The sequence below is a fragment of the Mytilus galloprovincialis genome, chromosome 6 (genome assembly GCF_965363235.1).
Source record: "Mytilus galloprovincialis chromosome 6, xbMytGall1.hap1.1, whole genome shotgun sequence".
NCBI classification, from domain to species: Eukaryota; Metazoa; Mollusca; class Bivalvia; order Mytilida; family Mytilidae; genus Mytilus; species Mytilus galloprovincialis.
In genome coordinates, this window is record NC_134843.1 from 31,948,553 (window position 1) to 32,020,641 (window position 72,089).

The 72,089-nt window shown below is 32.4% G+C and overlaps 2 long non-coding RNA genes across 2 annotated transcripts; both read left to right on the forward strand.

Moving 5' to 3' along the window:
• The first annotated feature begins 26,160 nt into the window (after nucleotides 1-26,160).
• Nucleotides 26,161-53,506, forward strand: LOC143078085 (uncharacterized). Its single transcript, XR_012979043.1, has 3 exons — nucleotides 26,161-26,363; nucleotides 45,453-46,118; nucleotides 52,872-53,506. It is a non-coding gene; the product is annotated as an uncharacterized LOC143078085 (long non-coding RNA).
• LOC143078084 (uncharacterized) lies at nucleotides 34,769-37,953 on the forward strand. Its single transcript, XR_012979042.1, has 3 exons — nucleotides 34,769-35,806; nucleotides 36,554-36,835; nucleotides 37,469-37,953. It is a non-coding gene; the product is annotated as an uncharacterized LOC143078084 (long non-coding RNA).
• Nucleotides 53,507-72,089: the final 18,583 nt, after the last annotated feature.

Below are 72,089 nucleotides of genomic sequence, written 5' to 3' on the forward strand. Positions count from 1 at the left end.
GTATTTTTTTCGTCGTTTATATGTGGATGGTTGGCGCTTGTTGTTACGTCTTACACGGCAAATATGGCAAATTATAAACACAAAATCATTGCTTAATCATATAATGAGACATAACATTATATTTATTAAAATCAGGTTTTATTTAATTTCGATTCAAATGAAAAATCAAGACAAGTTACTATTCAATAATGCGTAGATTTGATTTGTTTTTGTCATACTTAGGCATCAAGAAATGGTCAAATGAAACATAGACCGAATACCGTGCGTAACGTCTATATAGAAATTATAATAGTCCACAAATAGTTAATTCCACTACGCAATTGAATGATTTTGACGTTTGTGGTTCCAACGTATTTTGTAATTCATAATAAAAATATATCATAATGACATAAAATAGAACAATATCATACTGACGGGATCTTTTAAAGTACAGAATCACGTTATACGAACCAAAGAAATACAAAAAGTCGTATACACAAAACACACCAGCAAAAAATAAAAGACAATACAAACACATTGACGGGATGTATAAGTACCAAGCCACGCCAAATGGATATCACATAAAACAATCCAACAGTAAAAATAATATTAATAATAGAACAAAGTCAAATGAAAGAACAATAAAACACGTTGTTAAATGATTCAATAAAACAGAACCAAAAAAAAAAATCATCGACTCACTGCCATAAAGAAATGATAAAAGACAAGCTTATAGGAAATGATTGACAGATTAGAAAATGTGACGATTCGTACTATTCCGTAGCAGACCGTTCTAATTCGTATTAACACTTACTTATACCGTAGGAAACCGCTGTTTATCCGAAGTACATACGCCCCGACATGTGTTGTTCGTATGAAACCGTGGCACTTCGGTATTAAACCGTTGTGCAGCCGTATCGGATCCGTATCAGACTACGGAAACTGCATTTCTGGGATCATCCGTGATAATTAATCCGTAGTGTAACCGGCGAGGTGATCCGTGCATGTTTGACCTAGGCATTACGATGGCCGACGCCCAAGTTTTACACAATGTGGTTTAAATTTGTTCATGTGGAATATCAATCCCCAAGGGTATCATCAGGTTAGTACGCAATACATAAGTACTGACATGATTCTTGACAAACCTTTCTAAAATTCTAACGTATACAAATTAAGAAGCTATAACGAAACTAAGGCATATATCAAGGCCGTTATGGGTCATATTGCTCTTGATCTGTTTTGGGTTTTCAACATTCTTGGCTCTCAAAAATTCTGCTTTGTACGTTCTGGCTGATATTTAATCCAGAAGACCGCTTGCAATTCATAAAGTTTTGTATTTAAATGCTTTTCAACTACGTTGTAGTAATTGATTTGGCATTCTAATTGATTTGAATTGATGAATTTTATGTAAAAATACGCACGACTGATATAATAAATTGAAATCATTGTATTATGAATTGTGTTTTACTATTACGACATTTATATGATAAATCCTTTTTATATATAACAGCGTTTATAGTTCAAAAGACGCAGAACACTTCGAATGCTCTTTCACGAATAAATACCCTCAGTAGATTGTCTGCTTTTTTTTTTTTACAACCAACTCGTGATGGCGTCCGTAAAATTTACGAAGGGATGATCTCAATTTCACCCTTTGGAACTCGTTGTTTAATAGCTTAAATTGTCAGTTCGCTGTCCTATTTGGAATCCCAGGTGCAAAAGCATCTTTATGAACAAACAGGAACCTAAAAATATATAAACAATATTCAACAAGAGGAAGAAGAAACCTTACGACATACCATAAGAATATGATGTTTAATTTTAAAAGAGAGTACTAAAAGAGTGGTGAAAATACCAAAGGCAAATTCATACTGATAAGCAAAAGACAGGCAAAAAAAAAAAAAAAAAAACATCAACGCTAAAAGAACCCAAACCCAATGAACCCATTTAGTGAAGCTGTCATTTATAACACCAACGTGTACATATATAAATGAAGCATGTGCAATTTACATTCCCTCATAACAGTATGCATTAGTAGGATAGGAAGTTGATGTAATTAGAATAGTCGTAACAATATATTTTTACCAACACTGGGAATTGTCATATAACTATTCAAGAGGTTATGAAATTCAAAAAAAAAAAAAAAACCTCGGTTGGGATGGTTGTTGAACAATATTATTGACTCCGATTCTAAATATTGTACTAAGTCGCGAAAACGAGAGAAGGTTGCTAGCACGCTTTGCATTTTCTACCATTGGTATATATGGCATCAACCATACTAAGTATTTGGCATAATTTTTTGGGAATATAAGGTTTACAATGCTCTTCAACTTGACTGGTCCTCCCAACTGTTTTTTTTCGAGCGCCGTTGGTTAGTCTTATAACACGAAGACGAATTCCTGACTTGCCAAATGTAGACATTACCTTCTATCATAAAGATAAATGAAGGGATATGAGAACTTTGTGGCAATGAAGCATTTCCATTTCCATTGTATTTTGACTGATTACCCGTCTCTTAAATTCATATTAGAATACTTGTATTCCACACGGATTTGAATTAAACATTATTTGTTAACTTTAAAATGAAATCTATCTGAAAGGTCCTTTATCTTTTTTTTTCTTCAAGCGTTATTGATGAGGCTTTTGTAGACGAAACGCGCGTCTGACGTACAAAATTACAAGCCTGGTATCTTTGATGACTTTGTTTAATGAAAAATGTTATTTTTTGATTTTTTTTCAATTACTCAAAAGTTATTGACATCTTGTTTTTCTACGCGTCTTACAGTAGTGTGACAGCTATTCCGAAAAGGTTTCAAGTTAATATAGAATTTCTTTTTATTCTCTACGAAATTAAAAGATATTATTGCAATATCAAAAAGTTCAATCGGTTATCGGTCGAATTCTGAGATAAAAGAATCATAGAAAATAAAAAGTAAGAAGTTTTTATTACAGGCTAGAAATTTTATTTGAACGTCGCAATAACAAGGTAAACCAATAATTTCAGTTCTTAAATCGTCGAACAAGATCTGTTATTCAAAGGGATTTAAATAAAAGGTGTTGGGATATATAAATCAAGGTTGTATACGTTTCTAGTTACAAACAAAAAGATAGAAATGAGAGCTTGCTTGATTTTTATTACAATTATAGGTAAGTTGAAATACTTTCAATAAGATACTTAAGGATGTTTGCTCCTCCATATTTTGATTTTTTCCCCAGATTTTCGGAATTCTCTGGTTTTATCCATGTATTGTCATTAAAAAAATTTGCCCACTAACCCCTACTTTTCTTTTCATAATTTTATTACATGAAGTTTAAAAAGCCATATTTTAAAATTTTATAAAATACTTGTTTTTTTTCATAGTTTTTTAAACAAATAAGGTGCCAATGTTGAATATATGAAAAACTTAGAGATAATTAATTCCTGCCATATTTTCAATGGCTTATATCTCGAAAACGAGCACACGGACCCTCCATTTTTTCTACTTTTTTAGTTTCTTTATTTATATATTATCAATTCATAATAGTCTTTTAAAAAATTTTTTTTAACAGAGTAGCGAACATCCTTTAATATATGTTATGGTCAGCCTTAAAGACCAAACAGCCTATTAATTTCTATCTGATTTTTCCTTAAAATATTGTGTGAGGGTGTTGCATGATTTGAGGAACTAAATATGTTGAAAAAAATTGGGGGTCACCGACTTAGTTTTGTCACTATAGCAACCCCAGTTTCGTGTTTTCCCGAATATTAACATAATATTTGCCTGTTATCTAAACTCTCAAAAAAATGCTTTATATCAAACCTACAAGCATAATTCTTGTTTCACGTTAAACAGTAGATTTGTATCTTTCTAATACAGGTTCAAGAGTTTAAGGCTCATATTGATTTGATCTTTAAAAATATGATTTATGTAATTCCCGCCAAAAATTAAACGTAAAACTGAAAAACGTTTCCAGTATTAAAAAATATCTACCAGTGATTTCTTCATAAAAATTTAAAGAAGGAACGTGCTATATGTACTCTTCAAAATAAAGCAAAAAAAAAAAGTGTATGTCACCGACCTTTCAAAAAAGTTATGAGTACTTTTCATGTTTTTTTTCTCGTTCGTTTTGAAGAAAAGAGTTGTCTTTCTTCAGAACATTGCATCTGACGTCATAGTACAAACTTTCCTTCCTGGCGCACTATTTGAAAAAAGAAATCGCAAATTGGACGTTTGAAACCCACATTTAAATTTCCAAGAATAACAACTATATTCATCTACTTTATTATCCGGTAATACTAGAGATTAAGCATGTATCAGTTTCAGATCTTTATGATGTTGTTGCCGCACAATATAAACCTTCAGAAACACCATCCGCCGGAATGGAAAATTGTTTGAAATAACCTTTCACGCCGCTTTGTATTGAAAATCTGTTTTTGTCCTCTGTCCCACAGAAGCAAAATTATTGAAAATAAAAATAGAAATGAAAGATGGCACTGGTTAACTTACAGAGTATTTGAATATACCAGACTAGATGTGCTTGTTTCTTTTTCGCGTCAATTTCAGAAGTTTGCCGTAACGAACTCATTCGGAACTGTTGAAAGACGGACATGCAAAAGCATGGATGGAGTACTTTATACCATTATTTTTCCTGACTAAGACGAACACTTAGAAATTATTGCATTGAGTTTGTGAATTGAAAAATTAATTTAGAAATAATTTTCCGTTAAAAACTACAAAGTAAGATTTCTCCAACAGGATAAAATATAATAAATCTAAATTGCTAATTTTGGAAATTAAAACAAAGAAAGGGTTGTTGCCGGCATTGAAAATCGAAATTTGTTTTCAACCTTTCCGGTCAAAGCTGTAACTAAATAAAAGGGAGCGATTTTATATAAGATATCATTCTTTGTTTTGTCATAAGTAAAATTTATAACAATTTAGTTTTTAACACCGAAAATTTTGATTTTAATTCACATTCGCTGAGTATTAGTTTTATTAATATTTTTTGCCTTACAGCTAATTTCCTAATGCATGTAGGGTAAAATTTTTGCTGGCTTCCTTGCTTTGTTTGTATAAATTTACTCAAGCTCTGTAATTAAGATTGGCATCTTTATATATAGGTATGTAAACCTGTATATATGCTATTTAATTGAATTGGACGTTATCAAAATATCATTATACAAAATATACAAACAAAGCAAGCAGGAAAACCAAAGTGTTGATCTACATACATTATGAAATTAGCTGTAAGCTTCAGTGAGATTAGACAATATGTTTATCATTTCTCCTTAAGACAATTTGAAACGAAACAACTTTGTCATCATTTTATTTTTACTATAAGATTTTGTCAAATAAGCAGTATAAATGAATTTTAACTTTATTGCAAGATCGGACATTATTTTACGAGAATCATCCAGATATCAGTTACATGCACATGTTGCCAGTATGTCAAAACTTTTAGGAATAACTGTTTATCGGTCTAACCATAGCCAGAAATTAGTAGTGCTTTTGTTAATTAATATTCATAATATGTAAATGAGAATTGTACCACGTGATAATAGTTTGAACTGGACTGGCTTGATATCACTAAAATCTTTAAAACACGTTGATTTCTGGATATGCTTTGTAAATACTCATTTTTATTTTTTTTTTAAATTGACACTAAAATTAGAAGGATCATTGCATAAGGAAACATGTTTACTAAGTTTTAAGTTGATAGGACTTCAATTTCGTCAAAAACTACCTTGACCAAAAACTGTAACCAAAAACTTTAACCTGAAGCGGGACAGACGGACGAACGAACGGACGCACAGACCAGAAGACATAATGCCCATAAATCGGGCATATTTTTTTTTTTCACTTAACCTGTACACAATCAGCGCAAACGAAGGACAAATCTACGCAAGTGAAGAAGAAATAAAGGGCTGCGCTTTAGCGCATGATACGCCCGTTGCTCTTTTAACTTGTCTTTTATGCTTTAAATGAATTTATATGATCAACTAGAAATATATATACAAATCAAAAGGGATGTTACATTAATATATTAACCAAAGTTTCATAAAATCCCCCTTTTTTAAGCATAAAAATTCATTACTTAAGAAAACGTAAAATCTAAAATTAATAAAAATGGAAAGGGAGCTTATGTCAATAGATATAAACAATTTATTAAAGTTACATAACGTTTTGTGAAAGTGTTAGTTATTGTCCCAAATTGGAAAATCCCCCCTTTTTTGAGAATAAAAATTCATAACACGGAAATGTGAAATCTGAAATTTATAAAATTGAAAGGGAGCTTACATCAATAGATATAAACAATTCACCAAAGTTTCATGGACATTGGTGAAAGCCTTTTTGAGTTATTGTCCGAAGTGTTGAAAATCCCCCCTTTTTTATGAATAAAGCCCCATAAATCCAAAACTTAAAATCTGAAATTTATAAAAATTGAAAGGGAGCTTACATCAATAGATATAAACAATTCACCAAAGTTTCATGACCATTGGTGAAAGCCTTTTTGAGTTATTGTCCGAAGTGTTGAAAATCCCCCCTTTTTTATGAATAAAGCCCCATAAATCCAAAACTTAAAATCTGAAATTAAAAAAAAAAACGAAAGGGAGCTGACGTCAATAGATATCAACAATTCACTTAAGTTTCATGGAAATTGGTGAAAGTGTTTTTGAGTTATTGTCCGAAGTGTTGACGACGGACGGACGGACAGACGGACGGACGGACAACGGTATACCATGATACGTCCCGTCTAATAGACGACGGGCGTATAAATAATGAGATGCAGATCGACGCAAATATAAGACAAAATATACGCATGTGAAAGAAAAAAAAAATGAAATGCAGAACGGCGCAAATGCAAAAAGTCAAGATCAAAATTAATATTTTATTATTTTTATTAGAACGAAGGTTAAATATAGTGTAGTTAATTTGTGTTAAATTTCCACAGGATATTAAAGTAGCGGGATGCATAATAGTTACTCTTTTTTTGGGAGACGTAGCGTTAGGTTGGTCCCCTCCGTAAAATATCCAGTATGCCTTCGGAATATACAAGTATTGTCGAGAATTTCAATAACGGCCGGGAAACAGACTAACGTAGCGTACACCATGTTTGAATCCGAGAAAAACGCGAAATAGGACGTTATAATTTGACGTGTTTTCATTGCTAGAAATGTCAACGTCATAGAACTTTTATGTCACTACCAAGTTGCGTTAGCTGATGCGCATAAACAATAGGCTGTTTGGTCTTTAAGATGTAATACCACTATTGTTTTCCCCATATAGTCTTAGTTAAATTTGCACTTTTCAAAAAGGAAAATTGGAGAATTTATCTTTTGGATTCAAAGTTAACCAATCAAAGGTTCACCCTTTTTGCCTTCGTAACAGCTTAAGTAACCATGTAATCTCAAGTTTTCAAAATATGCTATAAAAACACCAAATAAAAAAAATAATGGTGCTTTGAAACACTCAAGATATATGTTTATAACTCGTATATTTGTTTTACTGCAAGGAAATTTAGGATTAATTAAAACAACACTGTCAAATGTAAGGGAATATTTTTTTGATCCCTTTTCTTACGCATCCAGACAAGACGTACTATGATTAAATGGTACAACACATTAAAGAGTGTACTAAGAGAATGAACAAATAAATAAATAATTAGAAAATGGAGAAGAAACGGTTAAACTAAATTAATTTTTGAACTGTGTCACTAATAAGGCAAACACTTCAAATATATTCAAGATTTAATCTGCTATACCTAAGATTTCAGAAATTTCTGTTACAACATAGTAAAAGGAGTGTTTGTCTTTTTAAAAGTTTGGTCTTACAAACATGACTCTCTGTACACCTTATTACATTTTTATAAGTTTATAGAATCATAATTTTCCCTTCTTTTACGGTTTTGATGGGGGTACTCATTAATAATTAACTCCATTCTTAACCTACCTATTTAATGTGCTTTTATTACGGTATGATTTGAATCAAATAAGGTCGGTGTTCACAAAAAATCAAAGTGTAAGGGTCACGTTTTGCATCCTGGAGCTATGTACATATAAATATTTTGCAATCATTTCAACGACAACTTTTCAGGTTGCATTTCAGCGCCAACTCCGTATATGGTATGGCCTCTTGGAGATCGTCATTATGCGACAGAATGCGTCCGAAATTCCAATTCTTTTAGTGATCATACAACAAACAACTTTGATTTTTCTGGATCTTATCCAGGACTTCCGTATGTCCCAATAAACTTGATCAACAACCCAATCGATATTTCTGTCAATGAAGTGGCCAGTTTCTCAGAGTTTACTTTCGCAGTCTACCTCTTTCCTCGAGCCTTTGATAATAGAATGATATTCAGTTACAAACCATCAGTAAATGGCGAATGGATAGACGAAATAGATGTTAGACTGATGTCATCAGCAATTGCATGCGTTAGAATATATACAAGGATTTCTGATACTAGAAAAGATGTTAACAAGTGTAGCGTGATTTCACAACTGTCTCTTAACAAATGGACTGGGGTTTGGATATCATACAAAAGTGGAGAACGACTAGATATCAACATAATTAATGTCGAGTCAGATATTGTTATATCTCTATCATCTTCCCTTGTCTTTCCTGGAATTATTCGTTTTGGAGGACAATTTGATATAGGCGCAAAACCTTGGGATGGTTTAATGACTTGTGCCTTATTTTACACGCAACATATCAGTACCTTTAGCGGCAGTGAATACAGACATTGCAATGTTACATCAGGTAAATATGCCTTTGAGAGTGGAAATGTATATTTGTATTGTAAAATAGCCGAAGTATAGACAGAGTAGAAATAAATCAGATACAATATATATAGAAGAAAAAGGAATACAAAGTACCTTCCACAATTTTCTTTCACGAAATGTATTCAAATATAGAATTTATTTAGCAGCAACATATGTTTAGACGAGTTGTATATACATTATGTACACAGCCATGTATCACTATCCCTGCTGGTGATCCGATGGATAAATCTGTTGTAGAGTTGTCACTGGCTCAGACGTACTTATAAATATAATTATTTTCTGTGACTGTATCATACATTAATTTGTAGGATCCTTTACTATAGATAATTAAGCTGATCTGTAAAAATAACATCTCCATGCCTTATATATCATGTACTGTAGTACGACGCTAGATTAAAAATGACGTGGAAAGGTAACACCCGGCCACTGAAAGCTTCAATTTTATGAAGCCCAGGTGGTCGTGTGGTCTAGCGGGACGGCTACAGTGCAGGCGATTTGGTGTCACGATATCTCAGTAGCATGGGTTCGAATCCCGGCGAGGGAAGAACAAAAAATTTGCGAAAGCAAATTTACAGATCTTACATTGTTGGGTTGATGTTTAAGACGAGTTGTATATACATATTGTACACAGCCATGTATCACCATCATTGCTGGTGATCCGATGGATAAATCTGTTGTAGAGTTGTCACTGACTCAGACGTACTTATTTATAAAAAAAAGTTTCTTTTCAAGCGGTGTACAGAATTATATATTAAAAATTAAATACACAAAAAGAGTTTTAAAAGCAGCATTGTCTAGCGCTTTCATCCATCTTGGGACTTTTCAAGACTATGAACGTCGTTATGGGGAACACATTAGTATTATGACGTAACGTCACTGTTCGTAACATATTAGTAGTATGACGCGACGTAATTGTTCCTGTAACTACTAAGCATTAAGCTTGGCGTTAAACACTTTTATGAATTTTCTCTCTAGTTCCTTACGGTATTCTTCTGTTGGTTCCGTACATTTGAAGAACGGGGAAAATTTGAATTTTCCTCCCGCAATGTCTAAATGTTCGCTCAACGGAATTTGTCTGTACTCGGGTTGTCGTATTTGCTGTTTATGAATCTGACCCGTTCACACACACTATTTCCTGTTTGACCTATGTAATTTTCTTTACAGTTGACACATGTTATACAATAGAGTAAATTTTCTGATTTGCAAGTCATGTTTGCATTTACTGTAAATTTCTTACCGTTTTTGAAATATTTCGTACTACCGATTTCTAAGTAATTATAATTGTCTCTGGAACATACTCCACAGCGTGAATCGCCACAAATTTGTACGGATGATATGTTTTCAACTATATCAAATCGCGCTTTTGTAAGTTGGCGTTTCAAATTTTTCGGTTGTCTTCTACTATAAATGATCGATTCTTCTTTTACCAGATTTTTCATTATTTCACTTTTATGTAAAATCGGAAAATTCGATTTTATAAACTTGAAGGCATTTGGTAATGACGGATAATGAGTAGTCACAAACGGGAGAACATCATCATCGGTTGTCTGTTCCTTCGGTGTTCTTAGTTGATTTGTAGACATTTTATCTGTCCTCTCAATGCTGTCATCTATAAGTTTTAATGGATATTTCTGTTGTAAGAGATACATCTTCAGTTCTTCTAATCTTCTTTTGCGATGAGTTTTATCCAATACAATTGAACATACTCGTCTTGCCATACAATATGGAATGTTTCTTTCTGTATGTGATGGGTGGCATGATTCAAAATTTAAATACTGGTGTGTATCTGTCTTCTTGTAATAAATATCCGTAATGATTTTATTGTTGGAGAGTTTAATCAAAATGTCTAGAAATGGGAGTTCAACAGTGAATTTAATTGACGGATGCAATGAGTTAAGAATTTCATGGAATTTTTCTAAGTCGTCTGTTGATTTATTCCATAATATAAAGCTATCGTCTAAAAATCTTTTCCACTGTTCATAAACATAAGTTTTGAATTCCTGTCCAAATATCTGGCCAACTTTTTCGTATAATATTTTTTCTAAGTAAGCCATAACTAAATTGGCATAGGTAGGCGCAACTTTTGTTCCCATTGCAGTTCCTTTAATTTGTTTGTAGTATTTACTTTCGAAATAAAAAATATTTCCCTCAAGGATGATTTTCAAAGCTTTTACAATAAATTCCGTATCGAATCTGCCGTCTACAATTTCTCGGTTTATTTCAACCCAATATTTTATTGCCGTTGTTCCTAGATCGTGCGGTATATTTGTATACAAGCTGGTAACATCAAATGTAGTAAGGAGTGTATTTTTCGGAACTGTTTCAGGTATATACCTCAAAAAGTCTATATCATCTCTGACGTAACTTGGTATTAGCGGATATAACTTTTTTAATATTAGATCCAAAAAGTGACTCATTCTTTGAGTTGTTGATTCAGGGCCAGCAACTATTGGTCTCAGTTTAAGATCGTTAGGGTTGGGAGATTCAATGTACTTTCTATTTTGATGTTTTACAGCTGTTTGAATTGTATTGCTTTTGTGTATTTTTGGTAATCCATAGAAGTTAGCTTCTTTCGGAGTAAAGTTACATAAATAAGCAATTTCATTATCCGTAAATGATTCTGAGTATTCTTCCACCAATTTCTTGATTTTTTTTATTGTACTTTTATCATTGCTTTTACGAAGTTTGGTGTAATATTCGTTGTCATTAGCTGTTCTAAAACTTTCTCCCTATAAAAAGTTTTGTCCATTATTACTATTCCTCCTCCTTTATCGGCTTCTTTTAATATAATTGACGGATTATTCTTTATTTCTTCTAGTGATTTTTTCTCCCATCTTGAGAGATTCTGTTTTGTATTATGATAATTGATCGGAAGTTTCGAGATAGTGTCTATGAAGGAATCTAGATACTCGTCTCTTCCTGTTTTAGGAGTGAAGGTAGATTTGTTCCTTACAAGTGATCCATCGTCAAATTTGCCGTTTCCGAAATATTCCCGTAGGCGGAGTCGTCTTGAGAATTGTTGAATATCCGATTTTAATGTAGTTGTGTTTGGATAATACTAATGTGTTCCCCATAACGACGTTCATAGTCTTGAAAAGTCCCAAGATGGATGAAAGCGCTAGACAATGCTGCTTTTAAAACTCTTTTTGTGTATTTAATTTTTAATATATATATATATATAGATTACTAATAAATCTAACATTTCCGGTATGAATAGTTTTAATTCAGTTGTACTTTCATGTTTTAAATAACAATCTTCAGGTGAAACTATACATGATTAACGTAACTATCTTCGATAGGTTCGGCTTTAATTTCTTTAATCAGAAATTTTCTTGGAAGAATTGGTGAATCCATGGTTATCCATCATGAATAAACCTCTGCATATTTTTCGCATCTGTAAGCATTCCAGAAATTTTATTTTCGGTCATTTAGATTTCTTCTCCATAATGTTGAGATTTCCTTTCTTTTACTAAATGCTTCTTTTTCTAAATTAGCATCATTTAGATTACTTATCCTTTCGGGGGTAGAGAATAGTTAATCTACAAAAATTTGACTCGTTGTTTGAGGTAAAACAGCAATTGTTTCGGACAAGTTTCTCATCTCTGAATTTAACGCCTCTTGTCGTAAATCAGATGAATTCTTTTCCATATCTTTGAGAATTGAAGTATGGAAGACTATCTTTGTAACTAAAATATTTAGCTTATTAAGTATCTCCCCAAGAAGCCTTTCTGTTTCGTTTATCTTCTTTGTAGCTCCTCCGGCCATGTTGGCACATACACAATAAATATATAAAGATCACTATATACATGTTCTTGTGTATATAAATATATATAGATTACTAATAAATTCAACATTTCCGGTATGATTAGTTTTAATTCACTAGTACTTTCATGTTTTAAATAACAATCTTCAGGTAAACTATACATGATTAACGTAACTATATATACAACTCGTCTAAACATCAACCCAACAATGTTAGATCTGTAAATTGGCTTTCGTATTTTTTTTGTTCTTACCTCGCCGGGATTCGAACCCATGCTACTGAGATATCGTCCCACCAAATCGCCTGCACTGTAGCCTTCCCACTAGACCACACGACTACATGGGCTTCATAAAAATGAAGCTTTCGGTATATATATATATACTCGTCTAAACATCAACCCAACAATGTTAGATCTGTAAATATATATAACGGGGACACATAACAATTAAGTGAGTTAATTGCTATATATCTAACGAATTATTCATGTGTGTTGTACTATTGTTCAAATTGTTTAGATTTTTTAAAAAAAATTTGTGAAATAAATAAATTTTTAAAAATTTTTAAACGAGCAATATCCATTTTAGTCAAAATTTTAAGGACCACATTAAAGCAAACGCTTTTTACGTAGTAACTATTTAATATTCATTGCATGATCTGACGTCTTGGTTAAATCGAAACAGAAAGTGAAGTTAGCGCATAAACCAAATATTCTACACTTAAAACGCAAACTTGTGTACCAACAAAATGTTATCACCTAAAATTTGAAAGAAATTGATGCAACACAAAACTCAAGTTTGTTTTACCATATCTACTAGTTGATATAGTGATGTCCAGAGATATTTGTTGACTTTTAAAAGAAATCCCAATTTAGTATCATTCTATTTTCAGCTCAAATATGGCAATCAACTACACCGGAAAAGACGACAAACGAGACGTCAACATCAGAACTTCCGAATGATTACAAAACAACTACTGATAACACGGTACCTGGACACATAAAAAACAAGACAACACGTGCGCACGTGTCAGCGAATTTTACTATGATATACAACAACACCAGTATTGACACATCAGTAACTGTTCTATCGATAACAGTAGAGCAGGGAAAGGTCAGTTGTGCTCTGGTTTGTTCAAAGTCATTAGTCTGTCTGTCATTCACATATAAAGAAGGTCAATGTAAACTTTATACAGCAGTTTTTAAAGACGATGTTATTGTGAAAACTGGTTCAAAGGTGTATAAGAAGAATTTCTAGTTTTTTCTGTCTTGTTGAGTACATAGAATCATTGAATTTGAATGCAAGTTAGACGTAAGTGTTCAAATTCACATTTTTCTATGTTTAATATGAATAGCTACGTTAACAGTATTCATTAAATAATTTTATGGAATAAATTGTGCAATACGCAGTCTATTTCAGATCATGAAAAATTAAAAAGTACTTTTGATGCATTAACATTTTTACAAATGTACAATTGTTAAATCACGCAAAATGTTAATTTTTCGTTTAAATGTCCAAAACAAATTCTTTCCCTCATGCTTGTTTCTTTTTTTCTAATACTCGCTCTATAGGAAATGGCGACGTGTGATTCATCAGGTATTGACTAAAAAAGCAAACTTTGTTTTAATTTCAGCCTTTATAGCATCAGTCGTTTGATATTTTATAAAATAAAACATTTTTTTGATGATTTTGGTGACTATAAAAATAATAAGTTTAGATTCAATTTCTGGTATTTGTTTCATTTTTAACTTTGTTTGACTCCAGTAACTTGAAGTGGCTTTTACAAGTTTTATATATTTATTAATCTCAAAAATGTATTTTAAATGGCCAGAAGAGTGTGTGCTTGAAACCATGTAATTAGTAGCGTGTCTTTAACATTAAATCGGACATAACTAAGATTTCAGAAACATCTGGGACAACTGAGAATACGTGGGATACATTGTTACAGGAGTGTGGCAATTCTGTGAGCGGATAATCCAACTGCATTTAAGAACTTTATACGGATAGACTCAAATATGATTTAAGAATTGCTACATGTTGGTCCGACGATGACGAAGAACATCAGCTGGTACAGATAAACCGGTAAAAAGAAAAATCACAAAAATACTGATCTTAGAGGAAAATCAATTTGGAAAGTCCATAATCACATGTCAAAATCAAATTACAAAACACGTTAAAAACGAATGGACAAGAACTGGCCTATTACTGACTTGGTACAGGCATTTTCAAATGTAGAAAATGGTGGATTTAACCTGGTTTTATAGCGCTAACCATCTCACTTTGACGAAAGTCTCATAAAATTCCGTTAGATGGTGCCGATATTTTCATTGTACTAATGTACTCAAAATCGTTCAATTTTTTTTTTGTCGCGGTTTTTGAATTTCCGGATCTGCGCAGAAATCTTCTTCCGTTTCCGGTTTTGTTTGCACGAGACTTTGAATAAAATGTATATTTATCAGTCTAAGAAAAGAACTCAATACTAATTCATTTTTAAAAATTGTTTGTTATAAAAAAAAAAAACGTTACCTGATGACAGCGTTTCTTTGTTTACATTGAATATGACGTCATAACTTAAATAACGTCACAACTAAAATCCCTAACAACAGAACCAAAATCGGAAACGTTACGTTCTTTGTTTACATTGAATATGACGTAATAACGTCACAACTAAATCCCTAACAACAGAACCAAAATCGGAAACGTTACGGTATTTCCGTTTCTCTTTTTGATATGTTTGATTTATAAATTAATATCATACAGACTTCGTCCCCAATCACAGGTTATGTCTGCCCCATATTATTTACAATGATACGTTAACTAGACACAATAAATAAAATAGTCTGAAAGAATTATATTTATTCATATTCTTATTTTGAATATTTGGTAGAAGATACATTTATATATAAGCACTTATATTTAGTTTATACATCGTCACTTGGCTGCCACTATTTAATCTATAGGTAAGCTTTTTGTAAAATCTATTTTTTATATGTAGTTATTGACGTTAACCCTTTCGGTGCCAAAGCGACATATATGTCGTTTGGGGGTTGACTGCCGAGGCTACAAATATGTCGTTTGGGGGTTGACTGCCGATGCGACATATATGTTGTTTAATTGGTTTTAATAAAACAATCATATTTTATTTCTTTTTGTCTTTCATGCTTTTGATATTCTTATATAATATATACATTGTTGTTTTGAATTCATTATGACGTAATACGTTAAGTATATATGACGTCATAAATGTCAAAAGATCGTCTGTACCTTTCCCGACATAGCTATGGAAGACAGTGACGGTGACATAACAGACATAGTAACTTCGGGCGACGAAGATTCTGACGATGCTGATGTTGAAATGCCGGACAATGCTGCAAGACAGCCTAACCCTTGGTTTTCTGTGGTAGACAAAGAAACGTTTGAGATTGACGTTAATCGTGATTTCGAGGAACGGATTGGGCCGTGTGGATTTGAAGCCAATTTTTCACCGGTGGATTACTTTGATAAATTTTTGAAAACAGAAGATGATGACTTGATTGATCGCATTGTAGATGAAACAAATAGGTACATTATTGGTTTTATATGGTTTTAAATTATAACGTTCTAAATTTTCTTTGAATGTATATTTATTTGTTTCCGTAATATAATTGCGGTCTTAAAATCAATTTTCAAAGTATTCTAATAATTAGTAAACTGTATTTTCTATTGATGACTAACGTTACTGTTTTGGTGCTCAAAAGTAATTTAGATGTAAATAACGCTCCAATAGATAGCAGAGACATTTTTTCACAATATTAATTATGTCCATTTTGAGATAACAGATAACAGCTACCTAGTCAATAACTGTTAACAGTAAATACATTTTTAAATAAAACAACAATTAACAGCAGCTTTAAAAGCACTTAACACGTTAACATAAAAGTTCTTGCTACCCCCCCTTTTTCATCCAACAAAAACACCAGTAATCCTGTATATCCAATAACATATAACTGGTTTTGTCAACAGGTATGCCAACCAGTGCCAAACTACAGAGAATCCAATAAGACATGCCAGATCAAACGAATGGTCACCAGTTAGCTATGCTGAGATGAGAGCCTTTATTGGTCTTGTTCTCGCGATGGATATCGTAAAGAAAACCTCCACTGAAAGCTATTGGGAAGCGTCTGTTATCTCTGAAACCCAAAATTTCAGAGATGTGATGTCCAGAAATAGATTTCAGGCAATACTGAGATATCTGCATTGCAGCGACAATACAACAGCAGTTCCAAGAGGTCAGTCAGGAAACGACCCCCTCAACAAGATAAATCCAGTTGTTGAATTCTTCAATGAAGTGTTCGAACTTAATTATAGGTAAATGTCAACTCAAATATAGAAATATACACAAGCCATTACGCGGTCATGTTTCCATGTTATTATAAAAATAAACATAAATTTATTGCTGGAACTGAGACGAGTTTTGTCCTAATCATATTTTCCACTGCATACTAACTGTCATTGATTTAACACTGGTACCTCTTGTTTCGGGAAAGATAAGAGTAAAAAAATCAATGTAATCAAAATTGTACAATCTGGTTATGTCGTTCATTACGAAATTCTAAAATCTTACATATTATTTTTTAATGTATTTTTTTTAAATTGAGACAAGACTTGTTGTAAATAGATTTTACGGATTTTCAGACTATCTCAAAACATAGTTGTGGATGAGAGAATAGTTGGTTTCAAAGGGCGTCATGTTTTGAAACAATACATTTCAAACAAGAAGGCACACAGATGGGGAGCAAAGTTGTTCGTCTTAGCTGAATCCAGAACAGGTTATACCCATCAGATCCATGTGTACAAAGGGAAACGAAATACAGAACGCCATCCCAATGGACAAGGGTAAGTGAAAAAAAGGGGGTGGTAACTCTGGATTTTCAGGTTTAGCGAAAATGCCAAAATAATATCGGCGAGATAATTTTTATGAAAATACCTTATCGGAAAAGAACACGAAAAATATTACTTTAATCGACTCAAATTAACATGATTGTTTCTGTAAATCGATGGCGACTGTATTGCGAATGAATATGACAATCAATGAAAGTAGACCAAAATTTCCGCATATCTCCAGGTTTATAATTCTTACCTATTTCTATCTAATCGTTTCATTTTGTTATTGTCTGTTTTCTTTTTATTTTTTTTCGTCCTGATTATACATGCAATATTTGTGACTGGACAAACACTCAATCAATCAATCATTTTTTTTTTATATAGATATCAATCGGTAATGGATTTAGTACGTCCTCATTTTGGCAAAAACCATCATGTAACTATGGATAATTGGTTTTCATCACCTAAACTGATGAACGTCCTAAGGAACCGGGGAACGTATACAACAGGAACTGTAATAGCAAGAAGGAAGGGCTTACCTGCAAGTTTTAAAACAGCTCGGCTCCCCAAAGGAAGTGTTGTTGTTAAATCACAGAGAGATCTTTTGGCTATTTTGTACGTAGATCGGAGAAATGTGACTTTCCTGACAACAAGTGAAAATGCAAGGTAAGTTTCTTGTTTTTCAACCCAGCTTTGTCCGATAGGCCAATCCCTATTGACAATACTTGACTTTTAAAATAAAAAGTTATTAAAATACACCGTTGTCAAAAAAATACTTACATTGTGGAATATATGAAATACTTTCTTACACAATGTCAAAATTAACTATACAATAAAATACAAGCTTGAAGTAACAGTCATGGCTAATAAAATTATAATATCACCAAAGTAAACATACAATAAAACAAGTCTTACTTAATATACTTTTCAGAACTGTGCGAAAAGTTAATAGTAAAGGTAGAGTTGTGTCTGCTCCAAGTGTTGTCCACAAATACAACCAGACCATGGGCGGTGTCGATCTTGGGGATCAGCTTTTGCTTAAATTTGAGCCACAATTTAAAGGTGTGAAACTCTGGAGAAAAATTCTCTTCAACCTTCTTACTACAGCTACAGGTATGTCTCATCTTAAACATTTGCAAGCTCTTTTAGTTGTCAATTCAAAGCCTAACTAAAAGACTATGTGCTTATGTTCAGTTGCAAATATTTCATGCATTGCCTAGAACAAGGATAAGTTGATATAAGTACCACGTATGATTTTTTTCACTCGTTTCCGTTATCATTTCTTATCTAATTACAAGTATATAGCTTACTGTTTGGTGTGAGCTAATGCTCCGTGTTGAAGGCCGTACTTTGACCTATAATTGTTAACTTTTTATACACTGTGACTTGGATGGAGAGTTGTCTCTTTGGCACTTATACCACATCTTCTTATTTATATATATGTATATAATAGATTTGCACGGACTTAAACAAATAAACTTGCACTTAATATTTTTTCAGTAAATGCATATATATGCTACAGAAACTGTTTTCTTGTCCAGAGAAAATTAGACCATGTGAAATTTCAAAACGCAGTAGTTCGTGGTTTGATCGGGGATTTTAGAGGAGGCAACAGAAGGAGGGGAGAAGACCAGACAACATTCCTATTACAAATGCAATAAGGATGCATTTTCTTGGTGTTATTCCTGATGGCAAGAGGCGAAAATGTGTTAAGTGTTCAGGTTATAACAAGTACAGGAAATCCCGTATATCAACATGGTGTTCTGTATGTGGCGTGGGTCTTTGTGTTGGTCGATGTTTCAGAGAGTTTCATTCATTTGGACAGGAAGAGTAAACAGTTGAATTTTGAAATATTATTCATGTAAAATACAGTGCAATAATAAAGGATCTTTTAAAAAGATTTCATGTTGTATTAAACAAATGAGTTAAAAAAAAGTCAAGAATTTTTTTTTCAATTTTTTTTTTCGCTGAAAATTCTTTTGTGTTCTCTAAAAGTTAAAAGAAAAACAAAAAAGATTTATGATTATTTCAAAGCGAAGAAATATTTTTAAAACATTTCTGTGTTTGTTGGTCCTCATTTCGTGAAATTCTGTCAACGAACGACTTCGTTTTGATCTTTTGAAAACACGAGTTTTTGTATAAACTTTTGACGTTTTCACAACGACGGCGGCGATATTTTATTTTTATTTGGCTGTAGAACGTCACTCGGTGAAATCTTTATGGTGACGTTTCTAACGTCGGGAATTTGAATTCAGCACCGAAAGGGTTAACGGCGCTAATTATATATAAATATATATGCTGTATTTGCCGTCCGTCTGTATGACGTTATGTTTTCCTATGAATGTTATTTCAATTTGTTTACGGCAGTTTATTATTTGGATTTCATTTGGACACACAAGATGACTTTTATAAGAGAGCATAATCGGTAAGAATATATTTAATCCGACTTTATCATTCATTTCTTTAGCAAGAATTGTAACAATGTTCCGTAAATAGAAAATATTGATTTAATCATTTTTGCAAACTTTGTACTTTTATCAGAAAACATGTTTCTTAATATTATAGGATTAAACACTAGACATTTTTTCTAGAGGTTATTGATGTGTAAACCGGGGCGACTAACTCACAAACTGAATAAAAGTCCGAAGGACTTTTATGTTAAGTTTGTGAGTAAGAGCCCCGGTTTACACATCGATAACCTCTAGAAAAAATGTGTTTAATCCTTATAATTCTTAAGCCAACTAATAGCGATTTTAAGAACATTTGTTTTGTAAATGCTACTATAACCCTCTTGCTGCCGACCGTTTTTCAAGGTTGCATTTGATACGCCAGGAAGTACGGGAAAATGGCAAAAATTAAACCTTTGTTTTACATCGTTTGCTCTTTATTTAAAACTCAAAAACCTATGTAAGCTATTTCATAAACATTTCATCTTCTATATTTTGTTATTTTTTATATCCCAAAGTCGTTGAATGCGTTACGTCATTGAATTAATGAACGTCATAATATCTATATATTGTAGTAGATTGCGTACTTTTTTGACGTTATCTTGTGTAATCCGACGTCTGTTGCTCTAACGTAATCCTATTAGTATATTGAGTTTCTTTCTCAGATAAATATAAGAACAAGAACACATTTTTTCGCTGATATAGTATATATAATATTTGTTTTAGAAATACAGATATTTTTTTAGTATGGGAGAAATGTATAATTTGTAATAAATCTGTCTCATTTGCCGTAATAATTAATACCAATCAATAAATGATACAAAAAGAAAACAAATTGTTATTATTTTTCATTTATTTATTCCTCGTTAATAACCCGTCGATGGGTTGCCAAATTTTGACATTTATGATAAATGCGGAAACAATATCCCAGACACAGTCCCAGGTTACAATCCGGGCACCATGTACGGACACGTGACCTCTTTTCGTTCCTTCCTCCGAGTGTCTGTCTGGAACACACATGACATGGACGCCGTGATTTTCCTACAATAAATGAGGTTATCATTTTTTTTAATTCAGTTATATATAAATAAAATGATACAATATAATCTATAATTTCTTTTGTAAATGAACAATAATATTGAGGCACTGTACATATAAATTAAGGCGTTTTTATCTTATTCTAAATCAATACTTTCTTGTTTAGATATCACTTCATCTGTTTATTTATTTGGCCTTTGTAAATAAGGGACAGGCCAGTTTAAAACTATAGATACTTATTTTTATCTATTTTAGTTCTACTAAAATCTATGTATGATCATAACTACCTGGCAAATTTTCAATGAAGTGTCTTTCAACAAGTCGTCGACTTCCATTGCATGGCCCTCGCGGAATATTCCTGTCAACTCTTAAATCTCCAATCAACTGGTGATAAATTTGGGAATGGAATTCCATCCTTGTCATCTTAGGGAGTAGTCGTCTGTTCCTCTGATACAATACATATGCGTTTCCTATGAAATTAAAAAAAAAAAGATGAACGAACAATTACTTCCCGGAGAAATGAAAACTTACTTTTTTTCGAAACGTTTTTTTATCAATTTTTCTTTTTTTTGTATACATAGATAACAATAAGTTTAAAACGTTAAATTGAAATGATTACAACTAAATTCATAACCTCATCAAACTTCAATTAACTTTATAGCTGTTAAATTTATTGATGTATAGATGCTGACGACCGAAAACCAAAGAAAATTAAAATAAACCAACGATGTCTGCATAAAAACGACTGGAGGAACTAATAACTACGCGTACTTAAAAACATATTGCTAAATGGCACACCTACCTACTACTCTTAATATCATGTTTACCAACAACTTTTTCCACAGTTTCACAGATCTAAAGTCAGGGTCATACACTTGAATATGTTGGTCAGCAAGGTCAACACCACCCATTTTTCTGTTGTATATATCTACAACTTTTGGAACATGTCTCTCCACACCTCTGCTGTTTTCGGTTCTTTTTAAACTGTTGAAAACGGAATGGTGTTACTGATCTTGAAATGAGTATTTTTGGTAACATTTTTATTCTAAAGTATTTATATAATTAACTTATCTGAATGAATAACTGATTAATGGTTTGAAACATATTTGTTATGTTATGTATATATATACGAAATTACCTTTTTCTCACATTGTATACTTGTTAATTTAACCTACATTCATGACCTAATTGATTAATTTTAGGTAGCTGAAAATATTTCGATGACAGAAGAAAGTTTTGTTTTGTTTAATATGTTGACGGAATACCTGTGAATTTGTTGACGGAGGACCTAATGTGTTGACAGAAGGCCTGTTAATTTTTTGACGGAAGGCTGTTAATTTATTGACGGAATTGACCCAATTCAATGAACATGCGTGTTAACTGGCATACATACATATCAAAAATTTGTATTGTGTACATGAATTCAGAAGAAAATATGTTACCTAGGTCCTTCAAATGTTGATAAGAATGTGACTTCCTTCCTGTCTCCGTACTTCATGGCCATTATGGGTCCTTGTTGTCTTGCTACTCTTTCCCCTTTTGCAACTCTAGTTGTCTTAAAAGATCTAGGCATCCCTTTTCTGTGCACCCGGACAGTACCTGTGTTGTAAATATTGTGTGTATACAGATCCCGGCATAAAGTAGGACTGGTAAATGCGTTGTCTAGTACAAGATGATGGTTTTTACCGCGATGTTTGGAGGATAGGTCTGTGACTACAGTATATCCTAAACCATGTACAGCTCTGCGAACTCTTGCTTGTTTACCTGCAATGAGTTTAAAAATTAGCGATACAGCATATTATTCATACAAAAATGGTTACTTCTACAAAAAAAATCTTTAAATACATAAACATTGGATTAAAATATGAATGGCCGCAATGACAAGTGACACAAGCTGACATATTAAGTCATTAATTTTTAACATAATGTTTTGCAACTATTCGCTCAGAAACATTATAATTTAAGTTAGCACATAACTTATTTATGTGAGTAATTATAATTAAAGTCAAATTTACCAGACATTAATATACATGTATCTGTGGTTTAATTTAATATCTAGTATAAATACGTACCTGAATATAACATCACTTGACTAGTATAACCAGTGTCAGACTCGGCCAAAACGAACAGTTTTGCACCCCATCGATGCGATTTTTTTCCAGGCATGTACTGAACTAAGTTGTGTCTTCCTTTAAATCCAACCATGGACTCGTCTACTGTTAGATCTCTTGCAAGATTGTATTTTGTATGAAAAGTGTTATTCAAAATATCAAATATTGGCCTAATTTTGTGTCCTGGGTCATAACCTGGAGAACCCCTAGGAATAGCAGTTCTGTTATCATTGCAGTGTAGGAAACGTAAAATATTTTGAAATCTGTTTCTACTGAAAATCTGCGAAAATGATGGTGAGTGATATAGGTAAGTGTCTCCTGACTTATTCCAATAAGATTCGATGGTTGGTTTTTTTATCATCCCCATTGTCATCATCAGCCCAACAAATGCTCTCATTTCCGTACGGTCAGTTGGTATCCAGTGATGCATCCTAGAAAAAGTGGGTAAAGGCTGTTGGTTGGATTGAATAGTTTGTGTTGCATATCTATTTGTTTCAGATACCAAAATATCTATCACATTTGTATCGTTTTCATTATCTACTGTAAAGTAATCAAAATAATCAATTGGTCGGGCGGTGACAGCTGGGCGGTTTTGAGGTGCAGGTGCCTGTACAAAATCGTTTGGAATTACAGGCATAACATAAGTCTCATCCGTCGGTTCACATATCCATGGACCATGAGAAATGTCACCTGGCTCATCCATATCCTCGTCTGTCTCCATTCCACTTTCATTTTCACTGATATCCGATTCATCTCCGTCTTCATTGTAATCAATGTCATCATTTTGCTGAGACATCATTCCAGCTACAGTAGCTAAACGTATGTGACGTCACAAGGACCGGCTATTACGTCATCCGATATATGACGTCATGTCCACATGACGTAATATTGAAAGCCCCCCCCTCCCAAAAAAAACAATACACCGTATCATTTTTAATGTTTAATAAGAAATAAATACAGAAATAAACAGGTGCTTGTATAAAATAAAAGTATGGACATATGTGTCCCTCCGGCACTGCCGGTATGGACACATGTGTCCCTCCGGCAGCAAGAGGGTTAATAACCATCAAATGCCACAATTGACATGTCGTAACTAAGGAGTTGGCCGCCATATTGACTTTCTAAAATCCATAAATGTTCGAAAAATGCAACGGAATCTTGAATAAAATAGCACCTACCTCCAAAACTTCAAATTAATGAGATATAACATTCGAATTTGAAGCGTACACGTAACGAAATAATCTTTCCAATGAAAGTTTTTATTCGTGATGACGTCGTGTTTATCCACGACGTAAATTCGCCAAATCATTCATGAAAGTTCGCGGAATTTTATTTGAATTTTGAATTTATACATTTTCGTAGCTTTAGTGTATTCATTTCATTACTTTTTTGTCATATATTCACGAAAATAGACACAACTGTTATGCATTTGTTTTTTAATCTCTATTTGCCGAAAATCCCGGGATCCCTGTAAGCTTGTGAATCGCGCATGAATAGATTACGAAAGTAGTTTCGGAAACATGGTTTATCGAAGTGTAAACTTAGAGAAAAATTCTAATTGACCAATCCAATTCAAGTATTTATCGATATGTAAATCATATAAGAATTATTTTATTATGATTGAGAAGTAATTAATGCACTGTATATTTATTTTGATGATTAACGGAATTTAGTTTCACTGTTATTTATGATTAATAATTTATGTATTTGCAGAGAATCGTATCGTGTACAACGAAATTAAAGAACTGATATGAAACACATACTTGACTTTGTTTTGATTTACTGAATGGTCCAAACATAAGTCTAAATATGGGTACAGCAGTCATCATCGTGTAACAATTTTAAAAGGGACAATTTAACAAAACACAAAAACATCTATCTACAAACACATTCATTGATTCGCGTGTCTGACGTCAGAAAATTTTATACGTCACATATATTTGTCGTTCAATGTACATACAAACAATTTTAAAATTTCATATAGGTAATGTTAGCATACAGGGTTAAAAAATCAAAAGTATGTAAGAATAAATTTCAGAAATAGACCGAGATTTAAAATAGTCCAAAAGTTATATAGAATTTATAAGAATCCACAAATAGTTAATTCCACTACGCGATTGAATGATTTTGACGTTTGTAGTTCAACGTATTTTATAATTCATAATAGAAATATATCATAATGACATAAAATAGAACAATATCATACTGACAGGATCTTCTAAAGTACAGAGTCACGTTATAAGAACAAAGAAATACAAAAAGTCGTATATACAAAACACACTAGCAAAAAATGAAAGACAATACAAACACATTGACGGGATGTATAAATACCGAGCCACGCCAAATGGATATCACATAAAACAATCCAACAGTAAAAGTAATATTAATAATAGAACAAAGTCAAATGCAAGAACAATAAAACACGTTGTTAACCCTCTTACTCAGTTGGAAAGCAAGTCCTTCGATACGGCCGTTGTCGTCAAGCTCTATCAGCAACAATAGCAGGGGGAATTAATTAGGTGGCGCTACAGTCGTCCGTAACGTCAAAAAGTCCGCCAAATCAATCGGCTAAAAGATTGACGTTTAAAGTATTTTTTGCAACTTGTCATGCTTTTATTACAATTAAATTTTAAAATTTGTAGGTTTTGTGACCAATATAATTTCTTTACGACATACAAACATTACAAAAAATAGCTTGTTATTTCTATTCCTTTATCCTGTCAGTTCTAAGAAAAAATAGCCATCTTTTTTGTTCGCCAAAAAAAATCGATTTTTCCTAATTTGACGTTTGCGTATCCAAATACAGAAAAGAACGGTTACAATCTTAACTGAAACCGGGAAACCTATTTCATATTTATACACTGTTTTGAAGCCATCAGTTTTTACTTTTATACATCAATTTTAGTGACCACCAGCCATGTCAATTTGTATCTGTTTTTAGCTACGCTTCTACTTCAAAACAGTAAAGTTTAGCTTCTTTTCATTGTACCTGTTTTAAAGTGCTCTAAAATACTGATTTTATTAAAGACACGAATGAAATTTTGATTAAAAGTTGTGGATTTTCACAATTCCTTACGATACTTGTATTTTAAAGTAACTAAAACCCCTTTTGATCCCCTACACAAATTGACGGTGACATTGTTTTCTTTTTTCAACATTATAACAAAATATGTGTCAGGGTCATGTGCATAGTAAAAATTTACACATTGGAAAAGTGAAATAACTTGTAAACAAAGATCTTCTTTATTGCGTTTAAAGCTAAACGTCTTGGAAAATTCTGACAGATCTGACAAATTATTGATAGCCTACTGTATCGATGGACAAAAGCACAAAAATAGCAATAGAAAATGCATTGCAAAGAAAATTCTGTAGGAAAAAAATATATGAAAAAAGGAAATGAAGGTCAGTTAATAAAATATTGCTTATATTATTATCTAGAGCTTTACTTAGTAAGCTATATTTTCATTCTCATCAATTTTATAGTAATAAGAGCAAAAACTAGCTTATCTTTAGTCTTTAGTAAGTGTCCCAAATGACACTGTAAACACTTGTGTACGTTTCCTCTTTTGTAGTTTCTTCACATATGTAATGTTCACTCATGTACTTAATTGAAATGGTGGCTGCTGCTTAAAAAATTTTGACTTAATTTTGATATAGATTTATAGTGTTTTTTGCTGTATAGTGTTTTTGAATCTGCCAGACTCCGTTAAATAATTTTCCAGATGGCACAATATCTCATTTCGATTGTCTCTATTAATGTCTTCTTCGTCGATTCCTAATTAGGTGTCTAAATCCATGTGTATATTTCCTGTAATAAAGTAAATAGATGTTCTCATCCTCTCTCTAGCCTCCTCATAGTTAGAACAATGTAAAAGGTAGTGTTCTACAGTTTCTGGCTCTCCACAGGAACAGTTTTTGTCTGATGATGGTATGATTTTGGATTTATAATCATTTAGATCACAATAACCTGTTCTCAAACTAGTAGTAATTGAAAACGACCATTTGGATGGTAAATCTTTTGGTATTTTCTGACAAACTTTTTGATGATAGTTGTAATAATTTCTGCCACATTGACTTGATTCCCATTGGTTCTGCCATTTTCTTAAAACACTTTCTCTTGCTGCACGTTTTATATCCTGCCTGGTTACTTCTGAATAGCTTATCAAGCCAAGTCAGCCAAACAAGAAGTTAATTCATAGAGATGTGTTCTTACAAAATTGAATTTATTCAAATGGCAAATTCTTGTCAAATTTAAGCATCATTGATCATTATTGAAGTAAAATGCACAAAATTTGTCCCACCAGTTTCATTTCATTTCCTATTACTAGTATTCAGGTAAAGTATATATACAATACTTTGTATATAAATATGTAACTAAAGCAGCTGATACAGCAACCTGTTCAAGAAAAGAAGCCCCATTTTTTCCAAAAAATTTGCTTTCATAATCTATAAAATACCCTGAGAATTAAGACAAAGGGCTACTGTGCAAGCTAATCTAATAGTTTAATTTTACAATAATAATGATTCTGAAATTCAAAATGATGTCGATCACTTTCACTTATGATCTAAAGCATATTTTTTTACAGAATTTCTGTCAATATTTTTGGTATAAAACTTATAAATCCCTTTTCTGTATTTTATTGTTCAACTAAGAAACATAGGCTTGAGTTTAAAGGCTCTCTTAATTTGAAGAAATTTGTCGTGACTCTTGGTCACACTTTATAGAATATAAAATATATATGATCAGTACTATTTATTTTTAATTATATAAATTTTCAGAAAGATTATTCAAATTGTATAAACTATGTTTTATTGCATTAAATATTATCAGAAGTGTTTAAAAAAAATCTGCTAGGAATGATCCCACTTATAAAAATTACATGTAGTATATTTCATCCGCCAGATCTAATTTCTTTCAATTTAAAAGCTAGGTTTTTAGTTTTACATGTAGGTGTCATTATCCACATATCTGAATTGTTTTTTTTTCAAGTTACTACAGTAATATTTTGTCTTTTAATTTTTTTCATTTAGTCCTTCTCTGAAAAATAAGGAAGTATCTCTTCTTTATATTATCATAACATAGTTATAAATCGAGTTTCGTTTATTTTCTTTCTAATTTTTGTAAAGTAAACTCCTTTAAATTAATTTTTATGCATTTTGCTGGGTTTTTATTTTGACTGGTGATATTAAGGGGAGATAACTACTTGCACAAATCGGCATAAAAACCACCGCTTCGTTTTGAAAACAATTTGACGTTTGCGTATCCAACATTCTATTGCCGAGATATTCATATCGAGTATTTGTTTTAATGAGATGCTTTATTAAATTTAAATTCAGCCCATCATTTTTTGTTTCCTCGTAAATATTTAGATTTTTCGATCAGGAGACTTGACAATTTTCACCCAAACCCCAAGTTTGCAGATAAAATAAAGAATAAAGGACTTGATTTGATGTGTGAGCTTTGACGAGAATAAACTATGGATACTCAAGATTAGTTAGGTCAATAAGTTTTTATTACGACAATAGTATTTAGTGAGTTAAAATTAGGTTTGTGTCGTCCGTTTTTTTACTGAATTTTCACGGTCACGTGACTCTATTGTTGCTGATAAACTTGGGGTCAAACCGTGACCTGCTTTCCAACTGTACTGCCGAGTTTTTTTCTTGCTTTGTCGCGTCAAAAGCATCTTGACGTTTCTTGTCTGTGACGTTGCAAAACTTGTGCCTCTCTGTAGAACAGCACGCTTTCCCACAGTCCCTAATTTTTCTCGCGTCAATGCTGCCGTAATTTTGAAAAGCGATGTACAATTAATTCTATGAAAAATAATCTTTCTTGTCTTAAAAAAAAAGTGAAAATAATATACCATTTACTACAAGCAATATAAGTCTAAAGCTTTTGGTTTATCTTTGTCAACTGAAATGCATACTTGATTCTTAACCATCTCCTTGTTTTCCGATTAGCTTAGTAAACCTAGTTATAATTGAATAGTACCGTAAAAAATCTCTCAAATATATATATAAACAAAACATCGGCACTCAATGAAAATATAAACAATACGTGTACAAATAAAAGTAAATAGAAACTCCGACCAGGCGATTCTATGAACTAATTTTATTTTGTTGTAAAGTATCAAACGTGTCGGACTAAAATTTTCATACAAAGCCTTGCTTCGGTAAGCTAGGAAACAATTTTTATGAAAAAAATATTATCCATATTCATTTTGCTATTTTTTATTCATGTTTGTTACTTAATGCTCAAAGAGAATACAGGGAAAAAATCCAAGAAAAACAGGAGGAATAATTCTCTAAAATTAATTTCTATTGTTTTCAAGTGAACCTGTATCAAAAATAATTCATTTCCATTTTCTATGGTAAAGTACACACTGTAATTGACATACACGGACCGTCAGTGGCAAGTATTTCATGCAACATTAAGCATGTTAAGGATGTCTGAAATTTAATGTACAATACATCAACTGCTCTGTGGGTCCTACAAAATAAACGATCTGTGATGAATGGCTGAAAATTGAAGTTAACACTGGGAAAGAATATCGATGATATATGGGATAGGAATAGAAATCATTGTGTTACCTACTTATTTAACATCCCCATTTCGAATGCAAATAACTATTTTTAGATTCGAAACGGGTGATGAAACGGGTTAGACAGTATTGAAATATCGTATGGCAATACAACTATATCGGTAAACATGTGTGTACTTTTGAGGGGGAGGACGGGGGTAAGGGAGACAGGGAGAAAGGGGGTAGGAGAAAGGAGAAAGGGGGTGGGAGAAAGAAGAAAGGGGGTAGGAGAAAGGAGAGGAAGGCTGGGAGAAAGGAGAAAAAATTGGAGAAAGGAGAAAAAATAAAATATCTCTCCTTTTAAAAAATGATCTAATATTTCAAGAAAAAATATCTCAAAAGGAGATGTTTTATTCTAATGGGAGAAAGGAGAATGGGGGTAGGAGAAAGGAGAAGAGGGGTGGGAGAAGGGAGAAGGGTACCCCCCTGTCCTCCCCCTCACTTTTACCAAAAAAAAAAAAAAAAAAAAAACTGGGAATTCAATTGCGGCGCTTGAGCCCTAAAGAAATTTTCAAGTTCTCCTTAATAAAGCGGGTATTGTGAATATTCATATTTCGCCGCGAAATATAGTATAACAGTTACCTTTTTTAGGACTATTATATTAAGTCTAATTTTTCGAAATGCAATTATTATATGAGACAATTTGATTGAAAGATTTATGAATAAACGTTTAACAAATTTTTCGAAAGTATACAACATTTCACATGAAAATGAAGAACTAGATAATTAGTAAACACGTTAAATAAATTTATATTTTATTACAAACAAGCTTATAATCCTATATCATTTTTTGACACCCGTTTTAAGTACACTAATAATGCATTTTATCGGTCGTCCCTCTGTCTATACCACTCTGTCAGCCCTTAGTATTATTGCGTATCACGGCTTTGTGACGTCAAATACGTTGACCCGGCCTTAATAACTTTGACCCGGACATATCAGCGACGTCATAATGTTTGAACTGACGTTGATAAGTTTGACCCGAACTTATCAAGTCAACTTCCGATTTCTGGTGAAACTAAGAAAACACTTTCAAAAGACGTAAATACAGCCCGATAAATCGATTATCAGGTTATCTGTATATTGATATTGTAAAATATCAGCTGCTGGACACAATATGAAGGCTTTTTGATCTCGTTCGCTGCGCTCACTCGACAAAAAGCTTCATATTGTGACTCGCAGCTGATATTTTACAATATCAACATGCAGACAACCTGATAATCGGTACTTATTCAGTTTGCTTCATTCCCGCCAAAATCGTCCTTTTGGCGTCGCCTTTGACGTTGTCAGTGCCCATGAGTATTGTGACGTTACAATGGACCTTTGACGTTCTACACAAGCAACACGATTTGTGTGTAGAAGCTATAAATGTCCCTTTGGCAGCAAGAGGGTTAACCCTCTTACTGCGGGAAGGACATATGTCCTTTGTGAAAAAAAATGATTATTTTTCTCTTTCGTAATATTTCTGAAAAAAACACCTTTCTTTGAATTATTGAATCATTTTATAAATTTTATTCATCATGTGGTTATTATTTTTGTTGTTGTTTTCTTTTGACCTATCTTTTTCATAAAACGTCATCATTACGTCATATATTATTTGACGTCATTCGACGTCGTAATTGATTTGACGGCATAATAGCGCTATCAAATTTTAGAATGAACAATTTGTATGCTTTTATTGATAAGATAAAAAAGAATCATAGAATGAAACAGAAGGGAAAACAACCCAACATCAACAAATGATCATTAAGCAATACAAAAAAAAAAAATATTTGAAAATTGGTTTTAGTTCTTGTGCCCAACAATAAATAAATATTTAAAATAAATGTCCTTAACTCTTTTAGATTTGGAGGGACACATATATACTAAGTCTTGAACTTGATGCTTGCCTTGGTTTTCTTACTTCTTTAAAACAAATTATTTAAACAACGAAAAAGTCTACGTTGGTAAATAAGTCTACAGTGACAACTGATTTACTGACCCGAATTGTAAAATTGGCTTAAAAAAACATTCTGCATTTAAAAGTTTTTTTTGTGTATTATTAGCTATTAAAAACTTTAGTTTATGAGCAAAAATGGATAGATACTATGGAGTTATTGAAAACCTTTAGGAGCAGGAATCAGCCAAATAATGAGAAAAGCCTTTACTGTAATGTCAGCTAAAGAAGGTCCCGACACAAAAAAAAAAAAAAATGTAAAATTTACATGAAAACTAACGTCATAATTTTATAAGAATGTAGTTTATGAAAAACATATGTGATAGATATGATCGACCGACAACCACTGAATTACAGACTCATGACTTGGGACGAGTAAAGAAAGAAATGTGCTATCTTTATAGTTTCGGTCATTTTTTGTTTGAGGAGTGTTGTTACTTTTGAAATATTTGCTGCTGACAACTTATGTCTAACTTAATCTATTTTGTGTTATAGTTTTTTTGTATTCTGCCTTTCATCCTTTCAGAACAAGTGTTCTTATTATATATATTATTTTATAACTCATGAATTGTGATGACTCGAAGTTACACCACATTGGAACTGTATTTATACCAATAGAATGTCACAGTTTCACATTTTTAACGGCAAATTTTGAAATTCCTTTACATTTATTCAATGAAGTAACACCATACGATGTTTAAATTTGAGACCAGTAAACATTTTTGAAACTCATGTAATGATTTATCATGCTGATACTGAATACGGTGCTTTAAACAAAAATCTATGTTTTCCTTAGTATACTTCACGTGCTATATAAGTTGGGGGATAAAAATCGAAAGATGTAATAAAATATCTTTTCTAAATATGTGTAAATATTAAATTGAACTACGCATATAAATTCGGAAGGGCCATTTAATTATTTATCCTATGAATATATCCATATTGATGTTTACAAATAGTATAAATATACCATTGAACAATAGTAATCAAAGAAATTAAGCATTTATTAATGAAAATATTAGAACCGAACCTAAAAAATAAGAAACAGAAAAAAACGCACAATCCACAGATTCCAACACCTGAATAAACAAGAATGTGTCCCAAGTACACGGATGCCCCACTCGCACTATCATTTTCTATGTTCAGTGGACAGTGAAATTGGGGTGAAAACTCTAATTTGGCATTAAAATTATAAAGATCATATTATAGGGAACATGTGTACTAAGTTTCAAGTGGATTGGACTTCAATTTCATCAAAAAATACCTTGACCAAAAACTTTTAACCTGAAGATGGGCAAACGGACGGACGAACATAATGCCCCTATGCTATCGTAGGTGGAGCATAAAAATACAGGTATGCAAAGATATTATATTTTTTTACAGGGATTTTATGGTGGTAATTAGTAAGCATGCAGGTAAAAATGTGTGTTTAATTTGGATTTGTCAATCGTCAAGCATCAATGTGATATGATAATGAAGATGACAAATGAAATATGATATGAATATAGATATAAGAAGATGTGGTATGAGTATAAGATGTGGTATGAGTGCCAATGAGACAACTCTCCATCCCAGTCACAATTTATAAAAGTAAATTTAAGGCTGAAAATTAATTTCGTCATAGTTAAGCCAATAAAACGGTTTTGTTTTTAGGTGTGGCGACATACATCCTTTATAACATTATATAAACTTGAGCATAGTTAACCTGATAACACAGCCCTATTTAACTCAGGATTGGTTAGTATAACTTGCTCATCGTTTGACTTTTAAAAAGCTAACCTATGCTTTGTTATACCAAAATATTAGAGCTTACTTCTTACGAATCAAAAATAAGTCCACAATCACTTGTTATTGAAACGGGATGATACACAGTTTACATAAAGCACTAGCAACTGAAAGTTTCTGTAAATTTTGCGGAGATAACGCAGAATATTGTGCGCATCTCCTTTTATCTTTTATAATGTCGCCAATATAAAAAGCTTCACCTTCGGGAGAATTTATGTTTAAGTTTTCAAAAATTGGTTAAAGTTAGTGTTATCAAATCAGTATCATATTCAATTAATCAAAATAAAATGGATGATGCCAACCAAATTTGTAAATATATGAGACAAGCACTTGAATATAACAAAAATGAGATGTCAGATGTGGTATGATTTGCAATAAGACAACTATCCGCCAAAGTTCAAATGAAGTGGATATAAGTACATTGTACAAATTAACAATGAGAAAACCAAAATTTAAAGTTCAAAACAATGCTTAGTGTCAGTTAGTCTACCATAAATAACATGATGACGTACTATACAAAAAATAGACTTCTAGTTATAGATACAGCATATAATAATTTTTTTCTTATTTTGCATTATGTTTTATTTACATTATTTGTCATGTTTGTTGAAGACCAAGTACACTTGGAATACGCAATGCCATCTTTTTTTTTAATATGTGCTTTATCCAATGAAATGTTTGATTTCATCTAAGATGACCAACCGAAAATAAGTAAATCTGACTTGAACTGAAAGTTTTCTTCAAAACACTGCAAAGTGCTTGACTAATTGAATAGCGCAAAACTTCCTTAGGACGTGACGTGATCATCATTATGACGTTACGTCATGTCATATAAATAACGTTATTTTTTGAAAAAAATAAACATCTATACTTTATGTTTCGTAATTCTTCAATTATTTGAGTTAACATGCTGTTATAGAAGACTGAATAACAATTTACTGTTTTTGGTCTTTTTTACTGAAATTGACCCGTTTCTGGACAATGTTTTGAAATTTAGTTACGCACTAAGAGAGTTAAATGATTTAATAAAACAGAAAAAAAATAATCATCGATTCACTGCCATAAAGAAATGACAAAAGACAAGCTTAATAAGAAATGATTGACGGATTAGAAAATGTGGCGATTCGTACTATTCCGTAGCAGACCGTTCTAATTCGTATTAACCCTTACTTATACCGTAGGAAACCGCTGTTTATCCGAAGTACATACGTCCCGACATGTGTTGTTCGTATCAAAGCGTGTCACTTCGGTATTAACCCTCTTAATGCCAAAGCGACATATATGTCGTGCAGGGGTTTAATGCCAAGGCGACATATGTCGTCTCCAGAATTTAAATAAGTACACCAATTAAATCAAGACATTGCACTTGTTTTACACCATGTTTTCAATTATATATAACTGTACTACTGACCATAGGTCATTGACGATAACGTTGAGTATATGACGTCAAATTTATGACGTCATAGTGACGTAATAATCACGGTGAAATTTGGGTGTGCAGGGTGAAAATGTCGTTTACAGAAGACGGCAATAGTGATGCTGATATATCCGACTCATTTGTCACGGATGCTGAAGATTCCGAAAATGAAATCAATAGACCTGGTAACCTGAGAAATGGACCGTGGTTCACCATTATAGAGCCAAATTCTTTTGTCATAGATAGACTGCCATCATTCAGTCCAGATCATGGTCCTGTTGGATTTGATGCAAATTTATCTCCATATGATTACTTTGAGAAATTTATTAGTGAAGATGACAACAGTTTGTTTGATATCATAGTTGAAGAAACAAATATGTATGCTACAACAACGTTAAACTCTAATGACCCAACCCCACAAGGAAGAGGAAATAACTGGAAACCAGTTTCCAAGCAGGAACTCAGTGCCTTTTTTGGTTTACTGTTAGAATTGGGAATAGTCAGGAAACCTTCTTACGCTTCATATTGGGAAAACGGAAATAAAAATGTACTAACATACACTCCAAATTTTCCCCAGATTATGTCAAGAAACAGATTCCAGGAAATTTTGAGGTTTTTACACTGCAATGACAATGCTTTAGCAGTCGAGAGAGGCCAAGCTGGTTATGACCCACTCCATAAAGTTGCTAATATCATAGAATTTTTTAACAGAACTTTTGAGGAAAATTACAGGTAAGAAAAGAATATAAATCTTGCAACTTTATAAAAAAAAGCACAATTATTATTGCACAAATGTCTGCAGAATTTGTTTGATATTTTAAAATAGTGTTTTTAAAATAATTTACTTCATTATTGTTTCAATTCACTCAGTATTTTATCAATAACTTATTCATAATGTATGTATTCTTAAAATATTAACTCATTTCAGACTTTCACAAAATGTTTGCATTGACGAAAGAATGATTGGTTTCAAAGGAAGACACTTTTTGAAGCAATATATTGCTAATAAAAAGGCGCACAGATGGGGTGTCAAGGCATGGGTTCTTGCTGAATCAGGCAGTGGATACACACATCAACTAGAACTATACAAAGGCAAATCAAATGCACCTCGTCATCCTGATGGACAAGGGTATGCTGTTGAAATTATATTACTATATTTTTATATTGTGTCATTTCAAAAGAATAATTCAAGTCTGGAAATGATTGATTTTTGTTTTTTTAATTTTTACATGTAGCATCATGAAATTGACAGCAGTCAACCTTTTTCTCAATAACCACACTAAGCAAAAAGACTTATCGCCTATAACACTCCGGTTTGCTAAGAATTAATAAACAAAAACGCACGAATTTTTGATTGTCCTGTAAATCTTTTGTGATAAACTAATCTTAGTAATAGTAAGTCCGTTGTATAATCTGTACAAGTGGTATTCGTAAAATCGGTAGCATCAATAATAAAAATTAATAAAACGACTATAGAGAGCAACACGATTCTTCAACCAGACTGTAATTAAATGTAATGCACAATGGTAAGTTATTTAAAAGTTCCATGATTAGTTGTTAATTTGTAAAAAAAAACCAGTTCAATTTATGTTTCTCAAATTTTTACATACCGTTAACTCAAACATACAATAGTATAGTGTACAACATACGATAGCTGTGAACACTGTGAACTACATGTACATGTATATTCTAAAAAAAAATATAATCATAAAACCGTATACCGTACACAAATTCTCGTAGAAGGCCTTTGGTGTGTTATAAAGACGGTAACCATCGACATGAATTTCTGACTTATTTCAAATAACATATTTAAATTTATTCTAAAGTGTAATAAACGTTGCAGTAAACATTGAATGCAATGCCATGTATATTCTAGATACAAAGTTGTTATGGATCTGATGAGACCCCACTTTGGAAACCAGCACCATGTGACCATCGACAGTTGGTTTACCAGTCCAAAATTAGTCCACGACCTCAGAAACAGGGTTACATATTGTACTGGTACAGTCATTACCACAAGAAAAGGCATGCCTCAAAGTTTTAGAAAAGCAAAACTTCCAAAGGGGGCAATTCTTGCAAAGTCGCACGGACCAGTTATGTCTGTTTTATATAGTGATCACCGACAAGTGTCCTTGTTAACAACAGCTGGAAGTGCAAAGTAAGTTTTTTTTATTGAATGTATTGTACTATTCCTCTTTTTCTTTTTCCAAGTAAGGAACCGTATTCATATATTAATATGTATGGTTCCGTGAAAACTAAGCAGAGTGCTGGGTAGCTGTATTCACAATTCATTCCAAAAGTTCTCAATTTAATAACCCGTGATCACGTTTTCATAGAATATCCATTAGTAAAGAAGGATTTAAAATTATAATCATTCATACTTGTAAGTACATGCATTGGAGTAATCAGAATATTTGTTTTATATCAAGATCAAGATCTAGACTATATTTAAAAAAAAAATATATAATGAAATTATGGAAGAAGATTTTGTTCAATCTCCTCATGACAGCAACAGGTATGGTTTATTCGAAATTTTGAGTTACCGAAAGGCTTTAATTTGAAAAATATATTCAAAGTAAGTATACGAGCTCTATGCAATTGTTTGTTCTCTATCTTATTTTTTTTTGGTGTGACGGGTTTAGTTCTGATGTTTTTACAAACATGTAGTCCTATATCATACTGATAATTAATTACCTTTTCTCAAACTAAACTCGCATACAATTCAAATATGACTTTGTTTTCCAAAAGGTATTAAAAACATCAATTTAATATTATTGTATTTTGTTTTCAGTTAACGCCTACATATGTTACAGAAATACCTTTGTGGTACAGAAGAAAATGGACCATTTGACATTTCAGCAGGAAATAATACAGGGTTTGATTGGACAACACAGAGGACAGACCGGGCACGACCGGGTATACGTTGCTTACTTCAAAGTACCAGACTTACTGCTCGGCACTTCATAGAATGGATTCCCAACAAAAGAGGAATGAGATGTGTCGTTTGTTCTGGCAAAGAGAACAGATTTTCGGGGACAAGAATAAGAACATGGTGTCCGGACTGTGACGTTGGACTTTGTGTTGGAAGATGTTTTAAACATTTCCACACATTGCAGATTTATGAGGAATAAAATGTTTGCGTTTTAAGGAAGAAACAACTTCAGTTAATTGGACATCAGTTTTATAGTCATAAATACTCAAATGTTATCACATTCCAAGAAATGACAAAATATTATTAGTATACAAAAACACTCTCATCAGCTGATCTATCCTTGATAAAACTTGCAAGAATAAAATGCATATGAAGTACATGTTGATTTCTTTTCGTTCTTTATTTGTATTTAATAACTTCTCCGCTGAAACAAAATATTTTTTTTTTGTTCATCTACAATATAGAACAAAATAAGTCAATTTCTCTTCACCTAATGGTAATAATTGTCACCTCTTTTATCAAAGAATACAGCTGAAGACTCAACTTTCTAAATTAAAAAAAAACCCTCGAAAACGACGACGTCAAAAGAATTCGGCACTGGCGACGTCCAAATGTCATTACCTATTGGTAACGTCATAACGTTGTTTTTTTTTAAATCTGGCATCAAGAGGGTTAAACCGTTGTGCAGCCGTATCGGATCCGTATCAGCCTTCGGAAACTGCATTTCTGGGATCATCCGTGATAATTAATCCGTAGTGTAACCGGCGAGGTGATCCGTGCATGTTTGACCTAGGCATTACGATGGCCGACGCCCAAGTTTTACACAATGTGGTTTAAATTTGTTCATGTGGAATATCAATCCCCAAGGGTATCATCAGGTTAGTACTCAATACATAAGTACTGACATGATTCTTGACAAACCTTTCTAAAATTCTAACGTATAAAAATTAAGAAGCTATAACGAAACTAAGGCATATATCAAGGCCGTTATGGGTCATATTGCTCTTGATCTGTTTTGGGTTTTCAACATTCTTGGCTCTCAAAAATTCTGCTTTGTACGTTCTGGCTGATATTTAATCCAGAAGACCGCTTGCAATTCATAAAGTTTTGTATTTAAATGCTTTTCAACTACGTTGTAGTAAATGATTTGGCATTCTAATTGATTTGAATTGATGAATTTTATGTAAAAATACGCACGACTGATATAATAAATTGAAATCATTGTATTATGAATTGTGTTTTACTATTACGACATTTATATGATAAATCCTTTTTATATATAACAGCGTTTATATTTCTAAAGACGCAGAACACTTCGAATGCTCTTTTACGAATAAATACCCTCAGTAGATTGTCTGGTTTACTTTTTTTTTTTTTACAACCAACTCGTGATGGCATCCGTAAAATTTACGAAGGGATGATCTCAATTTCACCCTTTGGAACTCGTTGTTTAATAGCTTAAATTGTCAGTTCGCTGTCCTATTTGGAATCCCAGGTGCAAAAGCATCTTTATGAACAAACAGGAACCTAAAAATATATAAACAATATTCAACAAGAGGAAGAAGAAACCTTACGACATACCATAAGAATATGATGTTTAATTTTAAAAGAGAGTACTAAAAGAGTGGTGAAAATACCAAAGGCAAATTCATACTGATAAGCAAAAGACAGGCAAAAAAAAAAAAAAAAACAACATCAACGCTAAAAGAACCCAAACCCAATGAACCCATTTAGTGAAGCTGTCATTTATAACACCAACGTGTACATATATAAATGAAGCATGTGCAATTTACGTTCCCTCATAACAGTATGCATTAGTAGGATATGAAGTTGATGTAATTAGAATAGTCGTAACAATATATTTTTACCAACACTGGGAATTGTCATATAACTATTCAAGAGGTTATGAAATTCAAAAAAAAAAAAAAAACCTCGGTTGGGATGGTTGTTGAACAATATTATTGACTCCGATTCTAAATATTGTACTAAGTCGTGAAAACGAGAGAAGGTTGCTAGCACGCTTTGCATTTTCTACCATTGGTATATATGGCATCAACCATACTAAGTATTTGGCATAATTTTTTGGGAATATAAGGTTTACAATGCTCTTCAACTTGACTGGTCCTCCCAACTGTTTTTTTTCGAGCGCCGTTGGTTAGTCTTATAACACGAAGACGAATTCCTGACTTGCCAAATGTAGACATTACCTTCTATCATAAAGATAAATGAAGGGATATGAGAAGTTTGTGGCAATGAAGAATTTCCATTTCCATTGTATTTTGACTGATTGCCCGTCACTTAAATTCATATTAGAATACTTGTATTCCACACGGATTTGAATTAAACATTATTTGTTAACTTTAAAATGAAATCTATCTGAAAGGTCCTTTATCTTTTTTTTTCTTCAAGCGTTATTGATGAGGCTTTTGTAGACGAAACGCGCGTCTGACGTACAAAATTACAAGCCTGGTATCTTTGATGACTTTGTTTAATGAAAAATGCTATTTTTTGATTTTTTTTCAATTACTCAAAAGTTATTGACATCTTGTTTTTCTACGCGTCTTACAGTAGTGTGACAGCTATTCCGAAAAGGTTTCAAGTTAATATAGAATTTCTTTTTATTCTCTACGAAATTAAAAAATATTATTGCAATATCAAAAAGTTCAATCGGTTATCGGTCGAATTCTGAGATAAAAGAATCATAGAAAATAAAAAGTAAGAAGTTTTTATTACAGGCTAGAAATTTTATTTGAACGTCGCAATAACAAGGTAAACCAATAATTTCAGTTCTTAAATCGTCGAACAAGATCTGTTATTCAAAGGGATTTAAATAAAAGGTGTTGGGATATATAAATCAAGGTTGTATACGTTTCTAGTTACAAACAAAAAGATAGAAATGAGAGCTTGCTTGATTTTTATTACAATTATAGGTAAGTTGAAATACTTTCAATAAGATACTTAAGGATGTTTGCTCCTCCATATTTTGATTTTTTCCCCAGATTTTCGGAATTCTCTGGTTTTATCCATGTATTGTCATTAAAAAAATTTGCCCACTAACCCCTACTTTTCTTTTCATATTTTATTACATGAAGTTTAAAAAGCCATATTTTAAAATTTTATAAAATACTTGTTTTTTTTTTCATAGTTTTTTAAACAAATAAGGTGCCAATGTTGAATATATGAAAAACTTAGAGAGAATTAATTCCTGCCATATCTTCAATGGCTTATATCTCGAAAACGAGCACACGGACCCTCCATTTTTTCTACTTTTTTAGTTTCTTTATTTATATATTATCAATTCATAATAGTCTTTTAAAAATTTTTTTTAACAGAGTAGCGAACATCCTTAAATATATGTTATGGTCAGCCTTAAAGACCAAACAGCCTATTAATTTCTATCTGATTTTTCCTTAAAATATTGTGTGAGGGTGTTGCATGATTTGAGGAACTAAATATGTTGAAAAAAATTGGGGGTCACCGACTTAGTTTTGTCACTATAGCAACCTCAGTTTCGTGTTTTCCCGAATATTAACATAGTATTTGCCTGTTATCTAAACTCTCAAAAAAATGCTTTATATCAAACCTACAAGCATAATTCTTGTTTCACGTTAAACAGTAGATTTGTATCTTTCTAATACAGGTTCAAGAGTTTAAGGCTCATATTGATTTGATCTTTAAAAATATGATTTATGTAATTCCCGCCAAAAATTAAACGTAAAACTGAAAAACGTTTCCAGTATTAAAAAATATCTACCAGTGATTTCTTCATAAAAATTTAAAGAAGGAACGTGCTATATGTACTCTTCAAAATAAAGCAAAAAAAAAGTGTATGTCACCGACCTTTCAAAAAAGTTATGAGTACTTTTCATGTTTTTTTTCTCGTTCGTTTTGAAGAAAAGAGTTGTCTTTCTTCAGAACATTGCATCTGACGTCATAGTACAAACTTTCCTTGCTGGCGCACTATTTGAAAAAAGAAATCGCAAATTGGACGTTTGAAAACCACATTTAAATTTCCAAGAATAACAACTATATTCATCTACTTTATTATCCGGTAATACTAGAGATTAAGCATGTATCAGTTTCAGATCTTTATGATGTTGTTGCCGCACAATATAAACCTTCAGAAACACCATCCGCCGGAATGGAAAATTGTTTGAAATAACCTTTCACGCCTCTTTGTATTGAAAATCTGTTTTTGTCCTCTGTCCCACAGAAGCAAAATTATTGAAAATAAAAATAGAAATGAAAGATGGCACTGGTTAACTTACAGAGTATTTGAATATACCAGACTAGATGTGCTTGTTTCTTTTTCGCGTCAATTTCAGAAGTTTGCCGTAACGAACTCATTCGGAACTGTTGAAAGACGGACATGCAAAAGCATGGATGGAGTACTTTATACCATTATTTTTCCTGACTAAGACGAACGTTTAGAAATTATTGCATTGAGTTTGTGAATTGAAAAATTAATTTAGAAATTATTTTCCGTTAAAAACTACAAAGTAAGATTTCTGCAACAGGATAAAATATAATAAATCTAAATTGCTAATTTTGGAAATTAAAACAAAGAAAGGGTTGTTACCGGCATTGAAAATCGAAATTTGTTTTCAACCTTTCCGGTCAAAGCTGTAGCTAAATGAAAGGGAGCGATTTTATATAAGATATTATTCTTTGTTTTGTCATAAGTTAAATTTACAACAATTTAGTTTTTAACACCGAAAATTTTGATTTTAATTCACATTCGCTGAGTATTAGTTTTATTAATATTTTTTGCCTTACAGCTAATTTCCAAATGCATGTAGGGTAACACTTTTGTTGGCTTCCTTGCTTTGTTTGTATAAATTTACTCAAGCTCTGTAATTAAGATTGGCATCTTTATATATAGGTATGTAAACCTGTATATTTGCTATTTAATTGAATTGGACGTTATCAAAATATCATTATACAAAATATACAAACAAAGCAAGTAGGAAAACCAAAGTGTTGATCTACATACATTATGAAATTAGCTGTAAGCTTCAGTGAGATTAGACAATATGTTTATCATTTCTCCTTAAGACAATTTGAAACGAAACAACTTTGTCATCATTTTATTTTTACTATAAGATTTTGTCAAATAAGCAGTATAAATGAATTTTAACTTTATTGCAAGATCGGACATTATTTTACGAGAATCATCCAGACATCAGTTACATGCACATGTTGCCAGTATGTCAAAACTTTTAGGAATAACTGTTTATCGGTCTAACCACAGCCAGAAATTAGTAGTGCTTTTGTTAATTAATATTCATAATATGTAAATGAGAATTGTACCACGTGATAATAGTTTGAACTGGACTGGCTTGATATCACTAAAATCTTTAAAACACGTTGATTTCTGGATATGCTTTGTAAATACTCATTTTTAATTTTTTTTTTAAATTGACACTAAAATTAGAAGGATCATTGCATAAGGAAACATGTTTACTAAGTTTTAAGTTGATAGGACTTCAATTTCGTCAAAAACTACCTTGACCAAAAACTGTAACCAAAAACTTTAACCTGAAGCGGGACAGACGGACGAACGAACGGACGCACAGACCAGAAGACATAATGCCCATAAATCGGGCATATTTTTTTTTTCACTTAACCTGTACACAATCAGCGCAAACGAAGGACAAATCTACGCAAGTGAAGAAGAAATAAAGGGCTGCGCTTTAGCGCATGATACGCCCGTTGCTCTTTTAACTTGTCTTTTATGCTTTAAATGAATTTATATGATCAACTAGAAATATATATACAAATCAAAAGGGATGTTACATTAATATATTAACCAAAGTTTCATAAAATCCCCCTTTTTTAAGCATAAAAATTCATTACTTAAGAAAACGTAAAATCTAAAATTTATAAAAATGGAAAGGGAGCTTATGTCAATAGATATAAACAATTTATTAAAGTTACATAACGTTTTGTGAAAGTGTTAGTTATTGTCCCAAATTGGAAAATCCCCCCTTTTTTAAGAATAAAAATTCATAACACGGAAATGTAAAATCTGAAATTTATAAAAATTGAAAGGGAGCTTACATCAATAGATATAAACAATTCACCAAAGTTTCATGGACATTGGTGAAAGCCTTTTTGAGTTATTGTCCGAAGTGTTGAAAATCCCCCCTTTTTTTTATGAATAAAGCCCCATAAATCCAAAACTTAAAATCTGAAATTTATAAAAATTGAAAGGGAGCTTACATCAATAGATATAAACAATTCACCAAAGTTTCATGTACATTGGTGAAAGCCTTTTTGAGTTATTGTCCGAAGTGTTGAAAATCCCCCCTTTTTTATGAATAAAGCCCCATAAATCCAAAACTTAAAATCTGAAATTAAAAAAAAAAACGAAAGGGAGCTGACGTCAATAGATATCAACAATTCACTTAAGTTTCATGGAAATTGGTGAAAGTGTTTTTGAGTTATTGTCCGAAGTGTTGACGACGGACGGACGGACAACGGTATACCATAATACGTCCCGTCTAATAGACGACGGGCGTATAAAAAATGAGATGCAGATCGACGCAAATATAAGACAAAATATACGCATGTGAAAGAAAAAAAAAATGAAATGCAGAACGGCGCAAATGCAAAAAGTCAAGATCAAAATTAATATTTTATTATTTTTATTAGAACGAAGGTTAAATATAGTGTAGTTAATTTGTGTTAAATTTCCACAGGATATTAAAGTAGCGGGATGCATAATAGTTACTCTTTTTTTGGGAGACGTAGCGTTAGGTTGGTCCCCTCCGTAAAATATCCAGTATGCCTTCGGAATATACAAGTATTGTCGAGAATTTCAATAACGGCCGGGAAACAGACTAACGTAGCGTACACCATGTTTGAATCCGAGAAAAACGCGAAATAGGACGTTATAATTTGACGTGTTTTCATTGCTAGAAATGTCAACGTCATAGAACTTTTATGTCACTACCAAGTTGCGTTAGCTGATGCGCATAAACAATAGGCTGTTTGGTCTTTAAGATGTAATACCACTATTGTTTTCCCCATATAGTCTTAGTTAAATTTGCACTTTTCAAAAAGGAAAATTGGAGAATTTATCTTTTGGATTCAAAGTTAACCAATCAAAGGTTCACCCTTTTTGCCTTCGTAACAGCTTAAGTAACCATGTAATCTCAAGTTTTCAAAATATGGTATAAAAACACCAAATAAAAAAAATAATGGTGCTTTGAAACACTCAAGATATATGTTTATAACTCGTATATTTGTTTTACTGCAAGGAAATTTAGGATTAATTAAAACAACACTGTCAAATGTAAGGGAACATTTTTTTGATCCCTTTTCTTACGCATCCAGACAAGACGTACTATGATTAAATGGTACAACACATTAAAGAGTGTACTAAGAGAATGAACAAATAAATAAATAATTAGAAAATGGAGAAGAAACGGTTAAACTAAATTAATTTTTGAACTGTGTCACTAATAAGGCAAACACTTCAAATATATTCAAGATTTAATCTGCTATACCTAAGATTTCAGAAATTTCTGTTACAACATAGTAAAAGGAGTGTTTGTCTTTTTAAAAGTTTGGTCTTACAAACATGACTCTCTGTACACCTTATTACATTTTTATATGTTTATAGAATCATAATTTTCCCTTCTTTTACGGTTTTGATGGGGGTACTCATTAATAATTAACTCCATTCTTAACCTACCTATTTAATGTGCTTTTATTACGGTATGATTTGAATCAAATAAGGTCGGTGTTCACAAAAAATCAAAGTGTAAGGGTCACGTTTTGCATCCTGGAGCTATGTACATATAAATATTTTGCAATCATTTCAACGACAACTTTTCAGGTTGCATTTCAGCGCCAACTCCGTATATGGTATGGCCTCTTGGAGATCGTCATTATGCGACAGAATGCGTCCGAAATTCCAATTCTTTTAGTGATCATACAACAAACAACTTTGATTTTTCTGGATCTTATCCAGGACTTCCGTATGTCCCAATAAACTTGATCAACAACCCAATCGATATTTCTGTCAATGAAGTGGCCAGTTTCTCAGAGTTTACTTTCGCAGTCTACCTCTTTCCTCGAGCCTTTGATAATAGAATGATATTCAGTTACAAACCATCAGTAAATGGCGAATGGATAGACGAAATAGATGTTAGACTGATGTCATCAGCAATTGCATGCGTTAGAATATATACAAGGATTTCTGATACTAGAAAAGATGTTAACAAGTGTAGCGTGATTTCACAACTGTCTCTTAACAAATGGACTGGGGTTTGGATATCATACAAAAGTGGAGAACGACTAGATATCAACATAATTAATGTCGAGTCAGATATTGTTATATCTCTATCATCTTCCCTTGTCTTTCCTGGAATTATTCGTTTTGGAGGACAATTTGATATAGGCGCAAAACCTTGGGATGGTTTAATGACTTGTGCCTTATTTTACACGCAACATATCAGTACCTTTAGCGGCAGTGAATACAGACATTGCAATGTTACATCAGGTAAATATGCCTTTGAGAGTGGAAATGTATATTTGTATTGTAAAATAGCCGAAGTATAGACAGAGTAGAAATAAATCAGATACAATATATATAGAAGAAAAAGGAATACAAAGTACCTTCCACAATTTTCTTTCACGAAATGTATTCAAATATAGAATTTATTTAGCAGCAACATATGTTTAGACGAGTTGTATATACATTATGTACACAGCCATGTATCACTATCCCTGCTGGTGATCCGATGGATAAATCTGTTGTAGAGTTGTCACTGGCTCAGACGTACTTATAAATATAATTATTTTCTGTGACTGTATCATACATTAATTTGTAGGATCCTTTACTATAGATAATTAAGCTGATCTGTAAAAATAACATCTCCATGCCTTATATATCATGTACTGTAGTACGACGCTAGATTAAAAATGACGTGGAAAGGTAACACCCGGCCACTGAAAGCTTCAATTTTATGAAGCCCAGGTGGTCGTGTGGTCTAGCGGGACGGCTACAGTGCAGGCGATTTGGTGTCACGATATCTCAGTAGCATGGGTTCGAATCTCGGCGAGGGAAGAACAAAAAATTTGCGAAAGCAAATTTACAGATCTTACATTGTTGGGTTGATGTTTAAGACGAGTTGTATATACATATTGTACACAGCCATGTATCACCATCATTGCTGGTGATCCGATGGATAAATCTGTTGTAGAGTTGTCACTGACTCAGACGTACTTATTTATAAAAAAAAGTTTCTTTTCAAGCGGTGTACAGAATTATATATTAAAAATTAAATACACAAAAAGAGTTTTAAAAGCAGCATTGTCTAGCGCTTTCATCCATCTTGGGACTTTTCAAGACTATGAACGTCGTTATGGGGAACACATTAGTATTATGACGTAACGTCACTGTTCGTAACATATTAGTAGTATGACGCGACGTAATTGTTCCTGTAACTACTAAGCATTAAGCTTGGCGTTAAACACTTTTATGAATTTTCTCTCTAGTTCCTTACGGTATTCTTCTGTTGGTTCCGTACATTTGAAGAACGGGGAAAATTTGAATTTTCCTCCCGCAATGTCTAAATGTTCGCTCAACGGAATTTGTCTGTACTCGGGTTGTCGTATTTGCTGTTTATGAATCTGACCCGTTCACACACACTATTTCCTGTTTGACCTATGTAATTTTCTTTACAGTTGACACATGTTATACAATAGAGTAAATTTTCTGATTTGCAAGTCATGTTTGCATTTACTGTAAATTTCTTACCGTTTTTGAAATATTTCGTACTACCGATTTCTAAGTAATTATAATTGTCTCTGGAACATACTCCACAGCGTGAATCGCCACAAATTTGTACGGATGATATGTTTTCAACTATATCAAATCGCGCTTTTGTAAGTTGGCGTTTCAAATTTTTCGGTTGTCTTCTACTATAAATGATCGATTCTTCTTTTACCAAATTTTTCATTATTTCACTTTTATGTAAAATCGGAAAATTCGATTTTATAAACTTGAAGGCATTTGGTATTGACGGATCATTAGTAGTCACAAACGGGAGAACATCATCATCGGTTGTCTGTTCCTTCGGTGTTCTTAGTTGATTTGTAGACATTTTATCTGTCCTCTCAATGCTGTCATCTATAAGTTTTAATGGATATTTCTGTTGTAAGAGATACATCTTCAGTTCTTCTAATCTTCTTTTGCGATGAGTTTTATCCAATACAATTGAACATACTCGTCTTGCCATACAATATGGAATGTTTCTTTCTGTATGTGATGGGTGGCATGATTCAAAATTTAAATACTGGTGTGTATCTGTCTTCTTGTAATAAATATCCGTAATGATTTTATTGTTGGAGAGTTTAATCAAAATGTCTAGTAATGGGAGTTCAACAGTGAATTTAATTGACGGATGCAATGAGTTAAGAATTTCATGGAATTTTTCTAAGTCGTCTGTTGATTTATTCCATAATATAAAGCTATCGTCTAAAAATCTTTTCCACTGTTCATAAACATAAGTTTTGAATTCCTGTCCAAATATCTGGCCAACTTTTTCGTATGATATTTTTTCTAAGTAAGCCATAACTAAATTGGCATAGGTAGGCGCAACTTTTGTTCCCATTGCAGTTCCTTTAATTTGTTTGTAGTATTTACTTTCGAAATAAAAAATATTTCCCTCAAGGATGATTTTCAAAGCTTTTACAATAAATTCCGTATCGAATCTGCCGTCTACAATTTCTCGGTTTATTTCAACCCAATATTTTATTGCCGTTGTTCCTAGATCGTGCGGTATATTTGTATACAAGCTGGTAACATCAAATGTAGTAAGGAGTGTATTTTTCGGAACTGTTTCAGGTATATACCTCAAAAAGTCTATATCATCTCTGACGTAACTTGGTATTAGCGGATATAACTTTTTTAATATTAGATCCAAAAAGTGACTCATTCTTTGAGTTGTTGATTCAGGGCCAGCAACTATTGGTCTCAGTTTAAGATCGTTAGGGTTGGGAGATTCAATGTACTTTCTATTTTGATGTTTTACAGCTGTTTGAATTGTATTGCTTTTGTGTATTTTTGGTAATCCATAGAAGTTAGCTTCTTTCGGAGTAAAGTTACATAAATAAGCAATTTCATTATCCGTAAATGATTCTGAGTATTCTTCCACCAATTTCTTGATTTTTTTTATTGTACTTTTATCATTGCTTTTACGAAGTTTGGTGTAATATTCGTTGTCATTAGCTGTTCTAAAACTTTCTCCCTATAAAAAGTTTTGTCCATTATTACTATTCCTCCTCCTTTATCGGCTTCTTTTAATATAATTGACGGATTATTCTTTATTAGGTCTTTCCACCTTTCCGTGGAAAGACCTATTGAATTTGTTCTGATTATTAGGTCTTTCCACTTTTCCGTGGAAAGACCTATTGAATTTGTTCTGATTATTATTATTTTTTTTTTTTTTTTTTTTTTTTTCTTCCGCCTAAATTTTTTCTTGCGTAGTATTGATGTTTCAAAAGATGTCGCTTAGATATTTGGAATATGATGTTGTATAGTTTATACGCTTTAAAAATTTACAACTGCATAACAAAATACTTTAAGTTGTAAGAGTTATCTCCCCAAACACTGTTTTTCTTGTGGCCACTACTCCTTCGCAACCGTTAAAGATTACGACAAATTTATTTTACCAAATTGCTCGTTACTTCTTCAGGATCAGGATATTCATTTGGACCGAAACTATCCGGAGACTCCATATGAGAGTTATTTCCCCTTATGCATTTGATATAAGTGATATGCGTTTCTAACTGGTAAACCATCAGTGATATAGGCCTAGGATCTTTGGATTTAAGTTCCTTGGTCCAAAAAAATGAAAATCAGGTCAAGGTCAAAGGTCAAGGTCATGTTCTAAATTTTGATTTTTGCTTATTTTCACTGATTTTCAAATACCGTATGACATATCGACAAATAATTTTTCATAAATTGTTATTTGCGACATGTCCTTACTTGTATATTTTGGTTGAAAGGATGCGCAAATAATAAATGGGAGTTTTTGCCCATCTTATATTTAGGTTTACCCGTAAAGTGATATTACTCTTTAACCAAACATATTAAAGACCTAGAGTCTTTTGATTTAAGATCCTTGGTCTCTTATTTTTAACAACCTTGAAAGATATTGACACATTATTTTTACTAAATTGTGAGTTGCGACACGTTGTAACTTATAAATTTTGGTTGGAAGGGTGCGTAAACAATAAATGAGAGTTTTCGCCCATCTCATATTTAAAATCATGCCTAAAGTGATATAACTCATTAACCATACATATTACAGACCTAGGGTCTTTTTATTTGAGGTCCTTGGTTGGGGACCTTGAAATTGAGGTCAAGGTCAAAGGTTAATAGGACGTTCTAGATTTTGACCTTTGCTTTAAATTCATATTTATACATTATAAAGTCATAGGAACTGAAATTTTAGATTGATTTTTAATATTTTGATAATTAAATAGATCTTTACTTGTGGAAAGACCTTGGTTTTTAATTATTATTATTTTTTTTTTTTTTCTTCCGCCTAATTTTTTTCTTGCGTAGTATTGATGTTTCAAAAGATGTCGCTTAGATATTTGGAATATGATATCGTAAAGTGTATGCGCTTTTAAAACTGACAACTGCGTAACCAAATACTTTGCGTTGTAAGAGTTATCTCCCCAAACACTGTTTTTCTTGTGGCCACTACTCCTTCGCAACCGTAAAAGATTACGACAAATTTATTTTACCAAATTGCTCGTTACATCTTCAGGATTAGGCAATTCATTTGGACCGAAGCTTTCCAGAGACTCCCTATGAGAGTTATTTCCCCTTATGTAAATGATATAAGTAATATGCATTTCTAACTGGTAAACCATAAGTGATAGAGACCTAGGGTCTTCAGATTTGAGGTCCTTAGTCCAAAAAAATGAAAATGAGGTCAAGGTCAAAGGTCAAGGTCATGTTCTAAATTTTGATTTTTGCTTATTTTCACTGATTTTCAAATACCGTATGACATATCGACAAATAATTTTTCATAAATTGTTATTTGCGACATGTCCTTACTTGTATATTTTGGTTGAAAGGATGCGCAAATAATAAATGGGAGTTTTTGCCCATCTTATATTTAGGTTTACCCGTAAAGTGATATTACTCTTTAACCAAACATATTAAAGACCTAGAGTCTTTTGATTTAAGATCCTTGGTTTGTGACCTTGAAATTGAGGTCAAGGTCATAGGTTAATAGGACGTTCTAGATTTTGACCTTTGCTTTAAATTGATATTACTACATCATAAAGCCATAGGAACTAACATTTTAAACTGATTTTTCATATTTCCATATCATAATAGATCTTTACTAGTGGAAAGACCTTCAATTGTTCTCTGAACAATTGGTTTTTAATTTCTTCTAGTGATTTTTTCTCCCATCTTGAGAGATTCTGTTTTGTATTATGATAATTGATCGGAAGTTTCGAGATAGTGTCTATGAAGGAATCTAGATACTCGTATCTTCCTGTTTTAGGAGTGAAGGTAGATTTGTTCCTTACAAGTGATCCATCGTCAAATTTGCCGTTTCCGAAATATTCCCGTAGGCGGAGTCGTCTTGAGAATTGTTGAATATCCGATTTTAATGTAGTTGTGTTTGGATAATACTAATGTGTTCCCCATAACGACGTTCATAGTCTTGAAAAGTCCCAAGATGGATGAAAGCGCTAGACAATGCTGCTTTTAAAACTCTTTTTGAGTATTTAATTTTTAATATATATATATATAGATTACTAATAAATCTAACATTTCCGGTATGAATAGTTTTAATTCAGTTGTACTTTCATGTTTTAAATAACAATCTTCAGGTGAAACTATACATGATTAACGTAACTATCTTCGATAGGTTCGGCTTTAATTTCTTTAATCAGAAATTTTCTTGGAAGAATTGGTGAATCCATGGTTATCCATCATGAATAAACCTCTGCATATTTTTCGCATCTGTAAGCATTCCAGAAATTTTATTTTCGGTCATTTAGATTTCTTCTCCATAATGTTGAGATTTCCTTTCTTTTACTAAATGCTTCTTTTTCTAAATTAGCATCATTTAGATTACTTATCCTTTCGGGGGTAGAGAATAGTTAATCTACAAAAATTTGACTAGTTGTTTGAGGTAAAACAGCAATTGTTTCGGACAAGTTTCTCATCTCTGAATTTAACGCCTCTTGTCGTAAATCAGATGAATTCTTTTCCATATCTTTGAGAATTGAAGTATGGAAGACTATCTTTGTATCTAAAATATTTAGCTTATTAAGTATCTCCCCAAGAAGCCTTTCTGTTTCGTTTATCTTCTTTGTAGCTCCTCCGGCCATGTTGGCACATACACAATAAATATATAAAGATCACTATATACATGTTCTTGTGTATATAAATATATATAGATTACTAATAAATTCAACATTTCCGGTATGATTAGTTTTAATTCACTAGTACTTTCATGTTTTAAATAACAATCTTCAGGTAAACTATACATGATTAACGTAACCATATATACAACTCGTCTAAACATCAACCCAACAATGTTAGATCTGTAAATTGGCTTTCGTATTTTTTTTGTTCTTACCTCGCCGGGATTCGAACCCATGCTACTGAGATATCGTCCCACCAAATCGCCTGCACTGTAGCCTTCCCACTAGACCACACGACTACATGGGCTTCATAAAAATGAAGCTTTCGGTATATATATATATACTCGTCTAAACATCAACCCAACAATGTTAGATCTGTAAATATATATAACGGGGACACATAACAATTAAGTGAGTTAATTGCTATATATCTAACGAATTATTCATGTGTGTTGTACTATTGTTCAAATTGTTTAGATTTTTAAAAAAAAATTTGTGAAATAAATAAATTTTTAAAACTTTTAAACGAGCAATATCCATTTTAGTCAAAATTTTAAGGACCACATTAAAGCAAACGCTTTTTACGTAGTAACTATTTAATATTCATTGCATGATCTGACGTCTTGGTTAAATCGAAACAGAAAGTGAAGTTAGCGCATAAACCAAATATTCTACACTTAAAACGCAAACTTGTGTACCAACAAAATGTTATCACCTAAAATTTGAAAGAAATTTGATGCAACACATAACTCAAGTTTGTTTTACCATATCTACTAGTTGATATAGTGATGTCCAGAGATATTTGTTGACTTTTAAAAGAAATCCCAATTTAGTATCATTCTATTTTCAGCTCAAATATGGCAATCAACTACACCGGAAAAGACGACAAACGAGACGTCAACATCAGAACTTCCGAATGATTACAAAACAACTACTGATAACACGGTACCTGGACACATAAAAAACAAGACAACACGTGCGCACGTGTCAGCGAATTTTACTATGATATACAACAACACCAGTATTGACACATCAGTAACTGTTCTATCGATAACACTAGAGCAGGGAAAGGTCAGTTGTGCTCTGGTTTGTTCAAAGTCATTAGTCTGTCTGTCATTCACATATAAAGAAGGTCAATGTAAACTTTATACAGCAGTTTTTAAAGACGATGTTATTGTGAAAACTGGTTCAAAGGTGTATAAGAAGAATTTCTAGTTGTTTTCTGTCTTGTTGAGTACATAGAATCATTGAATTTGAATGCAAGTTAGACGTAAGTGTTCAAATTCACATTTTTCTATGTTTAATATGAATAGCTACGTTAACAGTATTCATTAAATAATTTTATGGAATAAATTGTGCAATACGCAGTCTATTTCAGATCATGAAAAATTAAAAAGTACTTTTGATGCATTAACATTTTTACAAATGTACAATTGTTAAATCACGCAAAATGTTAATTTTTCGTTTAAATGTCCAAAACAAATTCTTTCCCTCATGCTTGTTTCTTTTTTCTAATACTCGCTCTATAGGAAATGGCGACGTGTGATTCATCAGGTATTGACTAAAAGAGCAAACTTTGTTTTAATTTCAGCCTTTATAGCATCAGTCGTTTGATATTTTATAAAATAAAACATTTTTTTGATGATTTTGGTGACTATAAAAATAATAAGTTTAGATTCAATTTCTGGTATTTGTTTCATTTTTAACTTTGTTTGACTCCAGTAACTTGAAGTGGCTTTTACAAGTTTTATATATTTATTAATCTCAAAAATGTATTTTAAATGGCCAGAAGAGTGTGTGCTTGAAACCATGTAATTAGTAGCGTGTCTTTAACATTAAATAGGACATAACTAAGATTTCAGAAACATCTGGGACAACTGAGAATACGTGGGATACATTGTTACAGGAGTGTGGCAATTCTGTGAGCGGATAATCCAACTGCATTTAAGAACTTTATACGGATAGACTCAAATATGATTTAAGAATTGCTACATGTTGGTCCGACGATTACGAAGAACATCACCTGGTACAGATAGACCGGTAAAAAGAAAAATCACAAAAATACTGATCTTAGAGGAAAATCAATTTAGAAAGTCCATAATCACATTTCAAAATCAAATCACAAAACACGTTAAAAACGAATGGACAAGAACTGTCCTATTCCTTACTTGGTACAGGCATTTTCAAATGTAGAAAATGGTGGATTAAACCTGGTTTTATAGCGCTAACCATCTCATTTTGATGAAAGTCTCATCAAATTCCGTTATATGGGGAGGAAGTCCCCAATAACAGTAGAAAATTCAATAAAAAAAAAAACAAAACAAAAAAAACAAAAAAAAAAAAATCGGGAAAATTTTCCCGATATTTCCATTGTACTAATGAACTCAAAATCGCTCAATTTTTTTTGTCGCATTTGTCACAACTAAAATCCCTAACAACAGAACCAAAATCGGAAACGTTACGTTCTTTGTTTACATTGAATATGACGTAATAATTTAATTTTGGATGTAACACATCTTCTGATTGGCTGACGTTATTATGTTATGAGCCCATAGATTAATTTAGTCATGTGACCGTGACGTCATCAACGTTTTTTCATGGTTTTCTACGGTTTAAAATGGAATTAAGAATTAAATAATAAGAAATGACTGTAATATTTTTTCTGTCTATTCGAAATAACATAAAAAATGTGGTGCACACTGTTAAATAACCCGCTACGCGCGTTATTCAGTGTGCACCAAATTTTTTATGTTATTTCTTCATAGACAGAAAAAATATTACAGTCATTCCTTAAATAACGTCACAACTAAATCCCTAACAAAAGAACCAAAATCGGAAACGTTACGGTATTTCCGTTTCTCTTTTTAATATGTTTGATTTATAAAAAAAAAATCAAACAGACTTCGTTCCCATTCAAAGGTTATGTCTGCCTCATATTATTTACAATTATGCGTTAACTAGACCCAATAAATAAAATAGTCTGTAAGAATTATATTTATTCATATTCTTATTTTGAATATTTGGTAGAAGATACATTTATATATACACATGGAAAAAAGTGTTGCAACACCTTGATTTTTTAAAACTTGAAAAATCAGCCTCTTTTTTTGGATGAAATATAATAAAATATGTGTATAATATTATTGAACATAGTTTATGATAACATTGGCATTGAAACGAACAAAAAATGTTTGAAAAAAAATGATTTGTATAACCACAATTTTAATAACAAAATGAAGTGTTTTTGTACAAAAAAATGCATTTTACAACTTTTACTGTAGTCGAACTTTACAATGTCAGACATTTCAAAATTAGTCTTCAGATGACTGTTCACATCATGGTTGAACGTTATACGCCAAAGAATAAGTACTTTGTGCGCAGCCTCCATTCAAACGGATAATCGCATCTAAACGTCTTCTGATTCCTGCCATAAATCGACTAATTTGTTGCTAAGGTAGCAGCAACCATTTCTGATGAAGGGCATAGTTTATTTCATGATGTGTTTGAACTAGGGTGTCCTTTCGCGCACTTTCCGCCCAATAATGTCCCAAGTATGATGTATATGGTTCAAATCCGGGCTACGATCGGGCCAAGGAAGATAAACCGAATTCCATTTGAACATTGGATCTTCCTCCACGATGCTAATTTCCAACTTTGGCGAGCTCTGCACTACATTGGATACAGAAAACTGTGTGTCTGTTCGTTAGCAAAGGTCTCCGAAATGGTCTTATCGCACGATAACCAGTAGCGTTGAGTCGATCTCAAACAGTTCTTGTTAAAAGGTTCCTGTATGGCCACCACTCTCTTTTTAGGATTGTCTTGTATGCAATGGGTTTCCTTCTGACCAACATTCATTATGCTTGATTTTCCCTAGCAAATGGTATAGGGGGTCTTCATTATCTTGGACGGTCTTTAACAGACGTTAAGCACGTTATTGCATCAATGCATTGAAATGCGACAAAGCAATTTGATAAATAGCTCTTCTATGAAATCTAAATAGTTCAACTTTATAAAATTTATATCCATAGATTAGGCAGGTATTACTGTTTCCAAAAATATAAAAAAATATTCTTTAACTTTTCATAATAGTTTCAAATAATGATAAAAATGTTGCCAAAACGTCAAAAATATGCGTGTCAGACGTAACAAATTATTCGCAAAATAACTTTTGCGGTAATTTTTGTGGTCTAAAAAAGAATTTAAAATCCGCGAAAATTCGCATGAATGATAAACGTCATATATAATTTATTATATCATTGCTGTTTTTTGTGTTGATGGAACGGTCAAAGCTGATTTTTTTTCAAAAATGAATAATCCTCGCCATGGTCAGGTTTCGGAAAATGGTAAGTTATCAAAAGTTATCGCTTTTTAAAATATCAGATGATATAAAATTTTGTTTTCATATATTATTCCTACAAAAGTGCTTACATAGACCATTTCATTTCCGGTATTTTACAGCACTCACACCACAAATAAAAACGCATTGGCTTCGGGAAAATGTCTTGCAAGATTGTCCAATGTCGAATTTCGCCGCTTTTTACCAAAACACTGTCAGTTTCAACGTCATTATATTAAAATATTCTATTTGTAGCATACCAAATAGTGCTTTTGAGTAATTGTGCTTTAACCCCACAATACGATAACATACTTTTTGATAAGCTGTTAAGTCGAAATGACTTCGTTTTTTAACAAATCAAATGTCTTGCAAGTTTGTCCACTGAACAATTTTCTTACGTTTTGAACGTTTTCGATTCGGGACGCTATACATATATGTATTTTCAAATTATTTCTAAAAGTTTGTTCTTTGTTTTGGTGTTAAACACCACTACATCATGTACATGTATAAATGACATTTGTTGTATTTTATTGACCTGTCATCATAGGTAGGAGAAGCCGGACATCAGGCGACCTTAAGTTAAAATATTTGCAATAACTGTCGATTAGGATCGGAGTCGAACAAATCTCGCCACGAGCTTATCTTAAAATCGCCGCAGGCTTTTTATCACTTTTAATATATGAACTCATAAGGCCAATCACCCTCCTTGGCCATCGACATTGAAAGCAGTTCGTATTATCATATGATATATGAACGATATTTCATTGTTTTTAAATAACAAGTACGGTTCGATTTCATGTTTTAAGATCAGAGGACAAAACAAAATAACCAAATTACAAATTTCGAAAATAGATAGAATCATAGAAACCACGATAAGAACTGTAATATATAATAGTAGTTATAATCAAATAGAAAATGAATAATAATCTAAAATAAAAAAAAAAAAAAAAAAACATATGGTAATTTGTCAATAAATAGGTAAAATATTTCAGATGACTGGGGTTGTTCATTTAACCAAGATTCTAAAGTTGTGAAAGGGCTATATTACGAGAGGATAAAAGATCAACCGTTTATTTTCAAACTTGTGAAGCGTACAACTGTGATTTGCCATTCATCTGCAATACGGTTCATTTGTGCTGAAATTGAAGGAGGCATTAAAATTGTTGTACCGGAGGAGTTACACCTCGATATTATACAAAGCTTGTAAACATATCAGATGAATATAATTATTTTTCACGCAATCATTCTCTTTCTTGATTCAATTACTCCATTGTAAACAATAGAAGTCTTTTTCATTAAAATCCTTTCACTTATCATCACACATCCCCCCCCCCCAAAAAAAACCACAAAAAACAACAACATTTAAAAAAAGATAAAAGATAAAAGCACAAAACACAAAAACTATGTTATTTAAGCAACATGAATTGCTTTATCTCTTCCCTCTCTTCTTAAATTTAAACGGGTGACCAACGCATTATATAATATACTATAGGCACTATTTTCTCAACCAAATACCTATTTTGTATTGTTTATTTTTGCTTGAGTAACTACCAGTAGGAAATATTTCATACATATTCAAGACTTTGAAGTATCCATATCGATCAAAAATGATTACAAACAAAACTCGATTACCGACGTAAAACGTCAAAATTTGACGTCACCAATTGGGACGCAATATCGTGCGTAACGTCTAAGCGTTTATTGTCTGATTTTTATTCTCAAAACGACTTATTGTGGAATGGTGATGACCAACAATACGTGCAGTTGTTACAGCGACATCCCTGCTTCTCTTATGTTGATAATCTGCCATCTTGCTGCAGTTAAGAGTTGTCAAGGACCCATTACAAGGTGTCAATCACATAACTTTAAAAACTTGGTTATTTAAAGTGTTGAAAACAATGAAGATAAAAACATCGGTTTTGCTGTTTACGGGTACAGTAGCTGCATGTGCAAATAAAGAGTGTTTTTTTTAATTTCAATTTCAATTTGGTGTTGCAATACTTTTTTCCATGTGTATATAAGCACTTATAGTTTATACATCGTCACTTGGCTGCCACTATTTAATCTATAGGTAAGCTTTTTGTAAAATCTTTTTTTTATATGTAGTTATTGACGTTAACGGCGCTAAATATAATGCTGTATTTGCCGTCCGTCTGTATGACGTTATGTTTTCCTATGAATGTTATTTCAATTTGTTTACGGCAGTATAATTCTTATATGATTTGCATATCTATAAATACTTGAATTGGATTGGTCAATTAGAATTTTTCTCTAAGTTTACACTTCGATAAACCATGTTTCCGAAACTACTTTTGTAATCTATTCATGCGCGATACACAAGCTTGCAGTGATCCCGGGATTTTCAGCAAATTGAGATTAAAAAAACAATTGCATAACAGTTGTGACTATTCTAGTGCATATATAACAAAAAAGAAATAAATTTATTGCACCAAAGCTTCGAAAATGTAGAAAAATTAAATTTAATAAAATTCCGCGAAATTTCATGAATGATTTGGCGAATTTACGTCATGGCAAAACACGACATCATACGAATGGATATTTTCAAGGGAAAGATTATTTCGTTACGTGTACGCTTCAAATTCGGATAAAATTTAGTTAAAATGAATTTTTTGAGGTAGGTGCTTTTTCATTTAAGATTCCGTTGTATTTATCGGACATTTATGGTTTTTAGAAAGTCAAGATGGCGGCGTACTCCTTAGTTACGACTTGCCATTGTGCTTTTGATGGTAAATATATATAGTAGCCATCAACAAAAAAAAAATGTTTGGCTGAAGAATTATAAGGATTAAACACATTTTTTTCTAGAGGTTATTGATGTGTAAACCGGGGCTCTTACTCACAAACTCAACATAAAAGTCCTTCGGACTTTTATTCAGTTTGTGAGTTAATCGCCCCGGTTTACACATCAATAACCTCTAGAAAAAATGTGTTTAATCCTATACTATTATTTGGATTTTATTTGGACACACAAGATGATTTTTATAAGAGAGCATAATCGGTAAGAATATATTTAATCCGACTTTATCATTCATTTCTTTAGCAAAAATTGTAACAATGTTCCGTAAATAGAAAATATTGATTTAATCATTTGTGCTTTTATCAGAAAACATGTTTCTTAATATTTTATTATGATTGAGAAGTAATTCATGCACTGTATATTTATTTTTATGATTAACGGAATTTAGTTTCACTGTTATCTATGATTTATAATTTATGTATTTGCAGAGAATCGTATCGTATGCAACGAAATTAAAGAACTGATATGATACACATACTTGACTTTGTTTTGATTTACTGTATGGTCCAAACATAGTCTAAATATGGGTGGGTACAGCAGTCATCATCGTGTAACAATTTTAAAAGGGACAATTTACCAAAACACAAAAACATCTACATTGTATCTACAAACACATTCATTGATTCGCGTGTCTGCGTCAGAAAATTTTATACGTCACATATATTTGTCGTTCAATGTACATACAAACAATTTTAAAATTTCACATAGGTAATGTTAGCATACAGGGTTAAAAATCAAAAGTATGTAAGAATAAATTTCAGAAATAGACCGAGATTTAAAATAGTCCAAAAGTTATATAGAATTTATAAGAATCCACAAATAGTTAATTCCACTACGCGATTGAATGATTTTGACGTTTGTAGTTCAACGTATTTTGTAATTCATAATAGAAATATATCATAATGACATAAAATAGAACAATATCATACTGACAGAATCTTCTAAAGTACAGAGTCACGTTATAAGAACAAAGAAATACAAAAAGTCTTATATACAGAACACACCAGCAAAAAATGAAAGACAATACAAACACATTGACGGGATGTATAAATACCGAGCCACGCCAAATGGATATCACATAAAACAATCCAACAGTAAAAGTAATAGTAATAATAGAACAAAGTCAAATACAAGAACAATAAAACACGTTGAGAGAATACAGGGGGGGGGGGGGGAAATCCAAGAAAAACAGGAGGAATAATTCTCTAAAATTAATTTCTATTGTTTTCAAGTGAACCTGTATCAATAATAATTCATTTTCATTTTCTATGGTAAAGTACACACTGTAATTGACATACACGGACCGTCAGTGGCGAGTATTTCATGCAATATTAAGCATGTTAAGGATGTCTGAAATTTAATGTACAATACATCAACTGCTCAGTGGGTCCTACAAAAAAAACGATCTGTGATGAATGGCTGAAAATTGAAGTTGCCACTGGGAAAGAATATCGATGATATATGGGATAGGAATAGAAATCATTGTGTCACCTACTTATTTAACATCCACATTTCGAATGCAAATAACTATTTTTAGATTCGAAACGGGTGATGAAACAGGTTAGACAGTATTGAAATATCGTATGGCAATACAAGTATATCGGTAATTCTAATGCAATTTGTATGTAACAATTTTTTTCATTGGCTAAAAGTTGCCGTCAAATCCACAGTTGACCAGGCGTAACTAAGGATGGACCCGCCATTTTGAATTGTTGAACCAACAAATGTTCGATTACTACTATATAATCGAAAATAAAACAACACCTACCTCGAATTCGCCGTTTTAATGTAATTTTATCCGAATTTGAATCGTACAGGTAACGTAAAAATCTCCAGTTTGTAAGTTTTCATTTGTATGACGTCACATTTAGCCATGACGTCTTTGCGCCACAATCATTCATGAAGTTTCGCGGATTTTTTTTTTATTTGTCAAATTTAGACCTTTTTTTCAAGTTTTATCGTATTATTTCTTTTTGTAATGCATTAGAATCGGAATAACAGTACTGTAGTTGAAGAGTTGCCACCGTCAATTTTGATTTGACGGTCGCAAATCTCCGTTTTACTGTCTCCGCTACGCGTCGCCAGTAAAACTGCATTTGCGACCGTCAAATCTACAATTGACGGTGGCAACTCTTCAACTACAGTACTGTTATTCCTTAAATATGTGTGTACTTTTACCAAAAAAAAAAAAAAAAAAAAAAAAAACTGGCAATTCAATCGCGGCACTTGAGGCCTAAAGAAATTTTCAAGTTCTCCTAAATAAAGCGGGTATTGTGAATATTCATATTTCGCCTCGAAATTTAGTATAACAGTTACCTTTTTTAGGACTATTATATTCAGTCTATTTTTTCGAAATGCAATTATTATATGAGACAATTTGATTGAAAGATTTATGAATAAACGTTTAACAAATTTTTCGAAAGTATACAACATTTCACATGAAAATGAAGAACTAGATAATTAGTAAACACGTTAAATAAATTTATACTTTATTACTAACAAGCTTATAATCCTATATCATTTTTTGACACCCGTTTTAAGTACACTTATAATGCATTTTATTCAGTTTGCTTCATTCCCGCCAAAAATGTCCTTTTGGCGCCGTCTTTTGACGTTGTCAGTGCCCTGAGTATTGTGACGTTACAATGGACCTTTGACGTTCTACACAAGCAACACAATTTGTGTGTAGAAGCTATAAATGTCCCTTTGGCAGCAAGAAGGTTAACCCTCTTACTGCGGGAAGGACATATGTGTCCCCCCCTGGCTTACTGCGGGAAGGACATATGTCCTTTGTGAAAAAAAAAATGATTATTTTTTCTCTTTCGTAATATTTCTGAAAAAAAACCACCTTTCTTTGAATTATTGAATCATTTTATAAATTTTATTCATCATGTGGTTATTATTTTTGTTGTTATTTTCTTTTGACCTATCTTTTTCATAAAACGTCATCATTACGTCATATATTATTTGACGTCATTCGACGTCGTAATTGATTTGACGGCATAATAGCGCTATCAAATTTTAGAATGAACAATTTGTATGCTTTTATTGATAAGATAAAAAAAGAATCATAGAATGAAACAGAAGGGAAAACAACCCAACATCAACAAATGATCATTAAGCAATACAAAAAAAACTATTTGAAAATTGGTTTTAGTCCTTGTGCCCAACAATAAATAAATATTTAAAACAAATGTCCTTAACTCTTTTAGATTTGGAGGGACACATATATACTAAGTCTTGAACTTGATGCTTGCCTTGGTTTTCTTACTTCTTTATAACAAATTAATTAAACAACGAAAAAGTCTACGTTGGTAAATAAGTCTACAGTGACAACTGATTTAGTGACCCGAATTGTAAAATTGGCTTAAAAAACATTCTGCATTTAAAAGTTTTTTTGTGTATTATTAGCTATTAAAAACTTTAGTTTATGAGCAAAAATGGATAGATACTATGGAGTTATTGAAAACCCGTTAGGAGCAGGAATCAGCCAAATAATGAAAAAAGCCTTTACTGTAAAGTCAGCTAAAGAAGGCCCCGACACAAAAAAAAATAAAATGTAAAATTAACATGAAAACTAACGTCATAATTTATAAGAATGTAGTTTATGAAAAACATATGTGATAGATATGATCAACCGACAACCACTGAATTACAGACTCATGACTTGGGACGAGTAAAGAAAGAAACGTGCTGTCTTTATAGTTTCGGTCATTTTTTGTTTGAGGAGTGTTGTTACTTTTGAAATATTTGCTGCTGAAAACTTATGTCTAACTTAATCTATTTTGTGTTATAGTTTTTTTGTATTCTGCCTTTCATCCTTTCAGAACAAGTGTTCTTATTATATATATTATTTTATAACTCATGAATTGTGATGACTCGAAGTTACACCACATTGGAACTGTATTTATACCAATAGAATATCACAGTTTCACATTTTTAACGGCAAATTTTGAAATTCCTTTACATTTATTCAATGAAGTAACACCATACGATGTTTAAATTTGAGACCAGTAACATTTTTGAAACTCATGTAATGATTTATCATGCTGATACTGAATACGGTGCTTTAAACAAAAATCTATGTTTTCCTTAGAATACTTCACGTGCTATATAAGTTGGGGGGGGGGGGATAAAAATCGAAAGATGTAATAAAATATCTTTTCTAAATATGTGTAAATATTAAACTGAACTACGCATATAAATTCGGAAGGGCCATTTAATTATTTATCCTATGAATATATACATATTGATGTTTACAAATAGTATAAATATACCATTGAACAATAGTAATCAAAGAAATTAAGCATTTATTAATGAAAATATTAGAACCGAACCTAAAAAATAAGAAACAGAAAAAACGCACAATCCACAGATTCCAACACCTGAATAAACAAGAATGTGTCCCAAGTACACGGATGCCCCACTCGCACTATCATTTTCTATGTTCAGTGGACAGTGAAATTGGGGTGAAAACTCTAATTTGGCATTAAAATTAGAAAGATCATATCATAGGGAACATGTGTACTAAGTTTCAAGTGGATTGGACTTCAACTTCATCAAAAAATACCTTGACCAAAAACTTTTAACCTGAAGATGGACAAACGGACGGACGAACATAATGCCCCTATACTATCGTAGGTGGAGCATAAAAATACAGGTATGCAAAGATATTATATTTTTTTACAGGGATTTTATGGTGGTAATTAGTAAGCATGCAGGTAAAAATGTGTGTTTAATTTGGATTTGTCAATCGTCAAGCATCAATGTGATATGATAATGAAGATGACAAATGAAATATGATATGAATATAGATATAAGAAGATGTGGTATGAGTATAAGATGTGGTATGAGTGCCAATGAGACAACTCTCCATCCCAGTCACAATTTATAAAAGTAAATTTAAGGCTGAAAATTAATTTCGTCATAGTTAAGCCAATAAAACGGTTTTGTTTTTAGGTGTGGCGACATACATCCTTTATAACATTATATAAACTTGAGCATAGTTAACCTGACAACACAGCCCTATTTAACTCAGGATTGGTTAGTATAACTTGCTCATCGTTTGACTTTTAAAAAGCTAACCTATGCTTTGTTATACTAAAATATTAGAGCTTACTTCTTACGAATCAAAAATAAGTCCACAATCACTTGCTATTGAAACGGGATGATACACAGTTTACATAAAGCACTAGCAACTGAAAGTTTCTGTAAATTTTGCGGAGATAACGCAGAATATTGTGCGCATTTCCTTTTATCTTTTATAATGTCGCCAATATAAAAAGCTTCACCTTCGGGAGAATTTATGTTTAAGTTTTCAAAAATTGGTTAAAGTTAGTGTTATCAAATCAGTATCATATTCAATTAATCAAAATAAAATGGATGATGCCAACCAAATTTGTAAATATATGAGACAAGCACTTGAATATAACAAAAATGAGATGTCAGATGTGGTATGATTTTCAATAAGACAACTATCCGCCAAAGTTCAAAAGAAGTGGATATAAGTACATTGTACAAATAAACAATGAGAAAACCAAAATTTAAAGTTCAAAACAATGCTTAGTGTCAGTTAGTCTACCATAAATAACATGATGAAGTACTATACAAAAAATAGACTTCTAGTTATAGATACAGCATATAATAATTTTTTTCTTATTTTGCATTATGTTTTATTTACATTATTTGTCATGTTTGTTGAAGACCAAGTACACTTGGAATACGCAATGCCATCTTTTTTTTTTTAATATGTGCTTTATCCAATGAAATGTTTGATTTCATCTAAGATGACCAACCGAAAATAAGTAAATCTGACTTGAAATTTTGTAAAATATGTGCTGTTTTGCAAAAACTGAAAGTTTTCTTCAAAACACTGCAAAGTGCTTGACTAATTGAATAGCGCAAAACTTCCTTAGGACGTGACGTGATCATCATTATGACGTTACGTCATGTCATATAAATAACGTTATTTTTTGAAAAAAATAAACATCTATACTTTATGTTTCGTAATTCTTCAATTATTTGAGTTAACATGCTGTTATAGAAGACTGAATAACAATTTACTGTTTTTGGTATTTTTTACTGAAATTGACCAGTTTCTGGACAATGTTTTGAAATTTAGTTACGCACTAAGAGAGTTAAAATATATAAAACAACACGTTTAATAATTTATTGCGTCCGAAGCGCTTTTCTGGATTTACCTTCATCAGGAACGCTCAAAGCCAAACATTTGAAATCCGAAGATGTATAAGTAATGATTTAATAAAACAGAAAAAAAAAAATAATCATCGATTCACTGCCATAAAGAAATGACAAAAGACAAGCTTAATAAGAAATGATTGACGGATTAGAAAATGTGGCGATTCGTACTATTCCGTAGCAGACCGTTCTAATTCGTATTAACCCTTACTTATACCGTAGAAAACCGCTGTTTATCCGAAGTACATACGCCCCGACATGTGTTGTTCGTATCAAAGCGTGTCACTTGACAAACCTTTCTAAAATTCTAACGTATAAAAATTAAGAAGCTATAACGAAACTAAGGCATATATCAAGGCCGTTATGGGTCATATTGCTCTTGATCTGTTTTGGTTTTTCAACATTCTTGGCTCTCAAAAATTCTGTTTTGTACGTTCTGGCTGATAATTAATCCAGAAGACCGCTTGCAATTCATAAAGTTTTGTATTTAAATGCTTTTCAACTACGTTGTAGTAATTGATTTGGCATTCTAATTGATTTGAATTGATGAATTTTATGTAAAAATACGCACGACTGATATAATAAATTGAAATCATTGTATTATGGATTGTGTTTTACTATTACGACATTTATATGATAAATCCTTTTTATATATAACAGCGTTTATAGTCCAAAAGACGCAGAACACTTCGAATGCTCTTTTACGAATAAATACCCTCAGTAGATTGTCTGCCTTTTTATTTATTTTTTTTTTATAAAATTCAATCATTAGGATCGATACAAAATGTTGAAACCATTTTTCAAATGTCTCCAATCAGTGGTCATGCACATAGAGTACTCTTAAAAGAGAGACGAAAGATACCAACGGGACAGTCAAACTCATAAATCTAATACCCTAGTCCCACTAGGCCACGATCGCACTACTATCTGTGAAAAAAATGCAAATGTTGATGATCGTGGTACGATCGTGTAGGTCGCAGTAAGGTCGTACCACGGTCGTGGTGAGGTCTTCAAGATCGTGAAGAGCGTGGCCAACTTTGTACATGTTCAAAACAATCGTGGTGCGGTCGTGGCGAAATAAGGTCGTAGTAGAAGCGTCGAGAGAGCGCACTAAGATCGTAGTAAGATCGCAAAGGTCGCTGTACAATCGTAGCGAGAGCGTAGCGAAAAGCGTGATTCTATTCGGAGAGATTGCGCTATGATCTCACAGCGACGTTATTACGACCTTACTACGACCATCACGTTCTCACCGCGACCCAACTACGCTTCCACTACGACTTTACCACGCTGTTCACGACCCTAGTACGATTCTAGCACGCCCTTGCCGTCCTCATCACGCTCTTCTCACGACCTTACTACGTTCACACTACAACCATCATTTTTATTGTCATTTTCACATAAAATATATAAAAAAAAAACTCCCTAGATTTTGTTTGTCTGAATGTATTTATACATTTGCTCTAACGGCTCAACCATGCTTCTCGTTTTTATATAAAATAGACCGTTGGTTTTTCCCGTTTAAATGGTTTAACATTAGCAAGGGGTACAATCAAAATCACGTGATGGATATACACACACCGGAAGTAACAGTCGAGCAGACCGCTTGAAAGGTAAGTAGTCGTATTTACTTGTTTATATCAATAAAATTTAATAAATAAGGTAGTGCACCGAATGTAGGATACTATCTAGTTTTGAAATACACAATTATCCTTGCTGGAAAGCGTGCAGTTAATGCGAACACTTCGACACAGTTCCAAAATTTCACCGTCGAAGTGTTTGCAATAACTGCACGCTTTCTAGCAAAAACAATTGTGTATTTTAAAACTACATACTATCCGACATTCGGTGTGCCAACTTATTAATCAAAATTTAATTGAAATAAACAATAAAATGCAACTACTAACCTTTCAAGCGGCGAGTTCGACTGTCACTTCCGGTGTGTGTATATCCATCACGTGATTTTGATTGTACCCCTTGATTAGTATTTTTTGGGCCCTCTGTAGCGTGCTGTTCGGTGTGAGTCAAGGCTCCGTATTGAAGGCCGTACCTTGGCCTATAATGGTTTACTTTTATAGATTTTTACGTTGATGGAGAGTTGTCTCATTGCACTCATACCACATCTTCCTATATATATTGACACATCTGTGTCATCTCTGCTATCGTTCACTAAAATATCGTCATTTGAGCTTTATGGACCAGCAATAGGTTGTAATTTAGGTTTGATTGGTCGTTCCGACATCTCTTGATGACAAGTATTATACTACGTATGTGTATAGTATCAGTTTAATTGAAGTCTGGAGCTGGCATGTCAGTTAACTGCTAGTAGTAACTGTTGTTATTTATGTATTATTGTCATTTTGTTTATTTTCTTTAGTCACATCTTCTGACATCAGACTCGGACTTATCTTGAACTGAATTTTAATGTGCGTATTGTTCTGCGTTTACTTTTCTTCATTGGCTAGAGGTATAGGGGAGGGTTGAGATCTCACAAACATGTTTAACCCCACTATTTTTGCGCCTGTCCCAAGTCAGGAGCCTCTGGCCTTTATTAGTCTTGTACTATTTTTAATTTCAGTTTCTTGTGTACTATTTGGAGTTTAGTATGGCGTTCATACTTTGCTCCCTCTCCTCTACATCAACCCCTACCACCACGCCCACGTGTTCTAGTAGATTTTGGTAGCATGACTGTATTGTTTCCGAGAAATCTCCGTTTTAAATCAGAAATAGAAGGAATGGAACTATATTGATATGAAACATGATATTGACGGTATTGCTGAGAACGTAGTAAGATCGCGGTATGAACGTAGTATAATCGTGGTAAGAACGTGCTATAATCGCAGTAAGATCGTGTTGCAATCGGATAACTCGTGGTATGGTCGTAGTGAGAACGTGAAGAGCGTAGAAAGATCTTTATAAGCGTAATGAGGTCGCAGAATAAGCGCGGTGAAAACGTGGTTTAATCGTAGCGGGATCGTTGTAGAAGCGTAATTAGGACGTAGTAGCATCGTGAAAGCAACGGAAATTAACATTTTCATGCCGCTCATACCGCGACCTCACCACGATCTAAATTTATTTTAGATCGCGGTGAGCGTGGTGCGATCGTGGTCTAGTGGGACTGGGGCTTAAAACAAACTGACAACGCCATGGCTAAAAATGAAAAAGACAAACAGACAAACAATAGTACACATGACACAACATTGAAAAGTAGAGAATAAACAACACCATCCCCACCAAAAACTAGGGGTGATCTCAGGTGCTCCGGAATGGTAAGCAGATCCTGCTCCACATGTGGGACCCGTCGTGTTGCTTATGTGATAACAAATCCGGTAAATAGTATAATTCGGTAGGTCACATTCATGAAAGGGAAGGGGATTGTAGTTACGACGTAAGGAACATATCCGATATCATTTGTGAAACGGCTATTCCATAACGGTCAACCAACTCGTGATGACGTCCGTAAAATTTACGAAGGGATGATCTCAACTTCACCCTTTGGAACTCTTTGTTTAATAGCTTAAATTGTCAGTTCGCTGTCCTATTTGGAATCCCAGGTGCAAAAGCATCTTTATGAACAACAGGAACCTAAAAATATACAAACAATATTCAACAAGAGGAAGAAGAAACCTTACGACATACCATAAGAATATGATGTTTAATTAAGAGAGTACTAAAAGAGTGGTGAAAATACCAAAGGCAAATGCATACTGATAAGCGAAAGACAGGCAAAAAAACATCAACGCTAAAAGAACCCAAACCCAATGAACCCATTTAGTGAAGCTGTCATTTATAACACCAAAGTGTACATATATAAATGAAGCATGTGCAATTTACATTCCCTCATAACAGTATGCCTTAGTAGGATATGAAGTTGATGTAATTAGAATAGTCGTAACAATATATTTTTACTAACACTGGGAATTGTCATATAACTATTCAAGAGGTTATGAAATTAAAAAAAAAACAAACCACGGTTGGGATGGTTGTTGAACAATATTATTGACTCCGATTCTAAATATTGTACTAAGTCGTGAAAACGAGAGAAGGTTGCTAGCACGCTTTTCATTTTCTTGGGAATATAAGGTTTACAATGTTCTTCAACTTGACTGGTCCTCCCAACTGTTTTTTTTTCGAGCGCCGTTGGTTAGTCTTATAACACGAAGACGAATTCCTGACTTGCCAAATGTAGACATTACCTTCTATCATAAAGATAAATAAAGGGATATGAGAAGTTTATGGCAATGAAGCATTTCCATTTCCATTGTATTTTGACTGATTACCCGTCTCTTAAATTCATATTAGAATACTTGTAATCCATACGGATTTGAATTAAACATTATTTGATAACTTTTAAATGAAATCTATCTGAAAGATCCTTTATCTTTTTGTTTCTTCAAGCGTTATTGATGAGGCTTTTGTAGACGAAACGCGCGTCTGACGTACAAAATTACTAGCCTGGTATCTTTGATGTGTTTTTTTTTTATGAACAATGTTAATTTTTTGATTTTTTTTTCAATTTACTCAAACGTTATTGACATCTTGTTTTTCTACGCGTCTTACAGAAGAATGAAAAGTATGAAGTTTTTATTACAGGCTAGAAAGTTTATTTGAACGTGGCCCTATCGATGTAAACCAATAGTTTCAATTCTTAAATCTTCGAACAAGATCTATTATTCAAAAAAATTAAATTAAACGTGTTGGGATACATAAATCAATTAAGGTTGTATACGTTTCTAGTTACAAACAAAAAGATAGATATGAGAGCTTGCTTGATTTTTATTACAATTATAGGTAAGTTGAAATATTTTAAGTAAGATACTTAAATATATGTTATGGTCAGCTTTAAGATGTAATACCACCATTGTTTTCCCACATAAGTCTTGGTTAAAATTGCAATTTTCAAACTAATTTGCAGATTTGAATCTTTGTTTCAAAGTTAACCAATCAAATGTTCACCCCTTTTTTTTCTGTGTCACAAACTTTATTAACCATGTAACCTGAAGTTTCCAAAATATTCTATAAAACCCCAAAATAAAAAAAGAATGGTGCTTTGAAACACCAAAGATATATGTTTATGACTGCAGTGAAATGTAGGATTAATTTCCTAAATTTGTCAGGAATTTTTTTATCGACCCCTTTTCTTATGCATCCGGATGTGACGTACAATGATTTAATATAATTACACATTAAAGTGTCTACCTAGAAATTGAACAAATAAATAATCAGAAAATGTAGAAGAAAACGTTAAACTGAAATATTTTTTTGACATGTGGTACTAGTAGTTACTTTTTATCATTGGTACTATAGTAAAAACAAATAAGGCAAACACTTGAATTATATCCCAGATTAAATCGGCCATAACTAAGATTTCAGAAATTTCTGTGACAACATAGAATACGCGGGTACATAGTAAAAAGAGTGTGCGTCTTTTCATATGTTTGTCTTATACACATGAATCTGTATTAGTGCGGTGACAGAAGTGTAAAAAGTCGTCTAGATCGCGAGTTTAATCTCCCCAAATAACACACGGCTAAAAATGGTCTTAACTTAAAGACAAATATTTCTTCTTTAGTTTTTGCCCTGTCGTCAGAACTTCGTACGGTCACATTTTTCTAAAAAGTCGTTTTAATGACTAGTAGTATATTGGAGAGTTTCAACCCCCCTTTTTCAAAATGAAAAATTGTGTACGTTTGCTTACATTTAATTGAAATAGTTTTTCCTGAAGCCATTTTTATATGTCAAAATATTCTATTTAGTATTTTATTTTCTTCTAATCTATAAAATTTGCGATGTTTGGACTATTTAAAATTGAGGTAATTTAATTGCAAATTCAGACACAAACTTTAGTTTCTTCTTCATATTAGTAATAAAAATTATCCCATGATATTTTAAGCATATAGTATTTCATAAAACTAATAAGTGATAAAAATTTCGGAACTAAAATATGAAAAAAAAAACATAAGAAATCAATAGAAAAAGAATGGACTAAAAACTTCAATTTCAACACGGAACTCAATCACTTGCCTTCCGTCACATTTTGTGTATTAGTCAACAATTTGCTCTCAACTGATATATGAAATTACTAGCTTTTTCGCTATTATATACACATATTTTCATTAAAGTGCACGTATATGCCACATACTTTGTTTGTATATGTTTATATTCTATGTTTTTTTGTTATAAAACATCAAATAAGTATTATTGTAAAATCAAAATAATTGACGGATAGTTTCAGTAAATATTCCGTGACATGTCAAGTCCGTTGCAACTTGCTCCAATAAGTCCAAAGAAAAGACAAAAGTCGTTCAATTTTATGCAGTGCTTAATATGCAAAAAAAGCAAACTCGACTGAAATTTTGAGTCAATTTACCCATACAGCGAAGTCGATTTTTGTATCTGCATCGAATAAAAAATTGGATGAGGTGAACATCAAGATGTTTCATGCACAGGCACTTATTTCTGACAATATGGGTTTACTATCCATACCCGTACGAAAAATCACCCTTGTGATTTTCCGTACAGGTATGGATAGTAAACCCCATATTGACAGAAACAAGTGCCTGTGATTTCATGCGATAGCTGTTTATTCGAAGAACTCCGTGCAGGCAGTTTATCATCGTTCATGCTACAAAAGTTACACAAGTTAACATATTTGTGCCCCCTTTTAGAGCGAGGAAGCTTCTTATCTGATATTTAATGACGACATTCAATTATCGGAC